This window comes from Elaeis guineensis, chromosome 3 (assembly GCF_000442705.2).
Source record: "Elaeis guineensis isolate ETL-2024a chromosome 3, EG11, whole genome shotgun sequence".
NCBI classification, from domain to species: domain Eukaryota; kingdom Viridiplantae; phylum Streptophyta; class Magnoliopsida; order Arecales; family Arecaceae; genus Elaeis; species Elaeis guineensis.
Genome location: NC_025995.2, coordinates 16,290,953 through 16,363,041, shown reverse-complemented (window position 1 = coordinate 16,363,041; position 72,089 = coordinate 16,290,953). Strand labels below are relative to the sequence as shown.

General features: G+C 36.5%; 1 long non-coding RNA gene across 4 annotated transcripts; it reads right to left on the bottom strand.

Moving 5' to 3' along the window:
* Positions 1-44,765: 44,765 nt before the first annotated feature.
* Positions 44,766-47,790, bottom strand: LOC105033085 (uncharacterized). Of its 4 annotated transcripts, none has more exons than XR_012139633.1 (5): positions 47,229-47,790; positions 47,062-47,148; positions 46,745-46,977; positions 45,197-46,594; positions 44,766-45,067 (listed from the first exon to the last, which is right to left on the bottom strand). It is a non-coding gene; the product is annotated as an uncharacterized lncRNA (long non-coding RNA). The 4 variants fall into 4 exon arrangements; XR_003798829.2 differs by having other exon boundaries at positions 44,766-45,555; positions 46,520-46,594; XR_003798830.2 differs by having other exon boundaries at positions 44,766-45,535; positions 46,520-46,594.
* Positions 47,791-72,089: the final 24,299 nt, after the last annotated feature.

Genomic DNA, 72,089 nt, shown 5'->3' with positions numbered 1-72,089 from the left:
GAATCCTAATTCTCAATCATAGAGTTTCAGATAGATAAGACTCATAATCAGCCATCAGATCAGAAAGGAACCTTTAATGTGTGTGACCCCGCAGGTTCGAACCTAAATCGGTAGCACAGGAACCAATTCCTGTACTAATCGAAGTGACCATCTAGCAATGGTACCCGACGATCGGATAGGTCGAATAATCGCAATCGCAAATTCAGAACCTACGTGAATATGGTTACCGTATAATTCATCCCTTTTGACCCCTGTGTTTAGGACGACTCAGGGTTAAACTGTCAACCCTGATGATATCATCCGAATCGTGCTCAACTCAATTAGTCCTGTGACTCCTCACTAGGACTACCCTGGCCAAGGTTTTGCTAAATTGAAACACGACTGTACACAGCTCCTAAACTGGAGTGGTCAATCCCATCTTGACACACGCACCGACAAGTCAAGTACTTGACTACACCCAGCAACCTTCCGTCACTGAATTAGAAATTCAGGTAGTCCAGTGCCTAAGTGCAGTGAGTTGCTTGCAAGTCACCGTGGCGGTCTCAGGTCGGAGGGACATTTATACCCATATCCCATCGGAGCAAATCTTGACAGCAGAAATAGCTCCGGAGTTGGTCACGTTCAGTGCAGATGTACCATTACATCTCACCTGTATGCCATACCAGTGTCTCCACACTCTTTGGTTATGAGGACAACCAACCCATATGGCACACAACGACCTATGCTCGATAAACGTTGTCGTCCTTGGTAACAACGTATCATTTGGTCGCGAACATGTTTAAGGACTAAGCGACAAATCCTCCTTTGTCGAGTCTAAATAGTCCTAAGGACTTCACCACAACACAGGAGTTCATTAGAAGATGAAACATTTGTGATGAAAAAATACCAAAATAACTTTTATTTATTTATAATTCATGTACTAATACAAAAAGGAGCACAACCGTCAACAGGCTGACGATTGGCTTTGGGACACTATTCCCAACAATCTCCCACTTGGCCTAAAGCCTATCGGTGCAGTATCTAATACCCATCTTCGACTTGTAGTCGTTGAACTCCTTCACCGCAATGGCTTTAGTGAATGGGTCGCCAGGTTCTCCTTCCCATCGATTTCTGAAGGTCGACGTCACCTCGATCCACGATCTCCCGGATGAGATGGTAGCGGTGCAGAATATGCTTCGTCTGTTGGTGTGCCTTTGGTTCCTTCGCCTGAGCAATGGCTCCAGAGCTGTCGCAGTAGAGCAGAACTGGACCAACAAGGGAGGGTGCTACTCCGAGCTCGGTGATGAATTTTTCAGCCACACCGCTTCTTTGGCAGCATCTGATGCAGCAATATACTCCGCCTCGCATACTGAATCAGCCACAGTGTGCTGCTTGGAACTCTTCCAGCAGACAGCCCCACCATTAAGGGTAAAAATAAATCCTGACACACTCTTGCTATCATCGCGATCAGACTGGAAACTAGAGTCTGTAAACCCTATAAGTCTCAAGTCCGATTCACCATATATAAGCCACTGGTCCTTAGTATTTCTTAAATACTTCAGGATGGTTTTAACAACCTTCCAGTGATTCTCTCCTGGATCAGATTGGTATCTACTCACTACCCCTAGTGAGTATGCCACATCTGGTCGTGTACATGTCATGGCGTACATGATAGATCCCACTGCCGAAGCATATGGAATCCTACCCATACGCTCTCTCTCTTGAGGTGTTGTCGGACAATCCCTCTTCGAGAGAGAAATTCATGGCCTATCGGTAGATAGCCTTTCTTGAAATTTTTCATGCTGAACCTTTTCAGCATAGTATCAATGTACGTGGACTGGGATAAGCCAAGCAACTTTTTGGATCTATCCCTATAGATCCTCATCCCTAGGATGTAGGAAGCTTCTCCCAGATCCTTCATGGAGAACTGTGACGATAGCCAAATCTTTATTCCCTGTAATGCAGGGACATCATTCTCGATTAAGAGAATGTCATCCACATACAATACAAGAAATACTACTACTGGACCATTAGCCCACTTATAAATGCAGGGCTCTTCTCCGTTCTTAACGAAGCCATACGTTTTGATCGTCCTATCAAAACGTATGTTCCAACTCCGAGATGCCTGCTTAAGTCCATAAATGGACCTCTGTAGCTTGCACACCTTAGACTCATCTGTGGATGTGAACCCTTCAGGTTGTATCATATACACCTCTTCGTCCAGCTCTCCGTTTAGGAAAGCTGTCTTCACATCCATCTGCCAGATTTCATAGTCCAGATGGGCAGCTATCGCAAGCATAATCCGAATGGATTTGAGCATTGCCACAGGAGAAAAGTCTCGTCATAGTCTATACCATAACGTTGACGATATCCCTTGGCAACCAGACGGGCTTTATAGGTCTCCACCTTTCCGTCTGCGCCCCTCTTCCTTTTGAAGACCCACTTACACCCTATGGGTTTTACTCCTTCGGGTGGGTCAACCAATGTCCACACATCGTTGACCTTCATGGACTCCATTTCGGATTTCATGGCCTCTAGCCATTTCTCAGAGTCAGGTCTCTGCATTGCATCCATGTAGGTGATCGGATCCTCATCGTTTTCATCAAGTTCGACAGGATCACCATCCCGGACCAAGAAACCATAGTATCTGTCCGGTTGATGTGGTACTCTACCAGACCGCCTTAAGGGTGCATAATCAATGGGCTCCGGATCTGATCTAATCAAATCCGGTTCAGGTTCAGTAATATGTGTCGTTTTTCCACCTGTCGAACTTCGTCAAGTTCGACTTTAGAGGCAACAGTTCCTTCACTAAGGAACTCTTTTCTAAAAAGATTGCCTTAAGGCTGACAAACACCTTTTGCTCATCAGCAAGGTAGAAATAATACCCTTTGGTCTCTTTTGGGTACCCTATAAAATTACACTTGTCAGACCTAGGTCCAAGCTTGTCTGTAATTAAACGTTTAACATAAGCCGGACACCCCAAACCCTAAGGTGCGAGAGTACTGGCTTACGTCCTATCCATATCTCATATGGCGTTTTGGCTACAGACTTACTCGGAACTCTATTTAGAAGGTAACAAGCCGATTCGAGCGCATATCCCCAGAGGGAGATCGCAGACCAGCAAACCCCATCATGGATCGAACCATGTCTAACAGGGTCCGATTCCTCCTTTCAGACACACCATTATGCTGTGGTGTTCCAGGAGGAGTCCACTGAGAGAGAATCCCATTCTCCCTAGATACGTCAGAAACTCATTGGAAAGGTATTCACCTCCTCGATCAGATCGAAGAGTTTTAATACACTTCCCAGTTTGTTTTTCTACCTCATTTCGGAATAGTTTGAACATTTCAAATGATTCCGACTTATGCTTCATTAAATAGACATACCCATACCTAGATAGGTCGTCTGTGAAGGTTATGAAGTAGAAAAATCCACCTCTTGTACTTGAGCTCATGGGTCCACATACATCAGAATGTACCAGACCTAAGAGTTCATGGCTCGCTCACCTTTTCCAGTAAAAGGTGACTTGGTCATCTTCCCAAGAAGACAGGACTCACAGGTTGGAAGTGATTCACAATCACTAACTTCAAGAATTCCTTCTTAGCCAACCTGTTTATCCTGTTCTTATTGATATGACCTAGCCTACAGTGCCAAAGGTAGACTTCTGACACATTATCTATTCTAGAGCGTTTACCGAATTTTTGAACCACATTAACAGGCTGTGATAGTAAGTAAATTCCATTATTTAATTATCCAACAAATATTGTAACACCATTCAAAATGATATTGCAAATATTTTTTTTATTAAAAAATCATAACCGTACATGGCCAAAAGGCCTACAGAAATAATATTTAATAAAAAACTTGGACAATAGTGACATTCACTCAGAATTACATTACGAGAATTGATTACAAGACTCATGATTCCTAAAGCTAGAACTGGAACTTTGCTTCCATCTCCAACATTCAGGAACCTCTCGCCTTCATCAAATCTCCTACTGACCTGCAGACCCTGCATCGAATTACAAATATGATAAGGGCTTCCGGTATCCAATACCCAGGCAGTAGTATCACAAATCGAAAAGTTGCAAGGAGTTATCATATAATTACCTTGCTTCTTCTTTGGCCTGTTCGGGTCCAGGGAGGCAATGTATTGAGGACAGTTCCTCTTCCAATGCCCGTGCTTCTTGCAAAAGAAGCACTCCGCCTGGCTCTGGTCGTGCTTCGCTTCTTGGTCTGACCCCGTGCTACTGTCCCAGCATGAGATTGCACCTTCTTATTTTTCTTCTTCTTGTTCTTCTTCCCCTTCCCAAAGGGTTGACGACGAGAAGAAGACCCTCCCACTACATTCACCGACTCCTTATGGAGTTGGTGATCCTTCTCAAAGTTCTGCAGCAACCCCAACAATCCGTGGTAGTTTACTGCAGGCTTTGTCATTCGAAAATGAGTAAGGAATGGGAGGAAGGACTTGGGCAAGGAATTAAGGATCGCATCCTTACCGAGCTGCTCGTGCAGAGGAAAGCCCAATTTGCTTAGGCGCTCAATCATCTCGATCATGTACAGTACATGATCAGTGACTGAGGCCCCATCCCTATTCGAGCATTGAAAATGGCACAACTAGTTTTGTGCCTTTCAACGTCGTCAGGCGTGCCAAAGGAGTCGTTCAACATTTGAAGCATCTCTTGTGGCTGGGCGTTCTCAAACCTTCGGCTGAACTCGTCATTCATTGCTGCCAGCATAATACATCGAACGGTGGTGCGGTCATTGAGCCACTTCAAGTAAGTATCTCGGATCGCCTTACTGCGTTCGGAGCTGGCTCCTCAGGTGCTGGATCCGTTACTACATAAAGGATCCGCTCATGCTAAGGACGATTTTCAATTTTCGATACCAGCTATCGAAATTGGGTCCCATGAGCTTGTCATTATCTAATAATGACCGGAGCGATAGGGTAGTGGCCATAGCTGCTTAAAGAAAACGAGACCTCTATTAGTGCATAAATTAATACTAAAGATTGGATTTTAGTCTAAATTTTTTCCAATATTTTTACGAACTGGTAGCCTCATCCTCCAATTCGAGAATTATTTAATTCCTTAATGGGTACTAGAATCCACACAGACTACACACGAGCCCAACTTTGGTTGGTCAACCCATGTGCATCTATGGGTAGGTTCTTAACCAGTTGTTTCTCTAAATAACTTCTAGTAATTGATTTTGCCCCAGAACTAATCAGTAGGCTTTGGCCTCCACTGAAAAGATCTGGTTAGTCCAACCATTAACATGACTTAATTTAGTGAATCGGACCAATAAATGATCAGGTCCGACTTTGGCCGGCCAACCTAACCACCATCAGAAAGACTCAATCAAATTATCATATTATGAATAATAATTCTATTAGCCAATGAGCACCAGGCCTTTGGGCCTCCAATGATCATTGAACTAATGGACTCATTATCACTCACTTAATGGGAGGCTATGACTTAGTTATCATTATAACTTAATCATTTTAGGGACCTAATAATTTTGAAGATTTTATTAAAGAATAGTAGAGAAGAAATCATCTAGCCAATTTCAATCCTCCCACTGACTTCACCAAGTCAGATTAAAAAAAGATTTAATTAAAGCTGGTATTAGGAGCACCTAAATCAGTCACACTGATTTACCTAATGACATGGGTGAGCTCTAATCACCAAGTGATCTATTCAAAATCTAACTTACCAGATTGGCCAGGTAAGTGAGATCAGTGGTGGGGATTTGCCATTAACTCGTCAATGATCGAATCAATGCGAGTAGCTCCCGCTTAAGAACCACTGGTCAAAACTGCCGAACTTACCTTAGACACCAACCGGTTCATTAGTTTTAATTTTGATCAACTTAGTAAATAGGGCTCCACCGCGTAGCCATGAATTAAGTCCATCTTGGTCTAGTTAAAGACATGGACCCATTCAACTACAACTATTGAAGTTGAGTCTAGAGTATCCTTGACCTAATCTAATTCAACTTTTGATTAGATTTGACCAATTACTCCATTTAGTCCATTGTTTAAACTAACCTTAGGTCTAACCCAATTATGGACCTAATTCATCTAACCCATTGACCCACAAGTTTATGCAATTGTCTTAGGTCTTAATTCACAATTCTAGACCTACTAGATAACACTTAATTCTTTTAATTAAGTACTTGGGCTGATGGGTCAGGGTTTGGTATTTTGAAATAATTTTCAAATTTGAAAGATTTTATTTTCTGTTCACCAAATGTGTTAACTCATTTACAAACGGGTCAGCACATTTCATAAACAGCAATTCTATTGCTCATTTCATAACAGAAAATAACTCAAAATAAATCATAAATTTTCTTTTAGATCTAATCTAACACATTCATGATAAATTTCTTAATTAAGTCCTTTCGCTGCTTCATCGGCATGGGATATAATTGCATCGGCACCCCTACAGCCATAGGAGACCCCATCGAATAGGAAGAGAGGGCCTTTAAACCCTACTTTTCTCCTATGACCGGACGGCCATGGCAACCAACCCAATTAGATTACTTGCTACTTGGATCAAGTATATCTAAATATACCAATTTTAAAATTTAAATTTTGAATTTTAAATTTCAAATTTCAAATTTTAAATTTCAAATTTGAGATTTCAACCAAATTTCGAATTTCGAATTTTCAATCTTTGAATTTTAAATTTTGAATTTTGAATTTCAAATTTCAAATTTCGAATTTCAAATTTCAAATTTGAGATTTCAACCAAATTTTAAATTTTGAATTTTGAATTTCAAATTTCAAATTTCGAATTTCAAATTTCAAATTTCAAATTTGAGATTTCAACCAAATTTCAAATTTTGAATTTCAAATTTGAAACTTCTAACAAATTTCAAATTTCAAATTTCAAATCTTTTTGAATTTCGAATTTTAAATTTTAAATTTCAAATTTAAACTTATAGATTACACCTTAATCTACGCATGCATATGTATATCATATTCTAGAACCATGCTCTGATACCATTTGAAGCGAAAATTTAGTGCAGGGGTAAAATGGTAATTTTAAATTTTTTTCAAAATTACTATTTTACAGTGAAATTATTAATTAATCTCATTAATTAATACTAATTAACCCTACACTAGGATCTAAATATGATACAACAGCATGCATTTAAATTTGAAATTCAAATTTGAATCAGTAAACGTTTTACAGTACTGTATTCAGAACACATCACCTTTTGCGGGTAGTCGATCATCGCAATCTGATTACCGTCGGGGGGCTCTGATCGTCACATCATAGCCACATAAATATCTGACCTCTGCGGATCATCCACATGAAGCTCCCGTCTGATCAGCTCCTCACGAATGCTAGTTCGTGATTTCACCCTTTTGATGGTAGATGTTGATCGAATTCTTTCAATCGATGTGTGCCGACTTCTCGGATGCTCCGGATCATCTGCACAGTTGCTTGAGAGGCTGATGGATCTCTCTCTAAAATTTGGTGGACTCACGATACTCGTGGCACACCAATCTCACTTCCCGAACCCTAGGTAGAAACCCTAGGGTACACACCAAAAACCCTGTGCCCAATTTTCTCTCTTTTCTTTCTTTTTCTCTCGGAAGGTTTTGGACCTTCACCTTGCACAGAAGCCTTCCTTATGCCCCAAAGTTTCTCTCCTAAAATTTCTACGCATGTCCCACCTTTCTCCTCTTTTTAAAACAACGTCGAACGTGTCTTATCCGCGTGAGAGGATAAAGACAAGAGGTTACACATTTGAATTCAAATCAAATTTGAATTCAAACGAAAATCAACTTATCCCTATCCTTTTGGGCATGAGAAGAGAAGGGGCGTGGCTCTTTGTGCGTGGAAAATGTTTCATTAGAAACCTTTTTTCGTGTAAGTAATGTGGCGCACAAAATGGATAAGGATGAAAGGGCAAGTGATAAGTTATCCATCAAATTCAAACATGCTTTGAATTTGAATGGCTAATTAATTATTTTATCCATCCATATGGTGCACAAATGAGGGCATGGGGAAGGGTTTTGCGTGAGAAAAATTTCACGAGAAGTTTCTTCTCGTGAATTCAAATGGGTGCAAGGAAGTTGGGTGTCGCAGGGAATTTAAAACAAGGTGGTTTGATTCAAATTGAGCCAACCTAGTTTAAAATAGGTCAAGCACAATTAGACCAGATTAAACCCAACATAATTAGGCTTAATTAGACTCAATAAAATCTTAATCAAATCAAAAATTAACTAAACCTAACCCCTGATCAAATCAGGGACTAAACCACCTTAGCGATTAGGTCAACATTTAACCTAATCGGGTCAATCCAAACTGAATCCAATTCAATTGGACTTGATCCAAAAATAATTACTTAATCAAATTGAGTTAATTAGTGATTAAATTACTAATTAAACCTCTCATAAATATTGAGTCCAAATCCGATGGACAATCAGGCATCAGAGACCATCAATATGAAACCCTGATCAAAGAGTTCAAATTTCAAATTCAAAATTTGAAATTCAAAATTTTGACCTCGGTACCCAAAATGTGTGGAACTCATGATCAGAGAATCCTAATTCTCAATCATAGAGTCTCAGATAGATAAGACTCATAATCAGCCATCAGATCAGAAAGAAACCTTTAATGTGTGTGACCCCGCAGGTTTGAACCTAAACCGGTAGCACAAGAACCAATTCCTGTACTAATCGAAGTGACCATCTAGCAATGGTACCCGACGATCGGATAGGTCGAATAATCGCAATCGTAACATTCAGAATCTACATGAATATGGTTACCGTATAATTTATCCCTTTTGACCCCTGTGTTTAGGACGACTCAGGGTTAAACTGTCAACCCTGATGATATCATCCGAATCGTGCTCAACTCAATTAGTCCTGTGACCTTTCACTAGGACTATCCTGGTCAAGGTTTTGCTAAATTAAAACACAACTGTACACAGCTTCTAAACTGGAGTGGTCAATCCCATCTTGACACACACACCGACAAGTCAAGTACTTGACTACACCCAGCAACCTTCCGTCACTGAATTAGAAATTCAGGTAGTCCAGTGCCTAAGTGCAGTGAGTTGCTTGCAAGTCACCGTGGCGGTCTCAGGTCGGAGGGACATTTATACCCATATCCCATCGGAGCAAATCTTGACAGCAGAAATAGCTCCGGAGTTGGTCACGTTCAGTGCAGATGTACCATTACATCTCACCAGTATGCCATACCAATATCTCCACACTCTTTGGTTATGAGGACAACCAACCCATATGGCACACAACGACCTATGCTCGATAAACATTATCGTCCTTGGTAACAACGTATCATTTGGTCGCGAACATGTTTAAGGACTAAGCGACAAATCCTCCTTTGTCGAGTCTAAATAGTCCTAAGGACTTCACCATAACACAGGAGTTCATTAGAAGATGAAATATTTGTGATGAAAAAATATCAAAATAACTTTTATTTATTTATAATTCATGTACTAATACAAAAAGGAGCACAACCGTCAACAGGCTGACGATTGGCTTTGGGACACTATTCCCAATAAAGAGAACTAAGGATCCCATCTTTTTTCAATCTATTTATCCTGTCCTCTCCAATATGGCTTAGTCTATGGTGCCACAAGTACTTCTGGTTAATTTTATCTCTGGATCTCTTTTAGCTTACGGCACTTACTATTTGCTTGTTTAAGTTCACATTTGCATCAACATGCAAGTGATATAGACTGTCAATTAAAAAATCTCATGCAACCAATTTATTTCGTAACTAAATAAAATAAAAATTTTTATTGAAACTAATTTCAAAACCTTCCTATGCTAGCATAAACATGAAAATCAAATTCCGACTAGCTACATTAACATAATAATAGTCTTTCAAGTCTAATCTAATATCAGACGGTAATCGAAGTGGGTAACTGCCAATGGCCTCTGCTGCAACTTTTGCTCCATTGCCAACTCGAAGGATCATGTCACCTTCTCTCAACTTTCTATTTTCTGTCAGACCCTGTAGTGAGATACATATATAAGCACTCGAGCTAGAGTCTAATACTCAATTAGAAGTAGAAGAAACCGTAAGGTTAGATTCAATTACGAGCATACTTTCGGAAGGTTTATCATCCTTTTTGATCTTTAGGCTCTCCAGATATTTTGAACAGTTCCTTCTCTAGTAGCCTTCAGCATGATAGTGAAAATATTTTCCTTTGCTTCAACTTTATTAGGAACTTCCTTCTTTGGCCTGCTCTTCTTTCTCTACTTCTTAGCGGATTTTGTCTTTTTCTTTCCAGTAGATTTTCTCTTGAAAGAAGTTCGCTCCACAGCGAGAACAGTGTCCCTTGAACTCTTCAAGGTTTCTTCCGTAGTGACCAACATGTTGGTCAGTTTGGGTATAGTGCAGTCAAATTTGTTCATATAAAAATTTATAATAAATTAACTATATGAACTTGTAAGGGATTGAAGGATCAGATCCATCTGCAATTCCTTTTCCATATCCAGCTTGAGCTTCCTAAGCTCCTCAATATCCTTGATCACTGTCATACAGTACTCATGGATAGATTGCCCTTCGCGCATCTTCAAATTGAAGAGTCTTTTGGATACCTCAAAATATACGGTACGGCTTTGCTCACCATACGGCTCTGCTCACCATACGACTCTTGCAGGTGAGTGATCATAACCCTGACAATGGGCATATGCTCATGCTGGTTTTGTAACTCTTTTAATATATAAGCCAATATATAGCATTTGATCCGGCTGTCTTCATCCGTCTACTTTTCAAAAGTAGTCCTTTGCTCAGTAGTAGGATGGTTTGGTAGCACTATGGGTTCTTGATCGAGTACATGACCTAACTTTTCTGAGGTCAGGACAATCTTGAGATTTTGAGTCAGTATTTGTAATTTATATCAATCAAATGATTGGTTTTAAGGATGCGGGCTAGAGAGTTTGAGGCTGATATCGTTTAACTACGAGAGTAGAGATTCAAGTTAGACTTTTGTACTTAATTATTATATTTGCTTCTAGAGACTTTAAGATGCAAACAATGACTCCTACTAATTTATCAGATCCCTCCACTCTCTGAAAAGAAAACAAAATCCAAACACGATAAAAGATTCTTAGTGGGTGCTACAGTCCCACCGATGCCATGCACCTCACCTAACAGTTATTAATAACATGAATATCAATGCGTAGGCAACTATTTGTCCAGATACTTCTCTAAGCATGTTACAGCGACTTGATCTCTAAGTTATGTGGGCTCACCTAACAATTATTGCTCACACTCCTTAGTTAAGTCCAACCCATCGTTCACAAGTAGGTGTAAGGCCGTCATTGGGTCCCTCACCTAACAGTTATTGGGTCCAACCCCATCCTTATCCTGGAGTAACTTTTTGCTAATAAGTGGTTGCGTATTCTCAATGCAACTAAACCACTGTGACCAGTCGAGAATAATCAACGCTGGTAGCACGCCCGCACATCTACAATGGTGAAAAGTCTATGAACTTAATATTTATGGAGAGATTTAGATTTAGTCTCATCTAATCAGTCATCATATAACCGATCTAATTGGTATGGGCTAAATCAAACTACTAAGCAACCTTATTCAAGACCCAACATACCAAATTGGCCAGATAAGTGGAGATCGATGGGGGTTCCCCCATTACTTTTCTTAGATACCAATAAATTGACCAGATAAGCTAACAGAATCAATTAAATAATCATGTCTCAATTATTTATCTTAGCACTAATAGATCAATTGATCCAAATAGGTTAGCTCAAGCGAATCAGGCTCAAACCATCGAGCCAAATTAGGTCCTTAGATTAATCGATTCTATATATAGGATCCAATCGATTGGATCAATAATAATTGTATGATCATATAACTTAATTGATCTAATCTTAATCAATACTTGACTCGATTTGATTAATTACTTAATCAAATTAGTACATATGACTCAAATTAAAAGTCTTAGATGCAATCCTATTACATGACCTAATTTTAATTTTTCTATGACCAAAATTTTCATGCACAAACATAAATTTTAGATTCTAAAATTAAATTTTAGATCTAAATTTTTATATAAAAATAAATTTTAAATCATAAAAATAATTTTTTAAATTAAATATACAAACATATATCACATATATGCATATAAAATTCAAATCTAAATAAAATTCAGATCTACTACATGATATCATATATCTCATATACTAATTATGGATCATATTAAAAGTAATTTTATGACTTAAATATACAATCACATATCTCATATATGAATCATGAATCAGGTCATATAAAATTTAGATTTATGCATGTATCTATATATTATGTGAACATAAACTATAAATGATTCTAGATCAAAATTTAGATCTATTCATGCTTTTACATATCAATTAAATACTCTAAAATTAAATTTAAAATTAATTCTAGATTTAAATATTTATCTATACATGTCATGTATTAAGAAAAATCAGATTTTGAATTTTTTTCAAAACACATATGATAATTTCAGCAATATGAAACCCGTGACTCTGATACCACTATTGAAATTCGAGGTTTGAAGTATGTATATGTATTTCAAAATTTTATTTTTTAAATATCGCAGCAGAATACAAGATTAAAATATTTTTAATCTGAATCATGCATGCATAAAAATATAAAACTACAAGAATCCAGTTCATGTGCTGAAATTGACATATGCTGAAATTTAGATTATGATCAAATTGCATACCTATTTCGCAATCTTTTCTTCGAATCTAGATCTAGAAGAGAAAATTTTTTTTTCTAGCCACATAAATATCCAACCTCTACAGATATCCACTCGAGATCAGTCTGGAACAGTTCTCTTCAAATTAAATTTTTTTCTTTAAGAAAATTTAACCTGCTGAATTTGAACGAAGCCTAGATCATGATTAACACTTGATCTCTTTTCTTGATCTTCTTCTTCTCTTCTTCTCTTGCCTTTCTCTCCTTAGATTATGCTGCTACCAGCATCAGAAACTAGCACATAAGAGGAGATGCGTCAGGCTTGCTGGTTGGATGCTCTAAGGACCTTAGGAGAGATTCCTTTAAATAGGCATGAGGATTGAATCTTATTCAATCTCATAATATAAGTCTTACTTTATTAGATTTTCTAATAATTTAAGTTATTTAACTTACATTAGGAATTCTATTAGGTGCCAACTCTTGAAGCCCTTGTACCCAATTATTCACACCCTCTTTTACACCCAAGGGTGCCCCATATGAAATTAAAAGGCCCTTTAATCATAGGACACGCCCAACTTGATCCAATCAAGGTGGCGTCCCATAATAATTATCAAAAAAATTAATAAGAAACTTGCACTCTTAATTCAATTGATCCAAAACTTAGACACCCAACAATTGGAGTCCAATAAATCTAATTCATTTAGATTATTAGCAGATAATTAAGTTTGAATTATCTTATCAAATAAGAAATCCAAATGTAAAGAAAAAATTGGATCCAACCCTATGCTAGTGAGGTTACCTTGAACCCAATCGGATTTCTCTAAACCCAATTGATATTTCGTAAGCTCAATTACTAATTTCAGGCCTAATCTCTTTGTTGTATGACCCCCTAAGATTCAATTCTATCTGGTAGTGAGATATACAATGATCTCTATCAAAGTATCATTGAAACTTTTTTCAATGGATCGAAATAATTTCATTCTAACTCATCAAAGATTGTCGATCCAGAATAATCTTAGTGAACTCTTACAATCCACTAGTACCACCTAGCAGTATGTAGTGACAACTCAGTAGAACTGAAATGAACCTCTAGGTATAGTTAACGTATGATTCAATCCCTCTATCATGAGTTTCGACTTGATGGTAGATCATGGATAAATCATCAAACCTCAACATCAGTCATATGATAGATTCGATTAGCTCAAATTTAGTTGTGACTTCTATGAAAACTCCTTTCTATCAATCATACTACTGTGGTCATTGATTCTCGAACTTAGTTTCTCAATTTTATAGGACTATTCTTTTCTACCAAGATCGATAGATCCCATCTTGATGCACACCCTACTCCTACAGTGGATCAACTTTCATCAATATCCACTACAAGAGCTCATTGAGACCCATATTTATATGTCAATCAAACTTTAGCAGCCACACTGTGAGCAGCAGTGCCATCTCAGGTCAAAAGATCAGTCACACAATTACAGCATTGAGACGATCACTGACAATTGAGTAGAAATCCAAGTGATCTCTCGTATGGTCACGCTCAGTACTAATTATTCTCTAACAACTATCCACACTCGTCGTTCAGTATCTCTACACTATAGATTAGAGACCTATCTATCCCGAAGGAAGTGATCTGTACGTCAATCTATCCAGATCGATCACCATCCTCATGATGATCCTATGATCGAGAGTATTTAAGAATTAATTACATGTCTTTAATTCTCAATACCTTGAGAATATGTATCAAAATTAATTTTATGGACGCTTCAAAGATACATCACACTTGAATGAAAAATAAACTTATCATTTTATTGATCAAATCAATGTATTAAGTATAAAATTATGTCCTAGATTTATGACAATATGTCAGTCATATTGGCTTCTAGGACATACATCTAACAAGTGCATCATACGGTGCCGACTCCTCCAGCCACCGTTGCTGCTGCTGTTGCTACTACATCTGTTGGAGACTATGGACAACCTCCGTTAATGTTTTAACTTGCTGCATGAAGATAGCAAATTATTGTTGGTCCATTGTGACCACTAGTCATGAAGCACTGGGCTCTCCGAGGGTCACCGGAGGTGCATCACACCACATTAAGTGTCGAGTAGAACTTATGGAGGCATTTGGGGCTCTCATCTTGGCCATAGTAGTTCTTGACAGAATATTCTTTTTTTCTCCCTTCCTAGCATGCCAAATTATTGCGGCCTATCCCTCACGAAGTAGTTGTCCGAGAGCCAAGCTGAGCGCCTGAGCGATGAACGGTAGGGAATCTGCAAAAGAAAGTTCACTTGTCAGAAGTTATTTGTCAGGGGACCCTCCGATATATAAGTTAGTCAGAGAAAGAGAATAGCTAGAGAGCCAAAATGAAAGCTTAAAATAGCACAGTGTAGCCTAGTTTGATTTTGCATACCTTGTCCCCCATTGTTTATCGATATTTATATATAAGGCTAAAAAAGTTATTATCATGCAACCCCTATCCCTGAATACTCAGAACATGGGAATTATGATAATTAGTGGATGGTTACCTAATTAACTAGCATTAAGGTCGAGTAATGGGCCACTCATGGTGACTATTGCACTCCACCTTCGCATGTAGTTAACACTCACATCGAATAACCATCGTCGATTCAGATCAACTACAAACTGAAGTGAGATGAAGGAGATCAAAGCAAATTGAGGTGAACATTCCGCTTACTAGCAATCGATTAGCGGATAACACTAGAGAGGCAGGTCGGTCATGGGCCGATATAACTGGAGAGGCAGGTTGATCATGGACCAATATAACATTTAAGTTAGATAACAGTAATCTGCTGCTATGTCCAGATGATGTTGAAGTCAAACTTATGACAAGTTAGAGCTTCCAATGAGGTCGGCTTTTTGATGACCTTGGCTTTCTAATGAGGTCAGCCTTCTAATGAGGTTGGCCTTTTGATGAGCTCCTTAGAGGAAGAAAGATAGTTGGCTAAGCAATGAGGATCTATCTCAACAATTATAAATCAATTTTATTCTAAAAAAAATAAGAAGCAGATAAAATCACGATCATCAAAAGTCAGAATCCTTTGTCCTCCTCCTATCCCATCGGCAATGTCGCCTCTGAAACTTGTAATAATAATAGTAAAATGATACAGGATATTAGGGTGGTATTTCATGTTGACATGTAAGATTATAAGATAATTTCTTGCAACACTACATGTCAAGTTTTATTTTTTTTATTTTTTTAAATAAAAATAAAAATAAAAATAATATAATAAAAAAATTTATTTATATAATAATAGTAAAATGATATATGGATATTAGGATGGCATTCCATATTGATATGTAATACTATAGGATAATCTCTCACAATGCTACATATTAAGTTTTATTTTTTTTATTTTTTTATTTTTAAAAATAAAAAATAAAAGTACAAATAGTATGATAAAAAATTAATTTTTAATTTTTTATATTTTTTAAAATAAAAAATAAATACATAAATAGTATGATAAAAAAATAAAGAATCTATATAATAATCTATATAATAATAGTAAAATGATAAATAAGTATTAGGGATAGTATTCTATATTAGCACGTAAGATTACAGGATAATCTCTTGCAATACCACATGTTAAATTTTATTTTTTTATTTTTTATAATTTTTTTAAAATAAAAATTAGAAGCATAAATAGTATGATAAAAAAATCTATTTATATCTATATAATAATAATAAAGTGATATACGGATATTAGGGGTGATATTCTATGTTGACACTAGGATTATAGGATAATCTCTCACAATGCCATCTGTCAAGTTTTATTTTCTTATTTTTTATATTTTTCTAAAAATCTATCTATATAATAATAATAAAGTGATACATGGATATTAGGGGTGGCATTCCGTATTGACATATAAGATTATAAGATAATCTATCGCAATGCTACATATCAAATTTTATTTTTTTATTTTTTTATATTTTAAAAATAAAAAATAAAAGCAGAAATAGTATGATAAAAAAATGTACCTATATAATAATAGTAAAGTATTATATAGGTATTAGGAGTAGTATTCTATATTGACATATAAGACAATAAGATAATCTCTCGCAACTCTACAAGTTAAGTTTTATTTTTTTAATTTTTATATTTTTAAAATAAAAAGTAAAAGCATAAATAGTATGGTAAAAAATAATTTTTTATTTTTTATATTTTTAAAATAAGAAATAAAAGTATAAATAGTATGATTAAAAATAAATAATCTATATAATAATAATAATAAAATGATATATGGATATTAGAGGTGGCATTCCATATGGATACATAAGATTATAGGATAATGTCTCGCAATGCCACATGTCAAGTTTTATTTTTTTTATTTTTTATTTTTTAAATAAAAAAATAAATATAAATAGTATGATAAAAAAATCTATTTATATAATCTATATAATAATAGTAAAGCAATATACGGGTATTAGGGATGTCATTTCATTTTGATACGTAAGAATATAGGATAATCTCTCATAATGCCACATATCAAGTTTTATTTTTTTTATTTTTATATTTTTTAAATAAGAAGTAAATCTATATAATAATAGTAAAGTGGTATATGGATATTAGGGAGTGGCATTTCATATTGACACGTAAGATTATAGGATAATCTCTCACAGCGTCATGTATCCAGTTTTATTTTTTATTTTTTATATTTTTTTAAATAAAAAATAAAAGCATAAATAGTATGATAAAAATAACGAATCTATATAATCTATATAATAATAGTAAAGCGATATACGGATATTAAGGATGACATTCTATGTTGACATATAAGATTATCAGATAATCTCTTGCAATGCCACATGTCAATTTTTTTTTGAATAAGAAATAAAAGCACAAATAATATGATGAAAAAATCTATCAATCTATATGACAATAGTAAAGTGATTCTTGGGTATTAGGGATGACATTCTGTATTGATATATAAGATTATAGGATAATCTCTCACAACGATACATATCAAGTTTTATTTTTTATTTTTTAATATTTTTTTAAAATAAAAAATAAAAGTATAAATAGTATGATAAAAAAATTATATGATAATAATAAAGTAATATTGAGTATTAGGAGTGGCATTCCGTATTGGTACACAAGATTATAGAATAATTTACCGCAACATCATGTATCGAGTTTTATTTTTTAGAGCTATGAGGTTATTTCAATCTGACCACCATCTCAAGTTTCTCTCGATGAGATGAGATATATTTTTATTATTTTATATCATAAAAAAATATTATTATTATTCGTATCAATTAAATCTCTGTAATGCGGGTTGAGTGCTAGTTATACTTGTAAAGACCAAAACATGATATAGAGCCGTTACATCTGACAACCTCCACTGATGAAGAAACATAAATAACCAGAAATGGTTGTGTTGTAGATTATGGAAATGAATTAAAAACAAGTACAGTGGTATACATAATAAATTAATTGCAAGAATTTTCAGTTAATTACTAGGCATTGAATTGGCCTCCCAGCAAGTTCCATTTTTTCACGTGCATGAGGGCTGTAACAGAACTTCCTACTGTGAGAAGGTTTCGGATTCTATCTTTTGCATGGAAGAATGATTGATGTTCTTTTGCAATTGGATCAGACCTCAGCATAGATCGCAAAGTGCTCCGAACTTTCTTTGTACAGATCTCAAAGTGGCCATTGCTTGATCCAATAGCTGAAGTCATAAAATAAAGTGAACCATTCTTTCACACCAAAGATGCAACCCGAACTCAGGTGAGAAAATGTTAGTGAATCGGGCAAGTGCCGCCATGGTTGTTAGGGTTACAGATGCAATCAGAAGGTCCAAAATGAGTGACCTGCCCTCGGAAAGACTCTAACAAGAGCCCACCATTCTCCATCCATGCATCTCCTCCCATAGGCCTTGTCCCCATAAGAGGATTCAGGTTTGAAATCACCAACACAAGAGGCAACAGTTCACTTGAGCGCACAGCCATTTTAATTACGTAAGAAAGGAGAGCCAGAGATGCCCTTAATATGCTTCCTTTTTCTTTGGAATATAAGATGCAAGGAAAGTAGCGGTTTGGGTGTTTTTGGGGCTGGAAAGAGGGATGGATTCAGGAGAGAAAGGACACTGGCGATCCTAGAGAGAGAAGCCACTGTATCTTCTCCCAACAACCAAACCCACCGTTCCCATCTTCATCAAGCATCCATCTGCCCACCAAATACCGCTAGAAGACAGCCTACACTCACCAGGATCTTAAGCTCCCCTTAAATAGAAAGTCTGCAGTAGAGGAGTCACACTCCTCTCGCATAGAAGATCTACATGGCGAGTGAAGGAGGAGTGTAATCACGCCACCAAGGCCTCGACGATATGAGAGCTTCCGCACGAACTTTGTCACCCCGCGGAGGAGCTCCATAGCCACAGGAGCCAATGCCGTTCTCCTAGGACGGCGACCCATATTTACAACACGACGTCAGCCCTCAAGTGCTGCGGGGTTATTGGGCCCACCACCTCAAAGTTCACCTCCGCACCCACACGATATCGCTGATCATGCCATGAATCCTCCTACTTCATTCCAAAGTCTTGTGCAGCTACACCATCCATCCAAAGCCTTTCCTGCTTTCTCGAGTCACCATCCATGGTGCCCCTTGGAGGACTACCAACATTTTCACAAACATTAATTACTCAACATGAAGTTCGAAGAAAACCCCCCCGCTACCCCTCCCGGGAGACCGAACTTCATAGAAAAAAAGCTGGCTAAGGCGCCATCGATCGACTGCAGACGCCTTCTGCACTGCCGCTTCGGAATATCCCTACCAATAGCACCGTCAACTGCAAATGCCTCCTACACCGCAACGACAACTCGCTAAGACCTAGCGCTACTTCGCTGGAACATTCGAGAAAAATAAAATATCGAACATATGCTGATGCGCTGCGACTCGTAACAAAAATTCAGCCGCTAGACTCTCTGCCGTCCCAAAAGATTTTGCACCAATGGCCGAACGCTAATCACCACCCTACACCGTTTCCTAAAGAGATATATTTTAGATGTGGAGATAAAGATCATATAAGAAAACACTGTCGTAACTTTATAAAATGCTTTCTCTACGAGAAGTTCGGTCACCGAGCTCACTCATACAGGGATCGTCCACCAGCTTGTCTAAGAAGGAAACGAGTGTGGATATCAAACCTCATGCAGACCAGGCATCCACATCCGCAGGATCGACAGAAAGCCTCATCAAAATCAACAACTAACTCAAGTACTTCCCTGTCTGCCATCATTATCTACACATGGTTCAAGGTGCGCAAAGCTTTTGTTATTATATACGTAGATATGGAGGAAACAGAGTTTTATTTGGAGTGAGTAACATATGTTGAAGCCTATGGGTGACAGATCAAGGAAGATGATGTGTAGGTATTTGTACCACAAAATTACACCCACAGATGATTTGGATTTGGTGGACTAGCGGTGAAATCCAGTGCAAAAAAAAAATGTAGAGGACGTGGAAGAAAAATAGATAGCACCGGGAACTATTTTAAAAGAAAAGAGATATGGTTACTAAAACGTGGGTAAGTAGGGTATAGCAGTATTTTAAATTTATTTAAGATGGATGTAATCGTATTAGAAGAACATCAAAAGATGAATGAAAAACTCCAGTTTATCTATTTCATTTTGCCCTTATCTTTATCCTTTTATTTCAAATTGTATTTTTACATTTCGAAGGAGTCAGTGGTAATTCTATAATCTAGAAGTTCTTGAAGTTTCAAGACAAATCCAAATCCAATCTTTCTTTGAATATTCAGCCCTACGCTAGTAGTACACCACGTATTTCTGCCTGTATTGTCAATTTATTATTAGTTTTGGCCTTCGGCCATAAAAAATAGGAAAACAATTTTTAGCATGTCTGGTGGGACCTTCGGAATGGCACCAAAGAAGAAGATTAAAGTTCAAACCTCTGTTGTGGAATGGTTGGAAACACTTCCTACTGGTAGTCAAGATATTGATAATCAGTGGGCTCCTCCAGTCAAACCAAGGAAACCAGAGTCATCTTTGACAAATTGATGCCGCTATAGATGAAACCTAGCAAGGAATATCTCTAGGGAGGAGGTTGGCCAACAAGAGGATCAGTTTTCTCCTTTGACTTTCCATTGGTTTGGATGCCAAATGAATGATACTATAGCGTAATTTTGCTATCATTTGAATGAAAGTCATAAGGATCTGATTGAGGCAATTACAAGTCAATTTGCTATAGTCATGAGATTAGTAAGTCAATAAGAAACCACTTCGTCATTAATGACTCAGTAATTTGATATGTTGATTATGTTATTGACTAAACAGAATTGGCCTCTTCCACACCTTGAAAAGCGGCCCCAATAGTACAATCTACTAAGAATACCCAATTTGTAGGACAAGGGCCAGCAACACAAAATTTATAGCATGAAAACATGAAGATTTTGGAGCGACCCGATTTAAAAACTATGATGTCTTATAATAAAAGTAAGGTTGAATACTATGAAGGAGAATCATCTGGAATAAAGCCTTACTGAATGAATATAGAAATGCCGACTAGGCCGTTGGCCCCAGTATATGCAGCCACTTCAGCCAATTGCAAGCCGAATTTAAGGTTGAATGAAGCTAACAGCCATACAATGAGAGCTACAACTGGTATAGGCCGAATATGCCCATTACTAGCTTTAGTAGTCATGTCGAAAATAGAATGACATTTGGTTCAACAATATGTTGGTGTATGTATGGTGCTCCTAAGCCTTGGGAGACCATGAGAGAAGCCATGGGCTTGGTTCTATGGATTCTATGACCGGTTTGGATCCCAGGACTAGGACGAGTTTGGTTCTAGGATGGAGGTTCAACCTTCATAAGCTTGAGGCCCAGGAGATTTGGGTCTCAAGGGGGCTAATTCATGTATGGGTCGGATTTGGATCCATGGGGATGAGAGTATGCAAGACTTAGGCTTGAGTGAGTACTTTCACATATGTGTTAGCTTAGGAAGTTTTGGGCTAGGGTTTTGGTCCATATATATGGATATATATATGTATATTGTAATTATAATTTGAGAAGTGAATCAAAGTGACTCTTTCACCCTAACCTCTCCCCCTCTCTTTGGTCTTCGCATGCCACCCAAGGAGGCAGCCAAAGGGGCTTCATGCTAGGAGGAAGGGCGGCACCTCCCTCAAACCCTAGCGCCTAGGGTTTTGAAGGGGGTGCTCCATCATTTGGGTGCCTCCTTTGTCTGGCCGCTCAAGATCCCATGTCCCAGATCTCCACACCTTCTCTTCTCTGCTGGTTGGAGGCTTAAAAAAAGATGTTTTTAGATATGGAATAGAGGGTTTCAGATTTTGTATCAATAGGATTCAGGGAGAGGAAGAATAATGTGAAGACGGGCAAAAAAGGCTGTAATTTTACAGAAGGCTGTAGGGTCTCTTTCTCTTGTGCGGTATAGCTCTAGTTGTTGGATACCCCAATGCCCTAATTTCTAGAATGATGATCAGGTGATCTCATAGAAAGTTTTGGACTTTGATTTGGTTCAGATCAGAGATATATGGAGGTCAAGATGGAGTGCACAAGTAAAGACTACAATTTGGAAGATGCTGTCATGGAGTCCTAGTCCAACAAAGACTCCTCCTTATCAATGATTTCAGTCCAGATCTGGTAGCCCCAAGGTATCATATCTCTAGTCCTAATTCTTAAGATCTTGAAAGTGGAAAATCAGATCTGGAGGTACGTCCCAGATCCCTGAAAGTGGGGGGGACATGAACTAGATCACTGTTGTACGGTTCTTGGTGTGCAGCGATCTAGGGCATGGTATTTGCTGCCCTTAGAGAGTCGGATCACCATGGACTCTTGCAGAAGACTTTGCCATAGGTCTCCTCAGGTCTACACAGGTGCATGGTGATCCTAACAATTGGTATCAGAGTCAGGTTAAGCATGAAAGTGAAGGAGAAGTCATACAGGATGAAATAAAAAATCTGCTGAAACAGAACCTGACTATAGGCCAATGTTTGTTCTCTCTGCTGGTCCCAGGTTTTCAGAACCTGGTGAGACTTCTACATGAGCTAGGAGGCAAGGAGAGGAGCCCCCGAAGGTTAGATTTTGAGGGGAGGAATTAGGAAGAAGCAACCAAGAAGGGAGAAGAAGGCTACTGAAATTTTGTTTCAGATTTGCTAAAATCTGTACACCTATTCCACGATATGCCTTAGATCTATCTTTATTTTTACTGTGACTTGGCCAACCTAGAGCAGCAGATTGAATGTGAGGGTTGAGAGGCTTGATGGGAAGGAAAGCTTCTCAGGGTGGAAGGTTTGGGTGGATGTTTTGCTGGTCCAACTTTGGTTGGATGTGGTCTTGGAGGAAAGATCGGGGTGTATGATGACAGACGATGGAGTTCGCTGGCTACGAGGGCATGCTCATGTATTAGGAGTTGTTTGGTGGATGAGGAGTGTTTGGCAAGTATGGCATGCTAGATGAGAGATTCTCTAATGGATAATGGTTGAGGTGGAGCTGAAGAAGTAACTATACTACCTTCCGATGCCAGAGGATGAGAAAGTAGTCGGGGTGCATTCAGCAGTTCAACCAGAGCATGGATTTATGGAGCCATGAGATGATGGAGATGGCTGATCCACGTAGTATCACAGCTGGTTCAGAGGAGAAGGTCCTCTGATGGTTTCGTAGGGGTCCACGAAGTGCAAAAGGTCCAAAATGGCAGTAGCGATGATGGAGTTTAGCAGGAGATCTAGCTGGGTAGTGCTAGACTGCTGATCTCGAATCAAAATTTATCTTCTGCAGGGGCACTAGGAGGAGTCGTGATTCAGATGAAGCACCGATCAGAGGTGCCTCTATAGGTGGAGGATGGTTTGACATAGGTTTAGAGCCGAGGGATGTAGGGTTGGAGCTAGTTTCCAATATCAGCAGCAGTGATGCACAGAATAGTTCTATGCAGAATGTGCGGGCACCGAAGAGCTGTGGCTCAGGGGAGACCATGTCAGATGGGTTGTTTGTAGCAAGAAAGGATCCAGATATATATGAGGAGGCTGAGACGAGCCTCGAAATGAGATAGGTGGGTCTGAGTCCAGACAGGATTTGAGCTGCAGTTCCTTCAGGTGAAGCTAAGACGACAATTGGAGCAGGTGTAGAAGAGAATGACGTCGATAGTTCACAAGTGGGTGCCAGAAAGCAAGCAAGAACCTTCAACCTAGGTGGAGGTAGTCACCTCAAAGGCCTCTAGGGAAGCTCCAGGACTTAAGGATTTGGTATCGATGATCGAGATTTGTACAAGGAGCTGTCAGGGGATGCAGTGATGGCAAGATTGTACAGACGGATCATGTGGGGGGTTTGCCAAAGCTTGGGGGTACCAAGGTAGAGATTATTGGTATATGTGTGGTGCTCCCAAACCTTGGGAGATGATGAGAGGAGCCATGGGCTTGGTGTTAAGAAATATGTCCTAGAACCAATCGTTTGGACGATTGTGTTCTTTATAATTTATATATGAATTATAAATTAATAAATATTATTTAGTATTTTTTCATCACAAGGTGTACATCTTTCTCATAGAACTCTAATGTTGTGATAAAGTTCTTAAAACTATATGATAATTAATAAAAAAAGATTTATCGAATAGTTCTTAAACATGTTCTCGATCAAATGATACGTCATTAAAGGACGATGATGTTTATCGAGTGTAGATCATTGTATGCCATTTAGATTGATTGTCCTCTTAACCAAAGAGTGCAAAGACACTGATATAGTATATAGATGAGATATAGGAGTACATCATCATTGAACAAGTGACTCACCTGCAGAGTGCTCTACTGTCAAGGGCTGCTCACGAAAAATATGGGCATAGTATCCCTCAGACCTGAGATCACCACGGTGACTTGTAAGCAATTCACTGTACTTTGGTGTCGGACTACTTGAATTTTTAATTTAGTAATGGAAGATTTTTGGACACAGTCAAGTACTTATGGTAATTGGTATGTGGATCAAGATAGGATCGATCCCTTCGTATTTTAGGAGTTGATGCATCACTGTATTTCAATTGAGTAAGATCTTGACTAGAATAATCTATATGATAGGTCATAAGATTTGAAAAAGATTAAAATATAATGTGGATGACTAATCTAGGATTGACAGTTAAACCCTAAGTCATCCTGAGCATTCAGGATCAAATAGATGAATTATGCAATAACCATATTCTTTGATTCTTGAGTGTTGTCTTACAAATATTCGATCTAGCTATCCAGATATCAGGAATCATTGCTAGATGGTAATTTTGATTAGTGCAGAAAATAGTTTTCTATGCTATCAGCTTAGTGTTCCAATCTATAGAGTCACGTACAAAAGTCAAATAAAGTAGGAAAGAATTGATCTAAATCAATGAGTTCAATTTAGAAGTATGTGACTTGATTGAACAAATAGATTAGCTTAATTGAAAATTAAGTTAGAGATTATATAAAATTAAAGAGTTGCCTATGTCTAGCTAGCATTGGATATGAGGTATAGATTTAATTTTTAAAATGATAATGATCTGATCAATGATCCAATAAATTTATGAGAGATTGAATTTAAGGGCTAATTAATTTTAGATTAGTTCTGATTTAATTAGGCTTAAATTAGATTAAAAATCTAAATTAGATTGAGACAAAAATTTTAATTAAATTGGGATTGACAGGCTCTTCAAATTTGGATCGAATCAAATTTGAATCGGATCCAAAATGAGTCAAATTTGAAATCAATTGATTTAGAACCAAAGAGTCATACGTACCTGGAACTCTCTCTTATATGGTGGCCGACTAATAAGGAAATGGGCTGATTTATTTTCGCCCCATATTGGAGCGCACGGTGAAAAGTTCACGTAAAATATAAGTTGGCGCTCTCCTTTTTCTTTCTTACCTGGTTCCCTAGTTGGATAAGAATTATAAGTCATAAATTAGTTAGGACATGATTAGATAGAGGGGTGCCTTATGTATAAGAGAAGAGATTTTAACTAGTGGGAAAAGATGGTTTTTGTGTGACAAAACCAAAACAACTTACCGTGAAAAAAACAAAGAGAAGGGGTACGTGTAAAAAAGAAGGGAGGCATCCCTTCTTCCTTAGCATGGGAGAACTCTTGGGCGCTACTTCTTGGGCATGAAGAATCCTTTCTTGGGGTGTGAGATCAAATCTCAACCTCTCCTTGCTTCCCTTCTAAGGATTAAGGAAAAGAAGATCATCCCTATTCTCTGTGGAGCCTGGAGTGTGTGTGAAGTAGAGGGCCTGTACGTTCAGGCCTTGCAAAATTTTGGATTCAAGCAAAAAATCTTCAATATTTGATCCCTGCTTCACTGCAACCAAGATAAATATAAATATTATACTACGACTAGAATAGAAAAATTTTCAGATGCACCCTGACGATCCGATCAGATCGGATAATTTTTTCTTTCACTTGGTTTCAGGATTCTAGGACCGGTTTGGATCCTAAGGCTAGGACAGATTTGATCCTAGGGTGGAGGTTCAGTCTCTATGGGCTTGAGACCTAGGAGATTTGGATCTCAAGGGGGCTAATTCATGTATGGACCGGGTTTGGATCCATGGGGATGAGAGCATGCAAGACGTGGGCTTAGATGATTGCTTTCATATATGGGTTATTCTAGAGAGTTTTGGACTAGGATTTTGGTCTATGTATATGGGTATGTATATATAAATGTATATTCTAACCCTAATTTAAAAAGTGAATCAAAGTGACTCTTTCTCCCTAACCTCTCCCTCTCTCTCTGGTCTTTGCACACCGCCCAAGGAGGCAGCCAAAGAGGCTTCATGCTAGGAGGAAGTGGGGTGCCTCCCTCAAACCCTAGCACCTAGGGTTTTGAAGGGGGTGCCCTATCATGTGGGCGCCTCCTTTATATGGCCGCCCAAGCTCCCATCTTCCAGGTCTCCATGCCTCCTCTTCTCTACTGGTTGGGGGCTTGAAGAAGGATATTTTTAGATCTAGAATGGAGGGTTTTAGATCTGGTATCGATAGGGTTCAAGGAGAGGAAGAACAAAGTGAAGATGGGCAAGGGCTGCAGATTTACAGAAGGCTGCAGGATCTCTCTCTCTTGTGCAATATAGCTCTAGTTGTTGGATGCTCCAATTTTTTAATTTCTAAGAGGATGATCAGGTGATCTCATAGGGAGGTTTGGACTATGATTTGGTTCAGATCAGAGGTGTGTAGGGGCCAAAATAGAGCGCACAAATAAAGGCTGTGGTTTGGGAGATGCTACCATGGAGTCCCGTCCAAAAAAAACTCCTCATCAATAGTTTCAGTCTAGATCTAATAGCCCCAAGATATTACATTCCTAGCCTTGGTTCTTAATTAGAGCCTTAAGAGTGAAAGATTAGATCTAGAGGTGCGTCCCAAGTCCCTGAAAGTGGGGGGGGATGTAAACTAGGTTGCTACACAGGGTTCAAGGTGCACAGTAACCTAGGTCATGAAGTTTGCTACTCTTGGAGAGTCCAGATCGTAGTGGGCTATTACAGAGGGTTCTGTTGCTAGTATCCTCAAGTCCATAGGCAGAGTATCAATAGTTTTCAACATAGTTTCAGAGCTTGATGGAGTGTGAAAATGAAGGAGAAGTCATACTGGATGAAAGCTGAAATCTACACATCTATTCCATAGTATATCTTGGATCTATCTTTGTTATTGCCGTGGTTTGGTGAACCAAGAGCAGAAGGTTGAAGGTGAAGGTTGAAAGGCTTGATGGGAAGGAAAGCTTCCTAGGGTGGAAGGTTTGAGTGCATGTTTTGCTGGTCCAACTTTGATTAGATGCAGTCTTGAAGGAAAGGCAGGGGTATATGATGACAGATGATAGAGTTCACCGGTTAGGAAGGCATGCTCATGTTTTAGGGGTTGTTTGGTGGATGAGGAGTATTTAGCAGGTATGGCGTGCTAGAGGAGAGGTTCCCCAAGAGATAATGGTCAAGGTGGAGTTGAAGAAGCAACTATACACAGCCTTCAGATGCAGAAAGGTGAGGAAGTAGTCAGAGTGCATTCAGCGGTTCGACTAGAGCATGGATTTACGGAGCCATAGGATGATGGAGATGATTGATCCATAGAGTGTCGTAGCTAGTTTAGAGGAGGAAGAGGCCCTCTGGTGGTTTCATAGGGGTCCACAGAGTACGAAAGTTCTGAAATGGTTGCTACGATGGTGGAGGTTCAGTAGGAGATCTAGCAAGATAGCGCTGGGCAATTGATCTTGGATCAAATTTTATCTTCTTTAGGAGCATTAGGAGGAGTCATTCTTTAGGTAGAGCACCAGCCAGAGGTGCCTCCATAGGTGAAGGATGGTTTGGCATAGATTTAGAGCCGAGGGGTGCAGGGATAGGAGTCAGATTCCAATACCAACGGTGGTGATGGACAGCATGGTTCTATGCAGGATGTGTGGGCATTGGAGAGCCATGGCTCTGGAAAGTTCATGTCAGACGGTTTGTTTGCAATAAGAGAGGATTCGGATACCTATGAGAAGGCTGAGGCGAGTCTCAGAATAAGATAGATGGGTCTGAGTCCAGACAGGGTTTGAGCTGCAGTCCCTTCAAGAGAAGTTGAAGCAACAATTGGTGCAGGTGCAGAAGAGGAAGATGCCGACAAGTCATAGGAGGGTGTCTAGAGACAAGCAAGGATCTTCAGTCCAGGTGGAGGCGGTCATCTCAGAGGCCTCCATGGGAGCTCCAGGGCTAAAGCGTTTGGCATCGACAATGAAGGTTTGCACAGAAAGCTGTCAGAGTGCGCAGCGGCAGCAAGATCAAATGGATCGTGCAGAAATTTACCAGAGCTTAGAGGCACCAAAGTAGAGATTGTTGGTGCATGTGTGGTGCTTCCAAGCCTTAAGAGATCAGGAGAGGAGTCATGGGCTTAGCTTTAGGATTCTAAGACTGGTTTGGGTCCTAGGACTAGGACCAGTTTGATTCTAGGGTGAAGGTTTAGCCCTCCACAATCATGAGGCCCTGGTTTGTGAGTCTCATGGGGGCTAATCCAAGTTTGGATCAGATTTGGATCCATGAGATTGAGTGCATGATCAGATTATGGGTGTACATAGGTTTAGGTGAGTGCATTTGGATTGGATTAGCCTAGGGAGTTTTTGGGCTAGGATTTTGTCCATGTATATGACTATATATCATCGTATGTTACCCTAATTTGTGAGGAATGAAAGAAATCTTTTCTCCCTAACTTCTCTCCCTCTCTCTTTGATTTTGCATGCCGCCCAAGGAGTAACAAGGAAGGCTTTATGCGCACCCCCCTTGGAAAGGGGGGTGCGTGGCATAAGAAGACTAGCACTAGCACTAGGAGAGAGTCTAATCTTCCTGGGACTCTCTCTCCTAGTAGGATCTAAGTTGCCTAAAGCCCCATGCCTCTAGAGGAGGGCATGGAGAGTTGTCCCATGCATGGTAGAGGGGTTTCTCATGGAGAAAAACTAGGAAGAGGCATGCCACAATGTAAAGAAGGGAGTTCGTGTGGGCAGGTTGCTATTTTGGTGTGCTGGAAGTCCCTATTGCATAGAAACTCTATCACCACCTGGATCTTGATTTGTATACTGGTTAAAATAGTAAGGAGGGCTTGATCTGAAGATCTTAATGTCTTGATTGATTGCCCAGAAGATCGAGATAGGTAGAGATGAGCCACACAAGTAAAGGCTGCATAGGAGGAGAAAGGTTGCCATGGAGTCCTAGTCCAACAAGGACTCCTCCTCATTAATGGTTTCTGTCCAAATCTGATAGCCCCAAGGTATGATGTCCCTAATCCTGATTCTTAGGATCTTGAGAGTGAAAGATCAGATCTGGAGGTGCATCCTAGGTCGTTGCTGTAGGGTTCTTAGTGCACAGTGATCTAGAACATGATGTTTGTTGCCTTTAGAGTCCGGATCACCATAAACTTTTGCAGAGGGCTTTGTCATAAGTCTCCTTAGGTCTAAGTAGGTACACGGTAGTCTTAACATAGTAGCCTCTAACACTGGGGGCCAAATGAATCCTGGAATGGACGTGACCAATACTGACGGGCGATATATGGGGTCCACAATGGCACCATTGACACAAGAATTGAACAGGTTAGGTTTTGTTCTAAATCTTAGAATTGAGTTTGGTATGAGCGTTACAAAGCCTGGTTCTTACACAATACATGAAAACTCTTTTTATCAGTCATAGCAGAGAGCTCCAATATAAATGAGAATACCATAGAATCAAGTTGATCATGCCCAACCTGGCCTTAATGTAGCTCATTTGGCAGATATGGTTAGAGAACAATTGAATTTTCTGCTTCGATTGGTAATAGACCGATATATAGAAAATTATATCTGGATTGGTATGATCAAGCATACAAATTGCAAGAGGGTATAAGGTATATGAGTTTTTTCATTTTTGGGGGGATGATGGTATTTCAACTATTGAGCATGTAGATAGATTTTCAATCCAATATGGTGAAGTAAGTGTAAATGACTTCCTTAAGCTTAAGCTATTTGTGAAACCCCTCATCGGATTTGATTTTTCATGCTATGTGAATCTGACATCTAATTCTATCTTTTTTGGCAAGAAATAGAAAATCAATTTTATACATAATTTTATAGAACCGAACCTAAGGTATCGGTTATAGATTTAGCTAGATTGATACAACAACCTGATAAATTGGTTAAGAGATATATGAGCTGATTCAAAGAGATCCAAAATAGATGTTATGCATATTTAAGAGAGACTAAATATATAAAAATTACTCAAAATGGCCTTAACCTAGAGTTGAGGAAGAAATTTGCAGGTCAAAAATTTTCTAATTTATTTCAATTGACATCACAAGCTGTAAATTATGAAACAATTCTTAGAAAGGAAGACCAAAAGAAACCTATGAAGAAAACTTATTGTACAGACTTTAATTATAACATTTTAGCTGTTGAGGCTGAATCTGAGAAATTTGATGAACATTTAGACGTAGAAATTGATATTACAGAGATTCTTATTGGAAAACCTTATACTTGCAGGGCATTGAGTGGACCGAATATATAAATTCAATTAACGTAATAACTATTCCAACTCTATCGAAAGAAGAGATGTATGCATTCGATATTATTAAAGCTGATCAAATATTTGGCCACTTGCTGAAGGATAAGCAAATCAAGCTGCCAGAAAGTCACGAAATACCATCAGTAGAAGAGTTAAAAGCAAAGAGATATTGCAAATCGTATAATCGATGGAATCATAATACAAACAACTATTTGGTATTTAAAAATATTATACAAAAATTTATTATAGAAGGCTGATTGAAGTTTTGATCATCATGCTGATTGATGGAGATCCTTTCCCAGAGATGGCAATCGACATGGCAAGTAAAAATTTGGCTAATTTGGTTGGTGATCATGACTGAAGAGGAGTGCAAGAAACTGATCAAGTGAAGAAACAAGTATTGAAGGAGCAGTAACAATGGAAAAAGGAGTTTTTGAATTTACGATATCAAGATCTGTTGCATCTAGAGGTGTTATGTGGATTTTGTAACCGAGTATCCTAGTTCAATGTCACACCAATATGATAGTATAATAATAAAAGTACCATCAAAGAAATTAGACTCAAAATTTGACAATCAGTAGACGGAAAAGAAGAGATTGGAGGTATAAACCATCAGACGCAAGGCTGATGCTAGAAAGAAGACAAATCAAGAGTCCAGCTAATATACAAAGCAAAGGTAAAGAAGTGGTGATGTATGATAGGCATGATGAGTATATACCTGTAAAGGTTGAGCATAAGAGAATATTTTGTAACAGAGATGAGAGGGGAGTAGACTTTCAACCTATCGGCCATCGTAGTTCGAAAGGAGTAAGTTCAAGTGAAATCGATAGTGATGGAAGGAGGTCAAAGTCAATCAAATCTTCCATAACACCTATTGGAGAATGGTACGAGGTTGGCTAGAAAAAAAGAGACAACTACGACCAAAGCCCTACATGACAAAGACACAAAATAGGCATTGCCAAAGAATAAGGGCATTAGGAAAAAATGCAACTTTAGAAGCACATCAGATGCCTCTTCAACAGTGACAATGGGTGAGGAAAGATTTACCATTCAAGACTGAAACTCAGAAATCAATGGCAGCAGAAGTCTATGAAGAAGTATAATCAAAGATTCAGTTTGGGACACTACCTTAAAAGATTGATGTGAACATGAATTTACTTTACCTTATATTTTTTAGGTGAAACCAGATCAACCTTCACAAATTGAGGGAGATGTCATGGAGATAGGGGAATGTCCCAAAATCCTATATGTTGATCATGAGCCAAATGATTACAAAAGTAAACAAAATTCAAAAAATTTGGCATCAACAAGGAAGCAGTGATAATTTTGTTTCAAAGGCCAACAAGGGGGATGAAAAAACACATCAAGCCACTATATATTGATGTTCATATATTTGGAAAACCCATCCAATAGATTCTGGCAGATAATGGTGTAGCAGTAAATATTATGCCAACAACTATAATGCACAAACTTAGGAGAAGGGATGATAAATTGATAACTGTAGATGTGGTGGTTATAAACTTCATGGGAGGATCATGTAAACCGAAAGAAATTTTGCTAGTACATCTTCAAGTAGGTTCGCGATCCTCTATTACTGTATTCTTTATTATTGATGCTTCAACCATACACAATGTTCTATTAGGAAGAGATTGGATATATTTCAATTTTTGTATTCCTTCATCCTTACACCAATAATTGATTCTATATAATCTTGATGCAAAAGAAAAAGAGGATGACATGGAGATTGTCTTAGTAAATGGTAGACCATTTATGCTAAATACATACATGGCCGAAGCTATATTGTATCAAGATGAGATGGGCTTACTAAAGTTTGTCATGCAAGATAAGTTCGAAAAGCCTCTAGAGGTGACTGTAATGAATTTTATAGATGTTGGTCATTCAGAAAGCAAGATTTGGCTGTGGGAGATAGGAGAGCCAAATTTATTTACAACAAGTTTATAATGACTTAGGAAGTGATGAAGGCTATGGTCGATACTTTTGCCAGATTATCGAACTATGAAAAATTTAAAGAAGAAGAAGGATTGAAATGTTAGACCTCTAGGTTACTGGAAGAGTTAGATGAAATATAATTGGATGAACTAGAAACTATATCTTTAGAAGATGAGTACCTGATGAAGTAATGAAAGTAAATTTAGAAGAAAAATCACATTCTCGAAGTATTTTTATAGTATGATATTGCCAGATGAAGAAGACAATAGCTAGTTGCATTATTATAGGAATTTAAAGATCATTTTGCCTGAGATTATAGTGAAATACTATATTTAAGCAGAATACCAGCAGAACATAGATTACCAATTAAAAAATATATATATGTAGCCAAAAAGAAGAATGTTGGCAGAAGTTATTTTAAAAGTAAAAGAGAAGGTTGAAAGATTATTTAAAGCATGATTTATAAGAACTACAAGGTATATTCAATGGCCGTCAAATGGCATTCCTATGATTAAGAAAAATGAGAAGCTATGTATTTGTGTCAATTTTAGAGACATCAATAAAGCCACTCCAAAAGATAAATATCCGATGCCAATTGCTGATATATTTATTGATGAAGTCATTCGACATAAGGTGCTATCTTTTATGGATGGACACTCTAAACATAATCAAATTTTTATAGCTGAGGAAGATGTACACAAAATAACTTTTCAATGTTCAGGGCCAATCAAAATGTTTGAATGGGTCATGATAGCTTTAAGCCTAAAAAATATTGGAGCAACATATCAAAGAGCTATGAATGCTATATTTCATAATATGATTGGTCAGTTTATAGAAGTATACATAGATGATATAGTAATCAAGGCTTAAGATTTTCAGGAACATTTGGGTTTTCTAAAGAAGGTATTTCAAAGGATGAAGATACATCAGCTAAGATGAATCCTTAGAAATATATGTTTGGGGTTCCAGCTGGCCACTTTCTAAGTTTTCTTATTCATCAAAAAGGAATTACGGTTGATAGAAATAAGGCACAGGCCATTATTATAGCAAAGCCTTCTAAAAATAAGCAATAATTACAAAGATTCCTCAGATAAATAAATTTTTTTAGGTGCTTTATTTCGAATTATGTAGAGAAGATTTGATCTTTTTTGCCATTACTAAGGTTGAAAGAATAGGAAGAATTCATTTAGACCAAAGTGCATCAACAAATATTTGAAGATATAAAATAATATTTGGTATAATCCTTAGTGTTAGTATCACCATACTAGGAAGTACCATTAAAGCTTAACCTATTCACGGTCAAAGACTCGATTCGAATCTTGTTAGCTTAAGATAATGAGAAAGGAGTTAAACAGATAGTGTATTACTTGAGCCGAATACTAATTGAAGTTGAATGACGATACACGCCAATTGAAAAATTATATTTGGCTCTGTATTATTCATATACTAAATTAAGATATTATACATTACTTGTTCTTGTGTATGTTACTTGTGTTACTGATGTGATTAAGTATATGTTCACAAAACCAATGCTATATTGAGGAATTGGAAAGTGGACGTTGACGTTATCAAAATATATGTTATAGTACATCCCCCAAAAATCGATTAAAGAATAAGTGTTGGTTGATTTTTTTGGCTAATCATCCTTGGTTGTGGATTGATATCAAGATAGTAGCTAGTGCACTAACTAGATATGTTAATTTGGAACCATGGATAATAATGTTTGATCATTAGAAAATAGATGAAGTAGCTAATGCTGAAGTATTGTTAATATCTCTAACTAAAATTCAAATTCAGTTGTCATTTTAACTAGATTTTTCATATTCAAACAATCAGAAGCTTTGATAATGGGCCTTGGGATTTTGTTGCAATTAGAGGTGACAACTATTAAAGTGATTGGAGATTCTTGAGTAGTATTAAAATAGATTAGTAGAGAATATAAATGTCATAGTGAAACATTGATTAAATATTATATGAAGACTATGGAGTTGATGTGATGATTTGCAGAAGTGATTTTGGAGTTTATCCCAAGAGTTGAATCATTTGGCAAATGAACTAGCATAAATCGCATTTGGGCTGAAGATACCAAAAGGAATATTGGAAACAACGATTAAAGTAGAGAGAAGAGTGTTATCGTCGGTGGTAGATGACCAAAGAGATTATTATTATATTAGCATTAATGAATTTGGGTTACCTGAGATGATTGGAGATATTTAATCCTGCAATATCTCAAAAATCCATCAGGTAGAGTAGATATGAAAATCAAATTAAGATCTTTAAACTATATTTTCATTGAAAAAGAATTTATATAAGAAGAAGCCAGATGGCCTTCTTTTGAGAGGTGTTGGAGAAGAAGAATCCTTATTAGTAATGGAGAAGTCCATGAAGGAATATGTGAGAATCATCAAGCTAGGCAAAAAATGCATTGGTTAATTATTTGGCATGGATATTTTTGGATACAAAAAATTGCATTCAATATGCTAAGAGCTGTAAAATGTGTTGGAGACATGAGTTGATGCAAAGAATTTCTGCAATAGAGATAGAATATATGATTAAATATTGGCCATTTAGAGGATGGGCAATGAATCTAATTGATTAAATTTATCCATCTTCTTCAAAGAGCCATGAGTTCATTATCGTAACAACTTATTATTTTATTAAGTGGGTTGAAACAATGCCCATGAGGTCAGTAACATAGACATCTATTATTAATTTTATCGGACATCACATCATACATAGATTCAGCCTACGAAAATTAATGGCGGATTAAGGATCTATTTTTACTAGTCTGGATGTGAAAAACTTTGCAGATAAGATAATCTATTCAACCCTATATTATATATAAGAAAATGGGTAAGCCGAAGCAACCAATAAAATTTTCATCAACAATATAAAGAAGTTTGTGGGAGAAAGACCAAAAGTATGGCATGAAGTGTTGTAAGAGATACTTCAAGATTATAGGATTTCAAGAAATTAATGTGGAAAACTATTCTTCTATTAGGTCGAAAAGAACTAAATTCAATAAGTGGTCATCAAATTAGAAAGGATCTTTTATGGTACATCATGTACAGCAGGATAGAGTACAGCAGGATAGAGTGTATCAACTGAACAATATAGATGAAGCTATATATGACCAAATGATTAATGAATAATATTTAAAGAAATACTACCTCACAATATGAAAAATGCACAAAGAAACATATGTATGAGAGAAGAATTTAGCTAGACAAGCCAATTAAATAAACATATGAAAGTTAAATGTGGCTAGCTAAGCTAATTAACACTAATAGTTTTTTACATGGTAAAAAGGGGTGATGTTTAAGATGTCAAACAAAAAAGCAAGGTTTATAGTTTCTTCAAAGCTGATTGAAGTGAACTCCATTGGTCTAGCATCTAAATTCCTAAAGTTCCATTTCATCATCTTGTTGTAATTCAGAGAGGCGTGCAGATAGTTGAATGAGCCATTATTTCAAATTTTTTAGATGCTCAGTTCTGATCCATGAAGGTCATTATAGTTGGCATATTGTTGTTGTAAGGTAGAAATCTCAGCTTTAACTTGAATGACCTTGTCCTCCAATTCAATAATAAGTGTTCTCTCTTTCTCTAGGAGCTAGTTCAACCATCGCTCAAAGTTATCAATGGTAGGTTGAAGTTTTTGTTGAAGCTGGTTCTTTTATTCTTCTAATTCGACTATGTTTATTAGCATGGCATCTACCTCATCAGAAAGAGATGGGAGTGATCAAGTTGATTCAATAAGAGTGGATAGGCTTTCCTTCAGTTTGGTTATGTCCAAAAAGGATGAAGACAAGCTATTCTTCAGTAGAATCTTTAAGGCATTAGATAGAGTGGAGGAAGATATGAGATTGTCCAAAGATGAATCAGCAAGCTTAATTAATGAATGGTGGGCCTGGATGACTTCGACTAGTATCACTTTGAGATGGTCCAAAAGAGGCCAAAGACGCTGAAGATGCGGCCAATTTAGCTTTTACCCATGCCAATGTTACTAATGGAGGATGTTGGGGCTGCGAGATATCTTGTAAGAGGGAAGTTAATATACCAAACAAAAAAAAAAATCATTAACATCATGGAAGTGACTTACAGGTTGCATAGTCAGAGCTATAAGTTTCGTAGGAGGAGACATCAAGGAGTATGTGGCTAAAACTGGGATAGTTATAGAGATGTCTTCACTTATAGGAGGAGCCTCTGAAGGTGGTGGCAACATCGGTGTGGTCGAAGCTATACTATGAGAAGGAGATTTTTTTGCTTTCTTCTTCTTTATCATCCACATCTATTTGAATGGATGCGGGATTATTAACTTTCCTCTATTGAAGGTGAAGGCTATGGCTGGACCGGGAGAAAGACGATGGGCTAGAGACTTATGCCTTTTGAGTGCAGACAGAGCTAAGATAGGTGGCTCGGGTTCCTTGATAGGAAGATCGAGCCTCTAAGATACCTTGAAAAAGGAAGAAGGATAAGTTGGTATAAAAATCAGAAAGACTGAAGGATGAAAATATTAATCTTATTAGGGTCGACTATTATTACTTTTTGGTATGTTGACCATCCAATATCCGAACAATACAATTCTGACCAAGTAACCCTTTCATTTTTGATGGACTCAACGGATGCAATAAGATCAGTCAACCCAAATCTTACAGAAGGTTCAGAAGGCCGATGCTTATCTAGCCATCCATAGAATTGTCTATAGTAGGAGGACCAATCTAGGCACCTACCTGAGACATTTGTCATTATATTTTTAGAATGGAGTTGGAATTTATGTTTAAAGTCCTCTGATATTTAATCTTCAGTTACTTTCCTATGAAGCATATTAGTACGACCTTTCTATCCAGCATACTTGATTCTATAAAATTTTTCATATTTTTTTATAGATTTGCAAAGCTTTAGAAGATACCTTTGATCGAAGAAAATGCTGATGAAGCTCTATCTACATCTTGCATAGAAATTTGAGTCTTAGGTAGCAGAGAAGCTCCACCCCGACCAACTCAAGTTAAGAAATTTGAATCTAATTGCCGTCGAATGATCTTCAAGTGAGCCACCCATCATATTAGAAATTCTTCAACAGTGGCCAGTTTGGGATAGAAAGGATGGAATTCAAAGATGGCATAGGATTGATTGTAAATGTAATCAACTAACTCTATGATGGTGAGATTAGTAATGAAAGTTCGGTCAAATAGATCATGGTTCAGGGAGAACAAAAAAGGACATGATATAGCCTGTGCTAGACCAAACTGATGGGCTACTAGGCTAGAAGAGTATTGTTCAACTGAACACCTATTATTTTTTGATTAGCTCGATGATGGAACCGACATGCAAATCCCTAAGGAGAAGGAAAGATCGCCAGAGTAGGTTGGTGGATATCACTTTATCCTCAAATGTGGTGGATGAAGGTAATAGGAGCTATGAAGTGCGTGGGGCACCTAAGAAAGGAAAGAAGAAAGAATCTTTTCATTGAGAAGGTCCTTCATAAAATTTATAAAAGTATTCAAAGAAAGATTAAAAAGATCTTTCTAAGTGGGCTAGTTCAAGATCAATGGGCACAAAAGAGAAAGAGACAATCGAAGACCAAAACTTAAAAAAATAAGCATACAAAGCCAAACTTGAAGCAACCAAAGGAGGCTGCCACTACTTGTGGAGCCAGAAGAAAATTCCTTCAAACCCATAAATAAAGAACCTAGTAGAAGGGATGAGAGATAAATAAGATGATTTTCGACCAACGCTGTGGCAAGCCTAAAGGTGGGATTTCACTATTTTAATGGATTTCTAACATAATAAGAATTTATAAACCCAAACAAGGTGGAAAGCAACCAGCTCTTGATGTATAAGAGGACCACTTCGTCTACTATGAAACTCGATATCAGATGAGTAACTGGTCAGTTTACCTAAATACAGACTGAAGTTATTGGGTGGAATGAAGACATCAGATGTGGCTAAAAAATTTTTGCTTGTTGATCGAAGATCTAACAGAAACCATAGATCTAGGAGAGTCGAAGTTAACATCCCATGATTAAAATAAAAAGTATTAGTGGAAGAAGACCAGAAATATAGTACGATGGGTAACAAGGGTCGGTCTTCTACTATTTGAAAAGTAAAAAATTTCATAAGGTTCAAAAACCTGTGTCGTTCCCAATCAGCACTTTTATAAGAAGAGATACAGCAGACCCAACAGTCCTAGGATAAGGAAAAGGTAGGCCAGGGTCTATGGAGGTTGGTACCTTCCCAGATAGTTGTGCTAAAACTAAACTATTGATAAAGAAAATTTCTTTTTGGTGGATTGGAAAAATCAAAGAAAAAAATGGAAGGATAATAGAATCGAAGATGAAACCCAAGATGGTAAAGCGAGAGAATTTAGATAAAAGTATCTTATGATTAATGTAAGTAAGAACATTAGAGGCTTCGAGTTTTCTTTTATGTTTCTTATAGTGCTCGACCAAAGGAAGGAATGAAGATGCCATGGGAGAAGCTTGAAACACGAGCAAAAAGGTTAAAGTGAAGATATATGAAAAAGAGACTTGTTGAGACACGGCGATTCTTGGAAACGTTCATTCAACAAAAGCAATGAAAGAAAAATTGATGTGTATAAAGAACGTTCAATATTTTGAAAATGAAGAATTTACATTTGTGATCAAGTTTTTAAAGATTGTTTGCTAATTAAACAAGGCCGAGGGAGACGGATGCCGGAGTTAAAAATTATAGACATATTTTTATAATCCTCCTAAACATCAGATTATAAGATGTGAGGGGCATTATTTATACCACAAAATCACACCCACAAATGATTTGGGTCTGGTAGACCAGTGGGTGAAATCTGGTGGTGTAGGAAAAGACACGTGGAGGATGCAGAAAAAAATAAATAGCACCAGGAACCATTTTAAAAAAAGAGATATGGTTAATAAGAAGTAAGTAAGTGGGGTGTAACAGTATCTTAAATTATTCAAGATGGATGTAACCATATTAGAAGATCATCAGAAGATGAATGAAAAACTCTAGTTTATCCATTTTATTTTGGCCTTATCTTTATCCTTTTATTTTGAGTCATATTTTTATATTTTGTAGGAGTAGGTGGTAATTTTGTAATTCGGAAGTCTTAGAAGTTTTTAAGCAAATCCGAATCCAATCTTTCTTTGAATCTCTGATCTTGCACCAGTGGCATGCCGCACATTTTTCTCAGCATTGCTAATTTATTATTTTTCTTAAGCTTTAGCCATGAAAAATAGGGAAACAACAGGATACATTAGTTTTCAAAGTCTACACCGCTGGTGTTTGGACAACAAGGAACTAGCTGAGCCCAATACTTTCTTCATGGCCTACCCTTCTAGAGAAGTTGTTTATCAGTTAATGACAGGAGGTTGAATCAAAGGTAATAGATTCTCACTACAGGTGAGTCACTGGGACCAATTTAAAGGAGGTTTACCCCATGAACTAAAATTCAAGGTTAGTACAAGCTTAATCAATCTCCCCTTAGTCTGTTGGAACTCACATGTCATGGTGGTGATTGTGTCTAGCTTTGGACTCCCCCATAGAGCAAGAAAAAGTTGTCTCAGATGGAGGATCTTACATCATTTGATCTAGATTTTTTTTGTGAGGATATTAAAGACAACCCCGAATCAGCTAAGGTAATTATGGGATCTTTTATCTATAATGTTCAGATAAGAATCAACCATGTTGCTGAGTAGGTTCCTCCGAGCACACCTTCTATGAATGGGAACTCAAACAATAAGGGAGAAGACTGGGACTTCTAGTTTGGTTTAGAAGACAACTCGCCCACACCAGAAATCAGAGCCTAGCAACCCAGCTAGATAGTTCCTCTGCTAGGAGGCATGCCCCTAGACCTTGGGTGGAGAGTAGCCCAACGCTTGATTTGGAGTCCAATTAGAGATCTCTAAGCACCTTGATGCCAGGGCCTAGTGAAGATGCTTGGATTAGCTATTGGCTAGTATGTTTTCTCCGAACCTACTTCTCGAGACCAGACCCATGGACAAAGCCGGCCATCATCATATCTCTAAACCCTCAATAGCCAGGCAGTTGGTTTGATGAATTCGAATTCGAATTCAAATTCAAATATTGCTTTTTTGCCCTACCACCTAACAGACACAGCTGCTCTTCAGGCTCAAAAACCTGAAACCTTTGACAATGGCTACCTACTGGTCTTAGAGCCTATGACCAAAATATTGAAGACAAGTAGTATCGTTCTCCTACAACAACTCTAGCAATCTCAGTCAAACAGATTTTTGTGAGGATATTGACTACATGCAATAGTCCTCAACGCTAGGATTAGGTATCAAGCAACCCTTCCCAATCCCAACACTGAATGACACTCAACAACAAAGGCATAAACACAACCCCATACAAACACAGTGCCCGGCTAAGGACTAAGAAGATCAAATCACTTGGGTTGGTGGAAGACTCTCTTGCAACAGCAGACATACTTTTATAAACACATTGATAGCAGCTCAAATCATTGAAACATGTGATTAGCTTAACTCAATAGAAATACTGAAGGTAATGGAAATTTAACGATATGGGATGACAGTTGGCCAAGTTCCTGAGGTAGTAGCATAATAAATTCTGGTGAGATTGTTAGAAACTTAGGGTCAATATGTGTAGTGGAAGAAAATAAAAATTTATGATTAATATGCAGCGAAACAATAAAAAAATTTCAGATTAATCACACAGCATCTTATCTCAAATCAACCTTGATTCCTCATACTTATCAAGATTAAGATTAAAGAAAAGGAAAATCAAATCTTCACTTTGCACAGATAGTACTACACCATAATCTAATGATCGTGAATGTCTTCTCGATTCTTTTTGAAGCTGCATAAGCATCTGTCCTCTATAGATATCCATATGAGACTGTCATCTAATCAAGAGTATCTGTTCTCATTCGAATGCTAGCTCCCTTCCAGAGATCCTTCTTTCGATGGTGAATTTTTTTTCATTCTTTGTTGTAAATCCTTCTTAAGGATTGCAACATTTTCTCTTCACAGATCGTGCTCCGCACTCGAATAGATCAGGAACGTTTTCTCATCCTTTCTTATTTTTCTTCTCAAAAAAATCCAGCACCCTTCTTTTGTTCTCTTTCCTTTTTTGCCTATACCTCTCCTTGGGCATGGAACTCCTTCCACATTGATTAGACGAGGCATCCAACTACTTAGATGTGGGATGGGGTGTGAGACCTAATTTAAGAGAAGTGTGAAGGTTGTATGTGAAACCCCTTAGCACCCCAACTCTTGAAGCGCGAAGTTAGGGCATCCAACTACGTGGATGTCCACTAAGCAGGACGTGTGAAGAAAAAGGGTGTGAAGATGTTTTGTGTGTTTCAATTTTGGATGCGAAAGCCTATTTTACATGAAGAGAAGGGCATGAGATGTGGACGTGTGGTATGTGGGGCATGGAAGGGCATAGGCACACACTCTAGAGCAAGAGATCTTATCCCTTTGTAGTAATGTGAACTCCTTCACATTAGAGTCCTAGTCTAACAAGTCTTTAACATGTCAAATTGTTTGACTAATTAAAATCTTGTTTAAGAAGGACTCTTAGCCTTTTTGGATTAGCCTTGGGGCATCCAACTCTTGAATGCATGCTTCTCTTTGGCGTGAGAGAAAATATGTCCAACTCTTATTTTGGCATGAAAAATTTGTGGTGCACAACCCTTGGGAGGAGTCCTTCTACAAGTCAATCACATTGATGGATAAACTTTAATAGATCAATCTTTGACCATTTAAAGTTTGTTAGAAGTCCTATTGCCTTTGGGTTTGATTGTGTCAACTCTTTAATATTGTCTAACTTTTGACTTGTTAATCTCAGACACACCACAAGAAAATGTATAATGGGTGATGCTATTTTTGGCTTTTGACGACGCTAATAGAAATGGCTAAATTCCTCCACGATATTTTTCCAAACGTTGTGCGTGTGTCCACTATGTAGGAGTGGGGAACCATCATTGGACCACGACGATGCTTAGAGCAGCGTCACAAAATTATCAATTTTACCATCCTTTTAAACACCGTTAAGTTCCAGCAAAAAGAGTTGTCTCAGTATGGGTATCTAACGACACTGATACACGTGGCTGGAAAACATTACAACGAAGTTTTTTGCAATGTCTATATGCGTCGTTGGATATATTACAACGCGGTGATTTGCGACACTTATAAACGTCGCAAAGGTTTTTTAAACAAAAAATATAAAAAACTATTCTACAATTAATGCAGGCTGACATAACTAAGTTTTAAGATCCCAATGAAATGTAGAATCATGGGAAGAATGTTTGGTCCCTGTTTTGTCTGGAAAATTTTGCATGGTCATGGTAGAGTTTTTTGTATCACATGATTAAGCCAATTTCATTCTGTCTGATCCCTAAGCGGGCAAGTCTAAGATAGAAGATGCTTCCAGTTATATCTCAGATATACCACACAAATCTTTACTACTGTGCTGAAGTTGGTCAGTCGTTACTTTAAATAAGGAATGTGATTCAACACAAATTGAGCTCCCTAAAAGGTCATCTGCATTAATTAGAAGCATGGCCATTAAAAACTAAGTCTTCAGGATTAATACTGTCACAAGCAGTAGCAGCCAATATTGACATAACAGGGGACTCCACAGCATTAGAAATCTCTTGATTTAAATCCTTTAAACAACTTTTATCATCAACAATGGATCTTTCATGGTGTTGTTTTGAATATGATGGTCCTCTGATATAAAGCACCCTGCGTCTCTACCATGTGATCAGAATCATCAGAATTAGAAGATGGGTTGTGTGGTGATGATGGAGAACAGACTAACAAAAATCATCTATTATTTAGTGGAATGCTTTCTAAAGCTTAATTTAGTCATTGTCGAAGAATAGTCGCACTAAGCTGTGATATAAAAATTAAAGCATTATAAATAATGCAAGAACGTACATCAATAGTTTCACACGAATCACAAAATTTCACAGAAGAACCCTTTCCGATTCTGAAACTGGAATCTCCCCTGCTCTCTTTACTTCTTTATTAGCTGCATCCTCACTAACCTTCTAACTTTTGCTTGAAAGCTTCTTTTTGTTTCCTCTAGGAAATGAAGTCCTAGCTCGTCTTACAGTCTTTTCCTGCCTCCATAAGCCTTATTCCAATTCTAAAAGAAACTAGTCATTATGGTTATCCTCTTAATGCAATAATATGCTGAAATATGGTTTCTTATGAAGGACACTAACCTAGACAAAGTATACAGCACCATTTCTGAACTGCATAGTTTAGAAAATTTAGAAAAAGCAAGTTCAAAATCGGTCTGAGATCAACATACGATTGAAGTCTTAACTTGACTGTGACGCTGTAACATTACAAGTTCGTTTGCATGAATCACCATAGCATAATAAAGCAAACAAACTTCCAATTCATTAGCAAAATCAATGAACAATACCTAAACACTACTCAAAATATTTTCAGCTCCACCGTTACAAGCTGCATGATACAAGCTAGATAATTTAAAGAATATAAACTTCTTGTAAACAACACGCCCACCCCCCCAATGCACACACACACACACACAAAAAATTATAAAAAAAAAATCCTGCAACATCACATCACAGAATATCAGCAATCACTGAGGCTTGATCAACAGCAAAATAACAATCCAACAATAAATGATGTCCACCGTTTGTAGTCCAATGGTTAGGATAATTGCCTTCCAAACAATCCAACAACAAATGATAAAATGCAACCTATGCATCGCAATGGATTAGCAAGAAGAGATAGGTTTTAGCAACCAAGTGAAACGTCTGATTGAACATGCTTTACACAGAGAGCAGATGTTGCCAGTCTGTTGAATATAAGATGTAACCCAAATAGAAAGCTTACACCAGGTGGGAGATGATTACCATAATAAAAGCTAAAAGAAGATACCAGCATTCCAAAATCTTCAGCCACTCAAAAAACCTAAATGGACAACACAATTTGTGCATGATCTATCATAAAACAGAGAATTGCTCAGGCCACTGGAACCATAAGAAAAAAATAAATATAATACCAGTTGCCCATGGAAACCACCAAAAAGGCAAGTCAGCTGGCCTAAAGAGGTAGAATCAATGAGATCCATCCAAAGTAAATAAAATAAAACCCATTTCATTAAGTTTGAAGTTCATAAGAGAAAGATATGCTCTTAAAATGATATCTGTTAGTCAATCATCACAAAACCACCATATCCATAATGACCAGACCTGGATTAGGTCATAATTTTGCAGCATAACATATCAATTAATGGAAAGGACACCATAACACCAAAATTAGCTACACCCGAAAGAATCCATAACCAATGAAACCAAAACTATAAGCCCTAAACTAAAAGCTCAAACTGAACAAGAGGGAATTCAAGTAGAACCCATACTGAAAAGAAAAGAGAAGGCTATCACTTGTGCATGGTATCATCATCTTGATGACTACTGAAAGTATCGGGATCCTGTAAGGAGCAAAAAAAAGCTTACTAAGTAAAGAATAGAGAAATCAGTACATACAACTCATAAAGCCTATACAATAAAGATATACATGAAAATAATATAAAATCCAGAAATTATACGTAACTAATTACCTGATGCGGGAGAAAACCATGTAAAAAAGATGTAATCTGATCTACCTAAGTCCTCAATGACACTATCTCTGTCTGATAGCTTTGCTTTAACTTCTCTATATGTAGATCATGTCACTGACTCATCTCCTGTATCTATATTTCTAGCTTATAGACCTCTGCAATACTGTTGTTCTGTCTACACTCCTGAGTATATCTGCACATTGCAGACAACTGAGTGGGAGTGACTCCAATCCATAACTCCTCACTCTGCCATAATGCTCTAGTCCTATAAGCTCAGTGAACACCTGGGCCTCGATGCGACTGCACTCCATAGATGATGATGACTCATCGGTACGCCCTCTGCAATAAGCATGATTGTCCTATTCTATATATTAAAGAACAGACCTATATATTAATGATAAAAAAATTATAATATAAATCATTCAACAAATAAATCAATACATACGATCGGATCTCTACACTCCTCTCGTACAAAGCTGCCATCTTGGTGAGTATGGGTGCTTCTATAGTGGAAATACTGTCATCAAGCTCCCAACTATTCTCGCAGATCTCAAATTGGGGTATTCTAGTACACTGATTCAATGTCTTATATGGGGAGGAGCTACCATGTTTAATAGAAAAGGTGTCCTGATTATCATTGAGTCTGGCAGAAATATCTTCCACCGAAAAAAGTGATTTTGCAACCATAATGGGATGCGGGATTATTACTCCAACTTTAATGTCAATATTATCCTACTACGACATGAAAGAGATTCATGACAAAAAAGAAAATTACAGCACTATTTTAAAAATGTTCAACAAAGAAGTCTCAGATCAAATTTTATCCAATGCAGATTAGACAATAATTTCAGAAGTCATGCAGCATATTTTCCTCCATCTTACTGAAACTATTGATTTCCTGTATGCTATGGAAAAGAAGAGCTAGAAGATGTAACTTTTGCGGTGGATTTCCTGTATGCTATGGAAGCAACCATAGACTAGTTTTCTTCAAATTTCTAGAAAAATAGTAACTAAACTACAGGTACAGACATTTCTAGTTTAATTTTGGAAAATAATGTTCATGTGAAAGTTTTCTTTCCTAATGTTCATTTCTTATCAGTTCAACTTGTCCTATTCTGCCCAATTGACTTGCAATTCTCCACCACAGCACAAAAATTTAAATAGTTTTATTCTTCCTGTTATGTCAGTTGCTGCTTAGTTAGCAAATAAATATCAAGATATTTGCTCACATAGAATTTGATTGCAAAGCAACACAAAGAAGAAGGAATCAAAAGGACGAACATAAAATTTAGTATTTATTTTCACATAAAGTTAATGATATACCAGAAGAATTTTAATATTTGGAAGTTCAAAGCAGAATCCAGCTTCCTCTGCTTCACAGGAGCTCATAGTTTCTCTCTGCAAAAAGAACCCAAAACATCTTCAGCAACAACAACAACTTTTATCACAACAGCAACAATAGAATTTTTTTTAAAAAAAAAAAAAAGTGAAAGAAGCACGCAGTGGGGACACAGAAATAAGTAATATAAATAAACTATGTAGTTTTACCAGGGGGGTTCCATTTCCACTATTTCAAACCATAATTCCTTCTGCAATTTGCTCCTCTGGCTCTATACAACAAAAAAATGAAGAGTTTTCCTAGATAGTACAAGGACAAAGAAGAAGAAATCATCACTTTCTACTCCATAAGATCGAAATATGCCGCAAACCACTGGAGTTTTAGTGACAGAATCTGAACACTTCTCTACTATCTTCTCTTCATGAAGAAAATCCACTACTTGCTGCTAGAACATCCAAAGTAGAAATCACCAAAACCACCTCCAATAGAGAAAATAAGATAAAATAAAACAAGATAAAGTGTTTACATTTAATACATCAACAGCATCTGCTCCAGCGTCGGAGCACTCCCAACTCTCCCGGTTCTCTTCCTCCTAAGAGTCATCATCTCTTCTCTGTGACAACAAAGCCAAATCAGAATCAAGCCTTCAACACCAAATCCATGATCTAAAGTGCGAAGAAATAGCTGATTCACCTCAGATACGCCGATCTCGGCCGATCCAGACCTAAATCACTCCAGCTTTCTGTTCCGAGAGCTGGAATCAATGGAGGTTCCCTCTCCAGCATGAACAAACCAAGGGACAACATCCGAGAGGAACTGAGAGAGAGCATTCTCGATCGAAAATCCATAGATTTTGGAAGGAAAGCGAAGATCGAGATCGAAGAAAGGGATCTCGACGCCTAGAGGAGGATCAAAAGGGAGGAGATTTTGCAGCGGAAGGGGGAGGAATTGAAAGTCTCTCAGGGTTTTGATCCAGGAATGGGAGGCGAAGTAGTCGGTGGCAAGGAAGCGAGTCCTCATGCTTAGTTTTGGTATCCATTTTGGAATGGAAATGGCGCTTGGAGTCAGTTTATATACGGGTTTCGATGGCATACATAAGGATATTTAAGGCAGTAGAAGGTCTTCAGGGGACTTCTAGAAGCCCGATGGTGGAGGTAGAAGGAGGAGGAGGATCGAGAAAGCAGACGAGACCTACAGAACGATGGACTCAATTTTGTTGGATCGCAACGGTGGATTTATTGGATCCCGACGATGAAACAAGCGTGGCTGTGAAATCTCATCTAACAACCCAAATGAACATCGGGAATAGGATCATTATTGGATCACGACGACGTTTGTGAGCTTGGAATCCAAACCCGCAACCCTTTTGCACATCGTTGAAAGCTGGTTCACCCTTAACCACATGCGGAAACATTTCAAAATTGTCGGACGCATGAAACTAGCGCCGGCAACCAAAGGTCGGTGATTTTTTTTTTTTTTACAGTAATATGTCAACTTAAACCTAATCAGACATAATTTTATTATGTGTGGTATCATATGTTCTATTCTATCTGATAATAAAATATATTATAATTTTTATCATTAATATCATTAAAATTCATTCTAATGAATTGAAATAATTTTAACTCATCCAATAAGAATTATTGATCATTAAAATAATTCTAATGAGTCTCACAATCCACTAGTAATGTCTACAGTACGTAGTGACATTCTAATAGAATAAAATAGATGAATCTCTAGATGCAATTATCATATAATATAATCCTTCTATCGTAAATCCCAATAAGATGAAGGTTATGGAATTTCTCATCAAATCTCATCATTTATCATATATCTACTTTATTCAACTTGAATTATATTGAACAACCGACAGGCGCATAGCATGTATTTTAAAAAATTTTTATACAGCAAAAAATCAGGTTAAATAATTTAATCTATATTACATGCTTAAGATCTAATCTTAACGCCTATCCTAGAATCTATAACATGTTATGACGTATGTATATGATCTAAAAAATAAAATCAGCATTCATGATCATATCAAAACTATTAGATGTATGTCCTAAAAGCCAATATGACTGATACATTTAATAAATCTAGGACACAATTTTATACTTAATACATTGATATGATCAATAAAAGGATAAGTTTATTTATCATTTAAGTGTGATGTGTCCTTGAATCGTCCATGAAATTAATTTTCGATACATATTCTGAAGGTATTGAAAATTAGAGATATGTATTTAATTCCTAAATGCTTCCAATTATAGGATTATCATAAAGACGGTGATCGATCTGGATAGACCGACGCACAGATCACTTCCTTTGGGATAGATGGATCTCAAGCCTATAATATAGAGATACTGGACGACAAGTACGGATAGTTGTTAGAGAACAACTAGTACTCAGTATGACCATACAAGAGATTACTTGGATTTCTACTCGATCGTTAATGATCGTCTCGATGCTGTAGTTATGTGATTGATCTTTGATCTAAGATAGCACTACTGCTCGCAGTGTGGCTGCTGAAGTTTGATTAACACATAAATATGGGCCTCAATGAGCCCTTGTAGTGGACATTGACGATAGTTGATCCACTGTAGGAGTAGAGTGTGCATTAAGATAGGATCTATCGATCTTGGTAGAAAAAAATAGTCCTATGAGATTTGAGAGACTAAGTCCGAGAATCTGTAGCCACAGTAGTATGATTGATGAAAAAAAAATTTCATAGGAATCATATTTGGACTTGAGCTGATTGAATCTATCATATGACTGATATTGAGGTTTGACATTTATCCATGACTTGCCATCTAGTCGGGACTCATGATAGAGGGATTGAATCATATGTTAACTATACTTAGAGATTCATTTCAGTTCTACTGGATTGCCCCTATATACTGCTAGATGTTACTGGTGGATTGTGAGAGCTCACTAGGATTATTCTGAATCGACAATCTTTGATGAGTTAGAGTGAAATTATTTCGACTCATTGAAAAGAGTTTCAATGATACTTTGATAGAGATCATTGTATATCTCACTACCAGATAGAATTGAACCTATAGGGTCACGTAACAAAGAGATTAGGTCTGAAATTAGCAATTGAGCTTATGAAGTATCAATTGGGTTTAGAGAAATCTGATTGAATTTAAGGTAATCTTGTTAACACATGGTTGGATCCAATTTCTTCTTTGCATTTGAATTTCTTATTTGATAAGATAATTCAAATATAATTACCTGCTAATAACCTAAATGAATTAGATTCATTGGACTCCGATTGTTGGGTGTCTAAGGTTTTGGATCAATTAAATTGGGGTGTAAGTCCCTAATTAATATTCCTTGATAGTTATTATGGGGCTCCACCTTGATTGGATCAAGTTGGGTGTATCCCATGATTAGAGGGCTTATGGATCTTATATGGGGCATCCTTTGGGTGCAAAAGAGGGTGTGAAATAATGGGTGCAATGGCTCCAAGAGTTGATGCCTAATAGGATTCCTAATGTAAGTTAAATAACTTAAGTTATTAAGAAACCCAATGCAAGTAGGACTTGTATTATGAGATTGAATAGGATTCAATCCTCATGCTTATTTAAAGGGACCTCCCTAAGGTCCCTAGAGCATCCAACCAGCAAGCCCCACACCACAAAGGATCCCCCCACGCCCTCTCTTCCTCTCCCTTTCTCTCCTCCCTTGGACGTCCACACGTCCTCCATTATTTGGGGCGTCCCTTCTTCCTTACGCCAAGGGTTGTTGGGCATCCACTTGCTACTGGTTCCTGGTGTCTAATAGCAGCACAAAGTAAGAGAGAAAGGCAAGAGAAGAAAAAAGAAGAAGATCAAGAAAAGAGATCAAGTGTTTATCGCGATCCAGACTTCGTTCAGATTCAGTAGGCTGAATTTTTTTAGAAAAAAAAATTTAACTTGAAGAGGGCTATTCCAGACTGATCTCAAGTGGATATCCGTAGAGATCGAATACTTGTACGGCTAGAAAATTTTTTTTTTCTTCCAGATTCAGATTTGAAGAAAGAGATTGCAAAATAAGTATGCGATTTGATCTGAATTTCAACATATGTCAATTTCAGCATATGAACTAGATCCTTGTGGTTTTATATTTTTATGCATGTATGATTTATATTAAAAATATTTTAATCTTATATTTTACTATAATATTTAAAAAATAAAATTTTTGAAACATACATGCATGTCCTCAACCTCAAATTTCAATAGTGGTATCAGAGCCACGGGTTTCATATGTTGAAATCTGACATCTATGTTTTGAAAAGAGTTTCAAAATTTAATTTTTCTTTGATACATGAGATGTATAGATGAATCTTTGAATCTAAATTTTAATTTTGGATTTGATTTTAGAACATATAATTGATATGTGAAAGCATGCATAGATCTAAATTTTGATCTAGGAAAGGTTCTAGTTCTTGTTCACATGATATGTAGATACGTACATAAATTTAAAATTTATTATGATCTGATTTATGATTCATATATGAGATATATGATTGCATGATTAGGTCATAAAATTACTTTTGACATGATCCATGATGAGTATACGAGATATATGACATCATGTTTTAGATCTGAATTTTATTTAGATCTAATTTTTACATGCATATATGAGATATATATTTGTATGTTAAATCTAAAAATTATTTTCATGATTTAAAATTTACTTTGATGTAAAAAAATTAGATCTAAAATTTGATTTTAGAATCTGAAATTTGTATTTATGCATGAGGATTTTGGTTATGAAAAAATCAAAAATTAGGTCATGTAATTGGATTGCATCTAAGATTTTTGATTTGATTCATATGGGAATAATTTTATTAGGTAATTAGTCAAATCGAGTCAAATATTGATTAGGATCAAATTAATTAAGTTTATGATCATGCAATTATTGTTGATCAAATTGATTGAGTCCCATATATAGAATCGATTAACCTAAGGACCTAATTTAGCTCGATGGTTTGAGCCCGATTTGTTTGAGCTAACCTATTTGGACCAATTGATCTATTGATATCTAAAGTAACTAATTAAGACGTGATTATTTAATTAATTTTGTTCACTTATCTGGCTAATTTATTGGTATCTAAGGAAAGAACGGGGAGACTCCCATCGATCTTCACTTACTGACTAATTTGGAATATTGGGTCTTGAATAAGGTTACTTAATGGTCTGATTTAGCCCATACCAATTAGATCAGTCATATGATGACTGATTAGATGAAATCTAAATCTAAATCTCTTCATAAATATTAAGTTTATAGGTCTTCCACCATTGTAGATGTGCGGGTGTGCTACTGACGTTGATTGTTCTCGACTGATCACAGTGGTTCAGTTGCATCGAGAATACGCAACCACTCTATTAGTAAAGAGTTGCTTTAGGGTAAGGATGGGGTTGGACCCAATAACTATTAGGTGAGAGACCTAATAATGGCCTTGCACTTGCTTGTGAACGGTGGGTCGGACTTAACTAAGGAGTGTGGACAATAACTGTTAGGTGAGCCCACATGACTTAGAGACCGTCACTGCAACATGCTTAGAGAAGTATCTGGGCAAAGAGTTGCCTATGCATTGGTGTGCATATTATCAATAACTGTTAGGTGAGGTGTATGGTATTGGTGAGACCGCAGCACCCACTAGGAATCCTTTGTCGCGTTAGAATTTCTGTTTCCTTTCTGGAGAGTGGAGGGATCTAAAAAATTAGTGAGAGTCATTGTTTGCATTTTAAAGTCTCTAGAAATAAATATAACATTAAGTATAAAAGTCTAACTTGAATCTCTACTCTCGCAGTTAAATAATATCAGCCTCAAACCTTCTAGCCCGCATCCTTGAAACCAATCGTTTGATTGATACAAATTACAAAGACTGACTCAGAAATCTCAGGATTATCCTAACCTCAAAACAATTAGGTCATGTACTCGATCAGAAACCAATAATGTTACCAAATTGTCCTACTACTAAGCAAATGGCTGCTTTTGAGAAGTGGATGGATGAAGACAGTCGGATCAAGTGCTATATACTGGCTTCTATATCAAACAAGTTGTAAAGTTAGCATAAGCATATGCCCACTGCTAGGGCCATGATCACTCACCTGTAAGAGTTGTATGGTAAGCAGAGCCGTACAGCATGCTTCGAAGTATCCGAGAGACTCTTCAATTTGAAGATGCGCGAAGGACAGTCAGTCCATGAGCACTGTATGACAGTGATCAAGGATATCGAGGAGCTTAGAAAGCTCGAGCTGGATATGCAAAAGAAATTGTAGATGAATTTGATCCTTCAATCACTTACAAGTTCATAAAGTCAATTTATTGTAAATTTTTATATGAACAAACTCGATTGTACTATTCTCGAACAAGTCAACATGTTGGTCACTACGGAGAGAATCTTGAAGAGTTCAAAAGGTACTGTTCTCACTGTGGAGCAGATTTCTTCCAAAAGAAAGTCTATTGGGAAGAAGAAGGCAAAATCTGCTATGAAGCAGAAGAAGAAGAACAGCCAAAGAAGGAAGTTCCTAAGAAGATTGAAGCAAAGGGAAAGTATTTCTATCGTGATGCTGAAGGCCACTAGAGTAGGAACTGTCCACTTCATTTGGAGAGCCTAAAGATCAAAAAAGGTGATAAACCTTCCGAAGGTATGCCGTAATTGAATCTAACTTTACGATTTCTTCTACTTCTAGTTGGATATTAGACTCTGACTTAGTGCTCATATATGTACCTCAATATAGGATTTAATAAAAAATAGGAGGTTGAGGGAAGGTGACATGATCCTTCAGATCGGCAATAGAGTAAAAATTACTGTAGAGGCCGTTGGCACTTATCCTCTTCGATTACTGTCTGATTTTAGATTAGGTTTGAAAGACTGTTATTATATTTCTGTAGCTAGTCGGAATTTGATTTTCGTATCTGTACTAGCACAGGAAGGTTTTAAAATTAGTTTTAATAAAGATTTTTATTCTATTTATTTATGAAATAAATTGATTGCATGAAGTCTTTTAATTGATAGTCTTTATCACTTGCATGTTGATGCGAATGTGAACTTAAATGAGTAAATAGTGAGTGCTGTAGGCCAAAAGAGATCCAAAGATGAAGTTAACCAGAAGTACTTATGGCACCATAAACTAGCTCATATTGGAGAGGACAGGATAAACAGACTGGAGAAGAATGAGATTCTTGGTTCTCTTAACCCAGAGTCATATCCAGCTTGTGAATCTTACTTTCGAAGAAAAATGGTCAAGTTATCCTTTGTAGGACATGGGGAAAGGGCCACTGAGTTACTTGTCCTAATACACACCGACGTGTGTGGACCATTTGATATGCTAGCTAGGGATGGTTATGCCTACTTCATTACTTTTATCGATGATCTGTCTAGATATGGGTATGTGTGTCTAATGAAACACAAGTCTGAAGTCTTTGAAAAGTTCAAAGAATTCAGACATGAAGTAGAAAAGCAAACAGAAAGATCCATTAAGGTCCTTCGATCTGATCGAGGAGGTAAATACCTTAGTCAAAAATTTTTCGAATATCTTAAGAACAATAGCATAGTCTCTCAATGGACTCCTCCTGGAATATCTCAGCTCAACAGGATATCCGAAAGGAAGAACAGGACCCTATTGGATATGGTCAAGTCTATGATGAGCTTCATTGATCTACCCTTATATCTTTGGGGACATGCCTTGTTAACCACCATTTACCTATTGAATAGGGTTCCATCAAAGTTTGTTCCTACCACATCGTATGAGATATGGTTCGATAAGAAGCTGAATCTAGATTATCTTAAGACTTAGGGATGTCCGGCCTATGTCAAGAGACAGATGACGGATAAATTGAAAGATAGATCTATTATAGCTCATTTTATAGTATCCTAAAGAATCTATGGGATACTATTTCTACTTTTCATAAGATCATAATGTGATTATGTATCGAAATACCATATTTCTAGAAAAATAGTTTATCCAAGATGGTGGCAGTGGAAGGTTTGTTGAGCTAGAAGAGAAGGTCTCTGAAGAGCAAAGAGCTATAGATCCTCAGGAACCCATTATTCATGAGCCAGTAGTAGAATTCCTCAACCATCTCATAGATCTAGCAGGATCTCTCGACCTTTTGAAAGGTACATGGGTATGTTTACGGAGAAAGTAAAGAAAATATTCTTTATAGGAGATAAGGGTCATAGTGATGATCCTAATACCTTTGACGAGGTGATGTCTGATATCGATTTCAAAAAATATTTAGATGCGATGAAGTCAGAAATTGACTCAATGCACTCGAATCAAGTATGGACCTTAATGGATCCACCTGAAGGTATTGTATCCATTGGATGTAAATAGATCTACAAAAGAAAAATAGATGTCGATGGTAAGATAGAGACATATAAAGCTAAGCTTGTGGCTAAAGGTTATAGTCAGCGCGAGGGCATTGACTATCAGAAAATCTTCTTGTCTATAGCCATGTTGAAATCCATCTGCACTCTGCTTGCTGTTGCAGCTTACTATGATTATGAAATTTGACAGATGGATGTAAAAACTATTTTTCTGAATAGATATCTTAAGGAAGATATCTATATGGAGTAGCCTTTGATTTTCATGTATGGTGATGATGATCACAGAGTCTGCAAGCTACAAAGGTTCATATACAAATTAAAGCAAGCTTTTCGGAGTTGGAATCATCATTTTGATGAAGTGACCAAATCGTTTGATTTCATCAAAAATGAAGAGAAACCATGTGTATAGAAAAGGGTTAGTGAGAGCGCAATAATATTCTTTGTATTGTATGTGGATGATATTCTCCTCATTGAGAATGATATTCTCATACCGACCATGGTCAAAAGATGGTTTTTCAAAAAATTCTCCATGAAAGACCTAGGAGAAGTATCCTATATTCTCAGAATAAAAGTCTATAGGTATACACCTAAACGGATGCTAGGCCTGCATAAAAGCTATACATAGAGAAAGTGCCGAAAAGGTTCAGTATGAAAAACTTCAAAAGAGAATTTTTATCTCTTAGGCATGGTATTAATCTTTCCAAGATGATGTGTCCGACCATATTTGAGAAAGTTCAGCATATGAGTAGGATTCCTTATGCCTCGACCATAGGGAGCCTCATATACGTCATGCTATGTACTTGATCTGATTTTATCCTTGCTGTGAGTGTCACGAGCAAGTATTAGTCAAATCCAGGTGAGGAGCACTGGATAGCTGTGAAGAACATCCTTAAGTACTTAAGAAGGACTAAGAATCTGTTCTTGATCTTAGGAAGAGATTTTGAGTTGCGAGATGAGGAGTATACTGACACAGATTTCATGTATGATCCTGATGATAGAAAGTCTATATCAAAATATGTGTTCATTTGCAATGGTGGCATAGTTAACTGAAGAGTTTCAAGCAACCCATCATAGCAGATTCGACCATAGAGGCTGAGTATGTCGCTGCTTCGGATGCTGCAAGGAAGGCTTCTAGTTCAAGAAGTTCATCATGAAACTTGGGGTTATTACATCGAATGCCATACCACTTTACTACGATAACAATGGAGCCATAACACTTGTTAAGGAGCCGAGGTCTCATCAAAAATCAAAGCATATCGAGTGATGGTATCATATCATACGTGACTATCTCGAAAAGAAACACATCGAGGTGTGAAGAGTAGACTCCGTGGACAGTGTGGTAGATCCGCTGACTAAGCAATTGAACCAACCAAAAGTAAATATCCACCTTGAGAAGATGGGACTTAGATTTATGGCTAATTGACTTTAATCCAAGTGGGAGATTGTTAGATATATGTCCTAGAATTCAATTTGGCTGATATATTGTAATAAATTTAGGACACAATTTTGTATTTAATACATTGATATGATCAATAAAAAGATAAGTTTATTTATCATTCAAGTGTGATGTGTCCTTGAATCATCCATGAAATTAGTTTTCGATACATATTCTCAAGGTGTTGAGAATTAGGGATATATATTTAATTCACAAATACTTCCGATTATAGGACTATCATGAGGACGGTGATCGATCCGGATAGATTGATGCATAGATCGTTTCTTTCGAGATAGATGGATCTCTGGTCTATAGTGTAGATATACTGGATGACGAGTGCGGATAGTTGTTAGAGAACATCTAGTACTGAGTGTGACCGTACGAGAGATCACTTGAATTTCTACTCGATCGTCAGTGATCATCTTGATACTATAGTTATGTGACTGATCCTTTGATCTGAGATGGCACTGCTGCTCGTAGTGTGACTGCTCGACCTTGATTGACACATAAATATGGATCTCAATAAGCCCTTGTAGTGAATATTGGTGATAGTTGGTCTACTATAGGAATAGGGTGTGCATTAAGATGGGATCTATCGATCTTGATAGAAAGGAGTAATCTTATGAGATTTGAGAGGCTAAGTCCAAGAATATGTGACCACAGTAGTATGATTGATGGAAAAGAGTTTCTATAGAAATCACATTTGGACTTGAGCTGATCGAATCTATCATGTGACTAATGTTGAGGTTTGACGATTTATCCATGACCTACCATCTAATCGAACTCATGATAGAGGGACTGAATCACACATTAACTACACCTAGAGATTTATTTCAGTTCTACTGGATTGCCTTACATACTACTAGATGTCACTGGTGGATTGTGAGAGCTCACTAAGATTATTCTAAATTGACAATCCTTGATGAGTTAGAGTAGAATTATTCTGATCCATTGAAAAGAGTTTCAATGATACTTTGATAGAGATCATTGTACATCTCACTACCAGGTAGAATTAAACCTATGAGGTCACACAACAAAGGGATTAGGCCGGAATTAGTAATTGAGCTTATGAAGTATCAATTGGGTTTAGAAGAATCTGATTGGGTTCAAGGTAACCTTGCTAGCATATGGTTGAACCTAATTTTCTCTTTACATTTGGATTTTTTATTTGATAAGATAATTCAAACTTAATTATCTGCTAATAATCTAAATAAATTAGATTCATTGGACTCCAATTGTTAGATGTCTAAGATTTTGGATCAATTGAATTAGGGTGCAAGTCTCTAATTAATATTCCTTGATAGTTATTATGGAGTGCCATCTTGATTGGATCAAGTTAGACATGTCCTATGATTAGAGGGCTTATGGATCTTATATGGGGCATCCCTTGGGTGTAAAAAAGGATGTGAAATAATGGGTGCAATGGCTCCAAGAGTTGGTGCCTAATAGGATTTCTAATGTAAGTTAAATAACTTAAGTTATTGGAAAACTCAATGCAAGTAGGACTTATATTATGAGATTGAATAGGATTCAATCCTCATGCTTATTTAAAGGGACCTCCCCTAAGATCCCTAGAGCATCCAACAAGCAAGCCCCATGCCACAAAGGATCCCCCCACACCCTCTCTTCCTCTCCCTTTCTCTCCTCCCTTGGACGTCCACACTTCCTCTATTGTTTGGGGCGTCCCTTCTTCCTCACGCCAAGGACTATTGGGTGTCCACTTGCTGCTAGTTTCTGGTGTCTAATAGCAGCACAAAGCAAGGGAGAAAGATAAGAGAAGTAGAGAAGAAGAAGATCAAAGAAAGAGATCAAGTGTTGATCACGATCCAGGCTTCGTTCAGATTCAGCAGGCTGAATTTTTTTAGAAAAAAAAATTCAACTTGAAGAAGACTATTCTAGGCTGATCTCGAGTGGATACCCATAGAGGTCGGATACTTGTACAACTAAAAATTTTTTTTTCTCTTTCAGATCTAGATTTGAAGAAAGGGATTGCAAAACAGGTATGCGATTTGATCACAATTTGAATTTCAGCATATGTCAATTTCAGCACATGAACTAGATCCTTATGATTTTATATTTTTATACATGCATGATTCTGATTAAAAGTATTTTAATCTTATATTTTACTATGGTGTTTAAAAAATAAAATTTTTGAGACACACATGCATGCCCCAAACCTCAAATTCCAACAAAAATAAGCATCTGTAGATTATATCTATACTATATATCCTATATATATCAAGTACAAGTTCAGAACTTGATACCTTAGTACGGGCAGCACAGGGTGTCCGACCTCTACAGTGATCCACTCAAAGTCCAGCACTGATCTGTTTCTCCGAGAGTGGTAGCTTGCATAGAAACTGCTATAGATGGCTGATCTTCTTTCCCTATAGATCTCTTGGACTCCTTCAAAAATGTAGGAAGAACAAGGAGCGACAGGTGATGGATAGATGGAGGGAGAACTCTCTTCTCTTTTGGCTTTTCCTCACCCAAAAATCCTTGAACAGATTTCTAAGATGCTCACCAAAGAGGAGGAGGTTCTCTTCTACGCTCATACACCAATGATAGGCCGCCCACCCCAAGACCTCATGCCCAAAACCCTAGAACATGCCTCAAGGGTTCTTTCTCATGTTTTGGTGCATGAAAATTATGGCTTTTATAGTTGGTGTGGAGGAAGAGATAGAGTCCAAGTTCAAATCAAATTCGAACCAAGATAAGAATCAAGTTCCAAGTTGAATTCAAATCCAATTTAAATTCAACTTGAACCAAATCTTATCTCATCCTTAGGGCTCTCAGAGTGGGTGACATAAAAGCTGTTAGTGTGGAGTTCTCATGCAAATCTGGATTTGCATTGAGATGTGGGCATGCATGCAAAGGTGGTCAGTGGTAGCGAGGAGTCCAAACTGATTTGGACTCTTTAGGGTTTATCCAATTAAGTCTCTAACTTGATCAAATTAGGTTAAACCAATTAGATCAACATGAACTCAATCCAATTGGATTTCAAACATGATTAAATCCTAATCAAATCAAAATTTAATTAAGTCTGAGTTCTGATCAAATCAGAAATCATTTATCCTTGATGATTAAGTCATCTCATAACCTAATCGGATCAAATCAAATCGAATCCAATTCAATTAGTTTTGAACCAAATTATATTACTTAATTTAATTAAGTTAATTAGTAATCTAATTACTCATCAATCCTCCTATAATTTACTAACCCTTAGTAAATTAATTTACTATAACTTTTGCATAAGGTTAACCATCAATCGAATTGATGATTATAACTTAGAATAATTCTCAATCGTCAATCAGTCACATGATCAGACAGTAACTTTTTTTGAGTGTGATCCTTAAGTTTGAACCTAAGTCGATAGCACAGAAATAATTTTTTGAATTAATCGATGTAACTATTTAGTAATGGAATCCGATATCCGGATAGGTCGAATGATTGCAAAGCAATATTCAAGAACCTATTGATGTATAATAATCGTATAATTTATCCCTATGACCCTAATGCTCAAAGTGACCTAGGATTTAACTATCAATCCTGGAATAGTCAACGACATTGTATTTCAACCTTTCAAATCCATCACATAGATTATCCAGACCAAGATTTTACTAAATTGAAATACATTGATGCATTAACTCCTACCTATTCAGAGAGATCAATCGACTCACGCATCGACTTGACAACTACTTGACTGCGCTCAAAAATTTTTCGTCACTAAATTAGAAATTTAGGTAGTCCGACGTTAAAGTACAGTGAATTACTTGCAAGTCATCATAGTGATCTCAGATCAGAGGGATACTTATACCCATACTCTTTGCGAGCTACTCTTGATAGCAGAGTGCTCCACAATTGATCACATTTGGTGTGAATGTACTCCTATATTCCACCTGCATGTCATGTCAGTTTCTCTACACTCCTTAGTTAAGAAGATGACCATCCCATATGGCACGCAACGACCTACACGATATCATTTTCATCCTAATAATAATGTATCATTTAGTCGCGAACAAGTTTAAGGACTAAATCTTCTATTTAAATTAGTCCTAAGGACTTCATCACAATCCAGAAGTTTATATTAAAGATGTAAATATTTATGATAAAAATGTCAAATAACTTTTATTATCAAATAATTCATATACAAGTACAAATGAGCATAATCATCAACAAACTGATGATGGACTTTGGGATACAATTTCCAACAACTCCCACTTAGACTAAAGTCAATCAGTATAGTATCGTATAGTCATCTTAATTTTATGATCTTCAAACTCCTTAACACTGAGTGCTTTAGTAAATGGATCATCCAGATTCTCTTTTTCGTCGATTTTCTGAAGGTCAACATCACCTCGATCTACAATCTCCCGAACCAAGTGGTAGCAGTGCAATATATGCTTGGTGTGCTGATGGGATTTCAATTCTTTTTTTTGAACAATGGTGCTAGTGCTGTCATAGTATAACAGAACCAAACCATTCAGATAAGATGCCACTCTAAGCTCGCTGATGAACTTTCACAACCATATAGCTTCTTTCGCAGCATCGATTGCCACGATGTACTCTGCCTCACATACTGAGTCAGTCACAGTGTGTTGCTTCAAAATTTTTCAACAGAATGATCTACCATTTAGGATAAATATAAAATCCAACACACTCTTGCTATTGTCATAGTCTGACCGAAAGCTGGAGTCTGTCAATCCCACAAGTTTCAAGACAGATTTTTCATAAATGAGCCACTGATCCTTAGTATTTCTTAAATACTTAAGAATGATTTTTACAACTTTCTAGTAGTTCTCTCTTAGATCAGACTGGTATATGCTCACTACCTCTAGTGAGTATACCATGTCTGATCTTGTACATGTCATGACGTATATTATAAAATCTACTGTCGAAGCATATGAAATCCTACTCATACGCTCTCTCTCTTGAGAAGTTGTCAGACAATCCCTCTTTGAGAGAGAAATTCCATGGTCTATCAGAAAATAACTCTTTTTGAAATTTTTTATACTGAACTGCTTCAGCACGGTGTCGATCTATGTGGATTGGGATAATTCGAGCATCCTCTTCGATCTATCTCTATAGAGCTTCATCTCTAAGATGTAGGATGGTTCTTCCAAGTCTATCATGGAGAATTGAGATGATAGTCAAATCGTTATTCCTTGTAATGCAGGGATGTCATTTTTGATTAAAAAAATATCATCCACATACAAAATAAGAAATACTACCACAGAATTGTTAACCCATTTATAAATGTAGGATTCTTCTCCATTCCTAACAAAGCCATACGTTTTGATCACTTTATCAAAATATATGTTCCAACTCCTACTTACCTGCTTCAATCCATAAATAGATCTCTAAAGCTTGTATATCTTAGACTCATTTGTAGATGTGAAACTTTCAGATTGTATCATATACACCTCTTTTTCTAGCTCACCATTCAGAAAAACTATTTTCACATCCATCTATCAGATTTCTTAGTTCAAATGTGCTGCAATCGCAAGCATAATCTAAATGGATTTGAGCATTGCCATAGAGAAGAATATCCCGTCATAGTCAATACCATAATGTTGACGATATCCCTTGGCAATCAGATGGCTTTATAGGTCTCCATCTTTTTATCTACGCCCCTCTTCCTCTTGAAGATCTACTTACATCCTATGAATTTTACCCTTTTAGATGGGTCAACTAATATCCACACATCATTGACCTTTATGGATTTTATTTCAGACTTCATGGCTTTAAGCTATTTATTGGAGTCGGATCTCTGCATTATATCTATGTAGGTGATCGGATCCTTATTATTTTCATCGAGTTCAACAGGATCTCTATTTCAGATCAAGAAATCGTAGTATCTGTCTGGTTGACATAATACTCTATCGAATCTCCTTAATGGTGCATCAACAACAGGCTCTGGGTTTGATCCAATCAAATCTGATTCTGTGGATTCACTAGATTATGTCGGTTCTTTTACTTGTCGAATTTTATCAAGCTCGACTTTAGAGGTACTAATTCCTTCACTAAGAAATTTTTTTTCTAAAAAGTGTGCCTTATTACTGATTAATACTTTTTGTTCATCAGCAAGGTAGAAGTAATATCCCTTAGTTTCTTTCGGATACCGTATAAAAATATACTTGTTAGATCTAGGTCCAAACTTGTCTGTTTTCAAATATCTGACATAAGCCAGACATCTCTAAATCTTAAGGTATGAGAGTACTAGTTTATGTCTAGTCCATATCTCATATGGTGTTTTATTCACAGACTTACTTGAAATCCTATTAAGTACATAGCAAGTCAACTTGAGTGTATATCCCCAAAAAGAGATCGACAGACTAGAAAAATCCATCATAGATCGAACCATATCTAATAGAGTTCGATTTCTCATTTCTGAGATGTCATTATGTTGTGACATTCTAAGAGGAGTCCATTACGAGAGAATCTTATTTTCTTCTAGATATGTTAGAAATTTACTGAAAAAAAATTCACCCCCTCAATCAAATCGAAGAGTTTTAATGTTCTTCCCATTTTGTTTCTTTACCTTACTACGAAATCGTTTAAATATTTCAAACAATTCAGATTTTATTTCATCAAGTAGACGTACCCATGTCTAGATAGATCATCTGTGAACATAATGAAGTAGTGATACCCATCTCTAGCACTTATGCTCATAGATCCACATACATCAGTATATACAAGATCTAGAATATCATTGGTTCGTTTATCTTTTTCAATAAAAGATGACTTAGTCATCTTTTCAAGTAGATAAGACTCACAGATTGATAATGATTCATAATCATTGTCTTTGAGGATCTCCTCTCATTTTAACCTATTCATCCTATTCTTATTAATATGATCTAGCTTATAATGTCAAAGGTAGGCATCTGAGACATCATCTATCCTAGGATTTTTTTTCGACATGTACATTACACTAGATTGTGATACAACATAAATTCTATTGTTCAATTATCCGTGCATTACAATAACACCATTCAAAATGATATCATAATTTTTTTTTATGAAATCTCATAATTTTTTTTGGTCAAAAGGCCTACAAAAATTACATTCAATTAGAAACTAGGACAAAAATGATAATTACTAAGAACAATGATATAAGAATTGAATATAAGTTTGATAATTTCTAAAGCAAGAACTGGAACTGATCTTCCATCTCCAACATTCAGCAATCTCTCATCGTCTTCAAATCTCCTACTGATATGAAGTTTCTGCAATAAATTGTAAATATTAATAGGACTATCAGTATCAATACCTAGGTCATTGTATCACAAATAGAGAAGTTGCAAGATATTATCATATAATTATCTTGCCCAGTAATCGATTGCTTTTTTTTTTTTGGCCTGTTCGGATCAAGAGAAGCTATGTATTGAGAACAGTTCCTCTTTCAATGATCTTGTTTCCTATAATAGAAGTACTCTATCTAACTCTGGTCAGACTTGGACTTAGACTTCTTGATCTGACCCCTAGCACTTGGCATCTTTTTATTTTTTTTCTTCTTCTCTTTCTTAAAAGGATGACGTCCATCCAAAGAAGATCCTCCCACTACATTCACTATCTCCTTGTGGAGCTGGTGATCATTTTCAAAAATTTGTAGCAATTTCAATAGACCGTAGTAGTTGACTATAGGCTTCGTCATTCGATAATAGCTGAGAAACAGTAGATAGGACTTTGGTAGGAAATTCGAGATTGCATCCTTCCCAAGCTACTCGTACAAGAAAAAGTCGAGCTTGCTCAGGCATTCGATTTATTCGATCATATACAATACATGATCAATGACCGATGCCTCCTCCCTCATACAGACATCGAAAATGACACAATTGATCTTGTATCGCTCAACATCATCAGAAGTGCCAGAAGACTCATTCAACATCTTAAGCATATTTTCTGACTAAGCTTCCTTGAATTTATGGCTGAACTCGTCGTTCATGACCGCATGCATGATACAACACACCATGGTGCGATCGTTGAGCCACTTTAGATAAGTATCTCGAACCGTATTGTGAGCATTTGAAGTTTGCTCCTCAGGTATCGGATCTATCAGCACGTACAAGATCCGCTCATGCTCCAGAACTATCTTCAGTTTTCAATACCAACTATTAAAATTTAGTTCCATCAGTTTATCACTATCCAACAGTGATCGGAGCGATAAGTTGGTGGCCATAATTGTATAAAAAAAATCAAAAATTTAATTAGTATATAAATTAATTAAGTCTAAAGACATGATCTTTAGTCTAAAGATTCTCTTACTATTTTATATGAATTGATAGCCTTTACCTCCAACTCGAGAAATTACCCTAATTTCTTAGTGGATACTAAAATCCACATAGACTGCATATGAGCTCGACTTTGGTCAGCTCACCCATATACATCTATAGGTAGGTTCTTAATCAATTATTTTACTAAATAATTTTACCCCAAGTTCCTAACAGTAGACTTTGGCCTCCATTGAAAGATCTGCTTAGGTCCCATCATTAATATGATCATACTTAAAAATCTAACTAACAAATGATCAAGCTCAACTTTGGTTGATCATCCTGACCACCCATAAGAGAGATTTGACTGAGTCATCATATTATGAATGATAATTTTAATAGCAGATGAGCACCAGGCCTCTGGGTCGTTCAATGATCATCCAACTAATAGATCCCTTATCATCCAACTTAATGAGAGGCTATGATCTAGTCATCTCCATAACTAGCTCATTTTATGGATCTAATAATTTAGAAGATTTGGTTGACATATAAAAGAGAAGATATTAAATTTAACCAGTTAATCATAATCATTTCATTTATTTCATCAAGTCAGATCAAAGAAGACTAGATTAGATTCAAGCCAATCATTTACACCTAAATCAATCACACTAATCAACCTAAGTAGCATGGGTTTAGTATGAATCAATGAGCAATCGAATCAAAAGTTAATTCACCACATTGGCCAGATAAGTAAGATCGATGGGAGGGATATGCTATTAACTCACCATAGACTCAATCTATGTGAGTAGCCCTCAGTTAATAACCACCGGTCAAGACTACCAAACTTACCTTAGATATCAATTGGTTCATTAGATTCAATTTGGTTTGTCTAAAAACTCAGGCTCGACCATCAAGCTACGATCGAGGTCCATCTTGGTTGAATCAAAGACATGGATATTAACCAACTACAACTATTGTAATGGTTCTAGATAAATTCTGATTTAATCTAATTCAATTTTTTATTAGATTTAATCAATTTCTCTAATTGATTCATGTTCGATTTGATTCTAACCTTAGGTCTAACCTAATTAAGCGAATCTGATCAAGCTAACCGATGTGATCCTCATATTTTATGAAAATATTATTAGATCTTTAATTCATAATTCTAGATCCAATTAGTTCTATACTTAATTCTTAATTAAGTCTGAAATTAATATGGATTAAGATAAAATATTGAAATAATTTTAATTTTATAAACTTTTTATTCTAATTCATGCAAAATATTTATCTCTAAAAATTAGGTCAGCTCAGTCCCAAACTGAGTCGGCTAACAACCGTGGGTCGATCAAGTCTAATGCTTGATCGGCTAACTGTAGGTGAACAATTACTATTATTGTTCAGCCTGTGGTAACTTAGTCGACCCAATTCACAATTGAATCAGCTAGAACAAGAGACTTGGTCGACTCAGTCAAAATTGAGCCGACTAAGTTAGTGTGCCAGCAATTTTTTTTAGAGTTTCAGTAAATGAAAATTCTACACAAACCAAAATAAAATCAACCATAAATCAGTTTTTAGATCATATCCAAATTTTTTATGATTCGAGATTTTATTTCTTTTGATTAAAATAATTTTTAATCTTTTAGATTAGATGGTTTACTTTTCATTCATTTTTGTTTCATATACAACCAAAATCTAGGATTTCAAAAACTAGAGTTTTACAAAAAAGTAAGTTTTGAATCTTTCATGTTTTATCTTTGTAAACAAACAGTACCCCAACACACCATAAGAGATCTCCATAGAATGGAAGGAGAGGATCATAAAATCTTACTTTCTCCTATGATTGGACGGCCATGAATATTCAATCCAATTACTTGGCTATTAGGCATCTAATCTAAACATATCACATATGTAAAATTTAGATCTAATCTAAATCATACTAGATCTTATCATAATTAGATCATGCTATATTTAAAATCAAATTTTTAATGCTACATACATACATATATATGTTATAATGGAACCTGACTCTAATACCACTGTTGGAAAATCAACAGGCGCATAGCATGTATTTTAAAAAAAAATTATGTAGAAAAAAATCAGATTAAATAATTTAATCTATATTACATGCTTAAGATCTAATCTTAACGCCTATCCTAGGATCTATAATATGTTATGATACATGTATATGATCTGAAAAATAAAATCAGCATGTATGATCCCATCAAAACAAACATCTGTAGATCATATCTACACTATACATCCCATGTATATCAAATACGAGTTCAAAACTCGATATCTTAGCATGGATAGCAGATCTCCGCATCTGAAAACCATAGTCTTGCTAGTTGCTCGCAGTCACAGAAGATGTCCGACCTCTACAGGTGTCTACTAAAAGTCCAGGATTTATTTCTCTGGAAGTGCTAGCTCGCATAGAAACTATTGTAGATAGCTAATCTTCTCTCCCTATAGATCTCTCAAACTCCTTTGAAATCGTAGGAAGAAAAAGGAGGAATAGGTGATGGATAGATGGAGAGAGAACTCTCTTCTCTTTTAGCTTTTCCTCATTCAAAAATCTTAGAATAGATTTCTAGGATTCTCACCAAAGAGGAGGTTCTCCTCTATGCTCACATGCCAATGATAGGCTACCCACCCCAAGACCTCACACCCAAAACCCTAGAACACACCTCAAGGGTTCTTTCTCATGTTTTGGCGCATGAAAATCAGGGCTTTTATAGATGGCATGGAGGGGGAGATAGAGTCCAAGGTAAAATCAAATTCGAACCAAGATAAGGATCAAGTTCTAAGCTAAATTCAATTCCAATTTAAATTCAACTTGAACCAAATCTTATCTCATCCTTAGGGCTCTCAGAGTGGGCAACATAAAAATAAAAAGCTATTTATCATGGAATTTCTCATGCATATCTAGATTCGTGTTGAGATATGGGCGGGTGCACAAAGGTGGTCGGTGGTAGGGACGAGTCCAAACTGATTTGGACTCTTTAGGGTTTATCCAATTAAGTCTCTAACCTAATCAAATTAGGTTAAATCAATTAGATCAACATGAACCCAATCTAATTGGATTCCAAACATGATTAAATCTTAATCAAATCATAATTTAATTAAGTCCAAGTTCTGATCAAATCAGGAAGTATTTACCTTTGATTATTAGGTTATCTCATAACCTAATCGGATCAAATCAAATTAAATCCAATTCAATTAGTTTTGAACCAAATCACATTGCTCAATTTTATTAAGCTAATTAACAATCTAATTGCTCATCATTTCTCCTATAATTTACTAACCCTTAGCGAATTAATTCACTGCAACTTTTGCATAAGACTAATCATCAATCAAATTGATGATTACAACCTAAAATGATTCTCAATCATCAATCAGCCATATGATCAGATAGTAACTTCTTTTGAGTATGACCCCTTAGGTTCGAACCTAAGCAGATAGTATAGAAATAACTTTCTAAACTAATCGATATAACCATCTAGCAATAGGACCTGACGTCCGGATAGGCTGAATGATTGCAAAGTAACATTTAAGAATCTACTGGTGTATGGTAACCGTATAATTCATCCCTATGATCCTAATGCTCAAGGTGACCTAAGATTTAACTATTAACCTTAGAATAGTCAATCATATTATATTTTAATCTTTCAAATCCATCATATGGATTACTTTGATCAAGATTTTACTAAATTAAAATACATTGATGCATTAACTCCTACTTATTCTGAGGGATCAATCCCATCTTGACTCATGCATTGATTTGATAAGTACTTGACTTCCCCCAAAAATCTTCCATCACTAAATTAAAAATTTAGGTAGTTTGATACCAAAGTATAGTGAGTTGTTTATAAGTCACCATGGTGATCTCAGATCGGAGAGATACTTATATCCATACCCTTTGCAAGCTACTCTTGACAGTAGAGTGCTCCATAGTTGGTCACATTCGATGTAAATATACTCCTACATTCTACCTGCATATTATATCAGTATCTCTACTCCTTAGTTAAGAGGATGACCAACCCATATGGCATGCAATGACCTACACTTGATATCGTTATTATCTTAATAATAACGTATCATTTGGTCGCGAACAAGTTTAAGGACTAAATCCTCTATTTAAATTAGTCCTTAGGATTTTATCACAATCCAAGAGTTTATATTAAAGATGTAAATATTTATAATAAAAATATCAAATAATTTTTATTATTAAATAATTTATATATAAGTATAAATGAGCACAACTGTCAACAGACTGACAATTGGCTTTGGAACATAATTCCCAATAACTCATGATGTGAAAATATTGAAAAACTTTTTTTACTATTCACATTATTCTAGCTAAGATCTTCTAAACTTAGTTTCATAAATCACATAGAACCATCTTTCTTATCTACTAAGCATGATAGATTCCATATAAATACACATCTTATTCATGCAATAAACCTATTGTGGCCAACATACACTGCAAAGATCCATATAGTTAGGGATCAAGTATATGTATAGTCAAACTATAGCAATCTTATTGTGAATAGCCAAGGCACCATAGGTTAAAGGACTAGTCATACTACTGTAATATTAAGTAAGTCACTAATGAGTGAGTAGACATCCAAGTGACTCTCATATTTTTGATCATGTTTGATATCCTTAATCTCTAACAATCACCTGCACTCTCACTCCAGTATCCCTAGACTATAGACTCGAGACTCATATATCATAAAAGAGAAGCGATCCATGCAAGAATCTCATCAGATTCATCACTATCTCCATGATGATCCATTGATCAAGAGTATTTAAAAATTAATCACCAATGATATATGCCTTAAATTTTCAACTCTTAAGAATATATGTTATCATCTTATTAATTCCTTAGATGATTCATGGACACATAAACAATATGAATAGAATAAATAAATTTAATTTTATTGATAATAAAAATATCAAGTATAAAATTATGTTCTAGAATAAATATATGTGTCGGTTTAATTAGCTTCTAGGATATACATCTAAAAGAGATGACCCTACTAAGTAGCCTGAAGACCATCAGAAGGCGTCACTCATATTTTGTGTCTCGAATTCACCTTTTGATCCCATATATATTTTCATCCCAGTAGTAGAGTGGAATTTTGGATGTTCTTCTTTTGGACTCTCAGAATTGAACCCAAGTTTAATGTACCTCTATTGATCACACTGCTGGAATACATCTTTATCTTATATTTTCTCTAGGTACACCCAATGTGTTTTAACTTGAACTATGAATTATTCTAAGCTAAAATACTAGAGGCACTAGTAAACCCAAGAAGAAAAGAGCCACCAATGAAACCATTAAATGGTCTAAATGCTCGATAATATATCTTCAAAAAACCAACCAAGATATAGATTGGAAGTTGCAAAAAGTAATTTATGATGCAAATTTAGAAGGCTAGGTATCAAAAGACATTTTAGGTTTAGTTGTTGGCCTGCTTTCATGCTGGGATCATAAGGACTTCTAAGGAAGTTCGATTAAAACAAGTATCTACTCTTTGACCATCAAAATCACCTACAAATTTATGGGTTTCTCCTTTCTCCTAGATTCTCACTAATGTTTATAGCCCCCATAATCATCAAGAGTGTCGAATGCTATTCATGGAACTCAATTCATTGAGAGAATGTAACACTCTTCCATGGGTCTTGATTGGCGATTTCAATGCCACAAGATTTTCATCAGATCGCAAGGGTGTGGCCAACAAACAAAAAAATTCAAGCCTCTTCAATAGCTTTGTAAACTTTCAATCTCTAATAGAAATCAAACTTTCTAATAGGCAATAAACTTGGTATAACTTCAAAGGAGATCCCTCGTTACACTGCATCACCATTTTGTTTCCATCGAATGATTGCACAAATTCCTATGGCAAACCTCTCTACCTTGGTTCAATCCACATCTAACCACAAAAAAAGAAGTTGAGCATTTAAAATGAGAAATAAATTAAGTAAAAAAAGGAGATAAAAAGCAAAAGAAAGAGAGAAAAAGGAAAAGGAAGGAAAAGGAAGTTGAGCTTTTTAAAACAAGAGACAATGAATTAAGGGAGAGTAACATTTTCCAACATTGCATTGAGGGAGAGAGTAAATGATTTCTAAACTTCTTATGAAAAGGAGAAAATTGTTAATGAAATGTTCAAGGGAGAGAAAATTTTAAATTTTTGAAAAGTTATGAAATATCTTATCTTTGAAGTATAAATCATTGAATTTCTTATCTTCTTGATACACTAGTTATACATTCAAATTTAAAGTGACACATTATGTTATTTTGAGCAAATTCTGTAGTTATATTTTTATCTTTATGCTCAATATTTTGTCATCATCAAAAAAGAAAAGATTGTTGATCCACGGAATGATTTTAGTGATTACATAATATTCGAGTATAAAAAGTAACTAATATCTTTGAAGCTTGGTTGTTTTTATAAAAAAGTTACTCTTTTGATAAGCTTTGAAGTCACTTAGGATGATTTTGAACATTAAAAATCAAGTTTGAAGATGGATTTATTGAGAAAAGCCAGCTTGAGAATGAGGATTCTACTCTTGCTTTAGAAGAGTCCACTCTGACATGCAGGATTGGCATGCTTTGCGAGTCAACTCTTGGAACCTGTGAGTCGACTCTCTCAGAGGCATAGAGAACTAATTTCTAGCACACATTATAAGAGCCAACTCATGGACTCTATGAATCGACTCTTAGACTTTGCAAGTCGGCTCTTCATTCTGGCAAGCCGACTGTCTCATGGTAGATAGAAAGTTGATTTTGGAAGATCTGAAGGCAAGCTGACTCTTGTTCTGTGCAAGTTGACTCTTGGTCTTCATAAGCTGACTCTTAAGATTTGCAAGTCAACTCTTGAGTTTCTGATAGCCATAACAAACTATTCTGCAAAAATTATAGAAACATCCAAAATTTGTTACAACAGCTAGATTCAGTCTCCAAAGGGCAAAAATGACTAGTTTCAATCCAAACAACATTAAAAAACTAAAGAATTGTTTGAAAATAAGAAAGAATCCAAGTGAATAATAGAGAAAGTGTATATAAAAAAAAAAAGTTTATTTTCAGCTTTGAGTACATTCAAGAGTGTTCATCCTCTCCTTAATCAAAGACTCTTGGATTTTATGAAGGCAATCATGAAGAGAAGTGTGTGCTTTAAGTGCAAAATATCCAAGGATTCTTCAAACAAGCATCAATGACTTCCATCAGCTCATTAAGAAGCTTTTTCTATTGTAAAAATTTCTATCTTCTAAAATTAATTGTAACAAGTTTCCAAGGATCTAAAACTTTGGAAAAGGCTTAATCCAAGCTTGGGAATTAGATTGAGAGCCTATGGAGAGGCTTGTAAAGGTCGTGGTTGGTAATCCTAAAAAATTAATTGGATTGGATTGTGAGCTCGGCTAAAACAATCACATTGTATTCATGAGATTATAGTGAAAATTCTCAAGTACAATTTGCGGTGTGGATGTAGGTCCTTGGAGTGCACCGAATCACTATAAAAATTCTTTATGTTTGTGTGTGTGCCTTCTTGTCTCTGATTGCATTCCATTACTAGCTTGCA